This window comes from Thalia democratica, chromosome 3 (genome assembly GCF_965202585.1).
Source record: "Thalia democratica chromosome 3, ktThaDemo2.hap1.1, whole genome shotgun sequence".
Taxonomy (NCBI): Eukaryota; Metazoa; Chordata; class Thaliacea; order Salpida; family Salpidae; genus Thalia; species Thalia democratica.
In genome coordinates this window covers 39,831,390-39,903,478 of record NC_139167.1, presented here as the reverse complement: position 1 = coordinate 39,903,478, position 72,089 = coordinate 39,831,390, and the positions used below count along the sequence as shown (strand labels likewise).

Below are 72,089 nucleotides of genomic sequence, written 5' to 3'. Positions count from 1 at the left end.
AATTACTTTTCAGGAAGCGGTCTTATTTAGCCTTAAAAAAAGTAGTGAAACAAAACAAAGAGAGATTTGTTGATTTAAAAGTTTTCTAAACTAGTTCTAATGATCGCCCGGAGAAATCTGATTTGAACGTTAACAACAAAAGGATTACAATTACTTTAAGTTATAATATAAATAGTTTACTCAATATATTGTTCAACAGAAAATTTCTTAAAGTGTTTAGTAAACCTAGGCTTAGTAGCGTGCATAAAGTTGTTTTAGACTTTGTACAATTTTCTTAAGATGTAAAAAAAATTTTGAATAAATTTGTTAAATTCTTATCCACACGTTGTTGCTTCTCTTTGGCCGGACGAAACTTTGAAAACAAAAACTCTTACTATTTTATGAGACAATATTTAAGATAAATAAAAATATATTTAACAAATTAGTTTTTGAATAAATTTTTTTATAAAAAAGTATTACTTTTAATCAATAAAAGTTTTAACCTTTTAATAAAATTTCAAATAATATAGTTTAAAGATAAAAATAGTTTAAAACTCATTGTTTATTTTCTTATAAATAAATTGAACTAAATTTATTTTTTTCATGCAAGTTTCCACATCTAAAAGTTAAATTAGAATTCAAAGTTTGTCTTTAAAACATATTTAAAAAATGTAAATTAATAAGCAGAATGTATATTGAAAAATAATAATTTAAATTTTGAACAAAATAAATTGTTAAGATATTATCAAATATATTTTTATAAAACTAAAAGAACATTTTTTGTGCAAATAAATAATTTATGATATTCATTGTTTCTGATTCTATTTCAAAAATGTATGTAAAAAACACGAGTTTTATTAAATCACTAAAGTGTATTAAACTAGTTTTCAAAAGTGTTTTACTTTCTTAATATTCTTCTAGAAAAAATCAACGTTGAACTTTTTTTTAAAACATAATAATGATGCATTTTTGATGTTTTAAGACAACTATAGTTTTGTATTTAGTTTTTTACTATACTTAGTTGTTATTATTATATGTTTTGGTTTTAAGAAAACAAATAGAGAGATCTCAACTGCTGGAGGAGAAGTAATATATTTATTCTTTCAAAAATTTATTTTGCAAACTAAGTTTCGGTCAAAGACCTCGTCAGTGCTTAAATAAATCTTATTCAAATAGAATACTTAGTTGTTATTTTAAAAATATTTAGTTTTTGAGAAAAATTAAAAGTAAGATTTTTCCTTCATTACCAGTATGAAAGTGTACAAAAATGTACAACTATTAGTTTTGTTTTGTAGTATGCAATGAAGTTATCGCCATTTAGAAGCATAATTAAAATTCAAAGTTTTTTTTGATTATTGTTTTACTATAAAAATTTACATAAAAAATAAAAATAAGCTATTTAAGAAAAAAAAAATTAGAATTTTATCTAGTATAATGATATATTTTTATAAATAACCTATTTATTATTGCCTCTGCAAAACACTTTCACTCATTAATAAATAGTATAGAATGATGTATTCTGAGTTTTAGAAATCTATTTTTTCAATAAGGTAGTGAGTAGTATTACAAAACTATAGTAGCTTTCTTTTACTTAAACAAGTCATACTCACTTTTTTTTAATTACTTTTTTAAATTATTTTTTGTACGCTAATTTTGCAAAACATGCTTGAAACTGTGTTAAAAATAGCAACGCTGGTTTTGATTTTGCTATAAATAATTCATATCAGTATGGTAAAACTTATACTGCAGTACTTGTCAGTTTTGAGCTTAAACTGATCATGTTAGTAGTCAGTTTTTAAAATAGTCAGTTCTGAAGTTTTAGTTTTATTTTAAATACTTTTTTAATAGATAGTTTAATTATAATGTTTTATTATTAAAATATATATATTCGTACAATCAAAAAATGACAAGGATTTTAAGATTAATAAACATCAAGCTAATCTATTTCACCGGGACTTACTTTTGTGTTTAAAAAAGTTTTAAAAATCGTACAATAGAAGAAAAAACACAAGTGCGATATACAGTAGGCACATCAATAAAGTACGCACATTTGTGTATAAACTAGATTAACTGTATATTTTGTTTATCTTTTGAATTTTGTTTAAGTTTAAGTTTGAGTATTTTATGCTAATCATCTTATTTTTATTTTATAAAGTAACACTTTTGTTGAAACGTTGTACTTTTGTTAATAACATTTTGTTAGGAGAAAAAAATATTTGTCAAGTTTTTAAATATTGATCAAGATTTGTGTAAACTTATTGCTAGCAATAAATTATATCATTTTTTCTTTTTTTCCTTTAGAAGTTTGTTGTTTTGTAGTTATTCGGTTATATTCTATACTTATTAATGATATTTGCTTCTTAAATTTTAACAGCCAATTGTGGAATCACTTTGGTAGCAATGATTTCATAATTGGGTTGTTGTTATTGTTGTTTTGTTCAGAACGTCGGCAGCACTTGCTTGGGGAATTGAGCTTCAGGATTTTTCAACACTGTATGGTTTTTAATGCTGAGAATAACCTTGTAAGTGTTTGCCAAACGACGTGTCACCAGGTTTTTTTTTTCAATAAAAGGATTAACTTTTGTTATTATTTTGGTTAGTTAGAAATAAAAGATTTTTTTTTTTTGGTTTTATTTACTAATTAAAAGGAAAAATTTTTATTGATAAACTTAAAGATAAGGCAGGTGTAATAACACATGATGAGCTCAAACTCACTTGCTTGACCACTTTATCGTTGCAGAGGGGAAAGTGAGTTCTGATGTTTTTCTACCTTTAAAAAAACAACATTTTACCCAGGCAAAATGGGTACCTTACAGTTTTAGAAAAATCACCCTTTTAAACCTAATAATAGCTATTATCTGCTTATCAAAAAAAAAACAACCTATCAAGTTTATTCAAAGTTACTGGTAATTTTTTTAGATTTCAAACTTTTTAAGTTTATGATTTTATTCGTTAAATTTCATTTGTTTAATATAATTACATAAATTTATTATTCCGCTAGTTTTAGAGAGTGTGCGTACCTTATTCGGATGTGTAGTTCAAAGAGTGTCATTTTATCGATATCTTTACAGTATACATAGTTGTTGGTAATTGCGGTATTTATTCGAAATAATTAAGTGACTAGATTTTAAAAAACAATTATAAGTTAGCAAAAAAAACGACGGCTTGCAAAAGTATGTGTCTAATAAATCCAGCCTGATATCAAAAACTGCACATCTAACCATCATTCAAAACAACTTGTCAACTTCATAAATAGATAGATTCCCTGATTATAAGCAACAGTGTACAAACTTTATATGTATTAATGAAAATGCTTCAGTTTAAGTTAGAGGAATCGATTTGTTTATCAAAAACAAAAAAACACAAGGTTGTAATTTTGTTTGATATTTTTGAATAAATAATAATAAAATTATTATTTTTAAATTAAACGACCTCGTGGTTTTTGTTTTGATGACGCTCAGTTTTCACACATTATTGACTGTTATACATATGTTCAAATGCTTATCACAGGAGATTTAATCGCCACACCTAGAATATACATTATTTAGCACTAAAACTTTTGCTATCGTAGTAGCAAGGAGAAAAAGTTTCGAAAAGCATATGGTTTATTAAACATATGTTTAATGTTAACAGTAATTTGATCCAACGTTAGCATATCACTTTAACACAAGAGTAAATAAACAAAACATAAAATTTAAACTTTTAGTAGTATATGTTAATACAACTTAAAAACTACAAATTAAAACTTATAACAGATACATAAGTATAACTAATGGAAGAAACACTATTAACATTATACTCAATAAATGTTTTTAGTTGTTGCTATTTAATTAAAAACGTTAATCTTTAAAATGGTTGGTGATTTTTATTAATTTAATAAAAATGCTTGTTTAATTTCGTTTATTTACTAACTATTTTATGTATTGTTCCAAAAAAAAATGTATTTTTTATACTAATGTAATAAGAATATAAACAAAAGTAAAACATAGACTTTGTTTAGCCCTAATATTTTTTTAATCGTAAAAGTTAGAAGGCTACCAGCATCTGCACCAATTTACAATGTTGGAAATAAAAAATTTAATTAAAAGCATTAAGACTAAATTAAAACACTTTAAATCATTTACTTTGGTATCATACAAAAGTTAAAATTTAAGCGAATGAGTTTCGAAAAATTTAACACTAGTAAAAAAAAAATTAAATGAGCCTTTAAATGATTTAACAACAGACTGAAATATTTTTTATTAAAATGGTATTAAAAGTTTAAATTATACCGTCAAGAAACTAAAGTTTATTTTAGTTTGCGACGAAAAGTCTACTTTTGTATTACATGTATCATAATTCAGGAGAAAAATTCAAGCATTGTATTGATAATTTTTGTGTATAAGTTTGACACGTTTGAAAATTATTGCTTAAAATAACTCTAGAAACACAAATTTTTGTTTTTCTAATTTTTGCTACTTATTTTCACGAATTTAGTTTGTAAACACAGTTTTATTTGAAATATATGATAACTCTTTGAGTTTCTACAATAAAACTGACCAATGTATTAAGTCATTACGTATCAAAACACATTATGAATTATACAAATTAATCGGTGTAAATAATTTTTTTGTTTACTCAAAGTACTACTATTGTTAAAACTACGGTGACAATGCATTCTAGGTTGTTTGCATAGGGAGTTGGAAGAGAAAAGAGACAATAGCGGCTAAAAAAATTCTGTTGAAATTTGTTCAACAGAAATGAAAAAGACCATACCTGCTTGATTTATATAAGCTATAATAGTAACAAAATTTCACAGAAACTACCTAAATGGTCTTGGTTTAGTTATTTTTTTCTGTTTTCGTTTAATAAAATCAGTGTATAATTCTTTATTGCAGAATAAAGTAAATTAGGCTTCAGTTTTCAGTTTAGTCGATTATTTTTCGGTTTTTTATCGACCTTATCTCCCTGTTATTCACTGTAAACGTATTAAAGGCTTAAGTATAAGATTTTAATAAATTAATGGTATAAAAAGACTTTTTTTATTTCCATTTAGAATTATTTACTTAAAATTTGCTTAAAAAAATCACTACAAGCTTTAAACATAGCTAAAAAAAAACGTTAAAAAATCCTAAGTAATGCTTTAGCAATAATGTCATAGTAATTACAAACCAAAATTGAAAAACATATGTTTAAATGTTATAATGATTAACATATTTGAAAATCTATGCAAGGTTAGATCTATTTTAAACTTTTAATAATGTCATAGTAAATACAACCAAATCAAAGAACATATGTTTAAATGCTAAAGGATTTTTATACTTAAGAAATTCTGTAAAGTAAACTTTTTTTTGATCTGCTTACTCTTTAAAATATTAAATAAATCAAATTTGACAAACTTTAAATATTAGTAAGCAGTTTTTTTTGTATACAGTGTTACAGTTAAAAAAAAGGTTGAGCTTTAGAAGTTTTTTTTACAGTTTTTACTTAAGGAAATTGTTGATATGATAGTTAATTGTTTTAAAAGTAATTAAAGTCAGTTAATTGTAGTTTTTATACAAACCGATTTTATTTTTTTATTTACATGGTATGTCTTTTAAAGACTACAAAGTTTGTGAAATTAAAGACTAACTTTTTTTTTTTGTATGCATAACAACTAAAATGGCAAAAGTCACGAAATCACATGTTTCAAACTTTGATAATAATGAAAGCTCTTCAAAGTTCGTCAAGCTTGATAAAGCTTGAATATATTTGACAAAGAAAATATAGCAACAAACGTTTGTCATAAGGCACCTTTTTAATATTTGTAATTAAGTTCTTTTAAGACGCTGCAAAAATATAAGTGAACAAGAAACAGTTATTTTAATTTATAAGTTTAGTTCAAAGATTACTATATTTATTTAGCGCTTTTTTGTCGTTCAATGAAAATGATGAAAAAAGATCAAAGTTAATAATGATAAACATTCAATCGATAACAATAAAATATGTGAAGAAGATTTTGTAAACTTATTAAACTCTCTGTAAGTTTTACAAAATACAAACGTATAAAACAAAAAAAAAAAACAACGAGTATAAACTAAATTTATAAAAACATTTACAAAATTACTAATGTGTAAAAATGTAGCTTTGAACATAGCTTTTTGCATATTAGGTCGAAATTACTTTAAATTCTTTTCTTAAATAAAGTAAAATTAACGGCTATGATTAGTATAAACTTCTTGTATAAAAGATAAAAAACATTACTCATGAGTACTCATAACTAGCTGACAACTATAATGCTTTTACAAATATATTATAATACTTTTTTTTAAAGGCGTTACACTTACTTAGCTTTGAATTATAGTGAAGTAGATGTTTTTTTATTACTGTAATCCATTATTCAAACACCTTTATTGTACTTTTTAACGATTCAGTGATTTTAAGTTTGTTCCAAATCAATAATTTCGCAATAGTGTTACTATAAAACTTTAATATTTTAATAAGTAAATTAGCACTAGCTCTGGTTAAATCTTTAAATAAGTTTAACATTTAAACGTAGTCAATTGTGAAGTAACTATATTTAGAATCTTGTTATTTTAAAGTTCACAGTTATATTACGAAATATAAGAATTGAAAAGCATATGTCAAATTTTTTCTTATTTTACTCCATTCTTGAACTAGAACATGCAAAAAATTATTTGTTTTAGATATTTACATTTTATTTAATTAAAATTATTTGAATAAATTCTATAATAATCTAATTGTTAGTACCTAAACAGAGTTGCCATAAATTAGAACCATGACTATCAGATAGTATAAAAATGTATGTTAGTCAGCAAAATTTTTTAATCAACTAATGTACTAAAACTGTAAAGCTTTTTTAATCAAAGAGACACGGCCTTTAAAAAAGGTTTTAATACCTAGAAAAGTTATAGATAGAGTTTTTAGAATATTATAAGATCTAAAACAACTATTATCTAGTACCCTTTTTGAAAACATTTAGTAAAAAACTAAGGAGAAAAGCACAAACGTGTTACTAGGTATGTTGTCTATTGTTACGTTTTTTACTTCTCTTAGTAGCATAATCACACTGATTTACATTTTATAAAGTTTAGAACACTATGTTGATAGTACCTTTGCTTTCCTTACTATAAAGTTAATAATATTTTAGATAAACAGGTATAAAGGTAGCAGAAAAATATTAAAAGCTAAATGTTTAATTTAACGTTTAGAATTTAATTAATCAATTAAATCTTTAAAAAACCTTTATTTTAAACTAGAAAACAATAGTTTGTTGCTCAAGAAATACCATGAAGTTATGAAAAATTTTGAATTTAGAACAACAGTATGACCTTTTTGTTAATTAAGATTTTTGCTATGACTTTACAGCTCATTAACTATGTTTTATTATCACTACGAACAGTACTTGTGTTTACGCTAGCTGCCTTTCTAAACTGTTTTTAATTTATATTTAATCAAGTTTTCTAAGTTTACAAATACTTTTTATGTATTTGTTTCACTGTATAGCTTTAAGTAATTAACAATATAAAAATTACACATTTTTTACAGATTTTTTTATGAGTAGATGGACAAAGTTAAAATTTAAAATCATTTTTTATGTAATTCTTTCACTGCAAAGCTTTAAGCATTAAACAAATATAAATTACGCATTTTTTAGAGATTTATTTTATGAATAAGTGGACAATTTTAAATTTTAAGATTATGTGCGAAAAAAGTAAAACCATTAACTAAGCTCGATAAGTGTTTTTTATTCCTAACAAAGTTAGAAAGCCATTTTTCGAGTTCATGTGTTTGTAAAAAGGCACTGCAAACTTTATGCAAATAATCTTATGCTGACCACTAAAAATTGTCTGTTCGATCGGTCACTAACTCACAAAAACTTTACTTATGAGTATGAAAAATCATTTAAAAGAAAGCTAGAAATGAACATATATCTATAAATTTATTTTTTGTTAATAAAACACTGCTAACTTTTTAATAACTCATTGACACTTTAATTTTAATTAACTATATTACGAATAAACTGTTTAATTTAAACTTCCTGAAATAAAAATAATAAGTAAATCTTTTATATTTATTTTAATTACCGTGGATTATTAAGAAACAAAGTACATTAATATTTTTTTGTTCTGATATCTAAAAAAGATTACGCCTGTACAGACTAAATGTTATAAAAATTTACTACTGCGTAAATTTTTTTAATTTTGACTCACTTTTAACAAAATGAGGAAGTTTTTGGAGAAAGCTAAAATTAAACTATTACTAAAAGCTGTTGTAAAACCTTACTTTTACTTCTCTTCTGTTTATATAGTTGTAAAAATAAGTACAGTTTTTTAACAATGCTGTTTTGTTTTTAACAAATGCTTTCAAGTAACATTTAAAGTTCAGTAGTTATCTTAAAAGATTAATAACAATTTAGTTAAAAATCTATCCTTTGCCTTTTCGAAAACGTTTATGTTTACATCTAAATTATTTTTAAATAAACATTGTTTAACTTCGTAATGCGACAAACTAGTTGCTATTTTTTTTGTTCAATAAAATGCACATGAACTTCCAAAAAAAATCATTACTACAGGTTTCTAAAATATATTATTTAAACTTTAATTTTGTAAAACTCATACTAAATAAACTAAATGTTTAAAGTTCAGTTTAAAATACAGTTATTACTAAGTAGTTTTTTTTTTTTTAATACTAATTTTTTTTATGTGGGTGTGGTAGAACTACAAGAGAATTATTAGCTTATCTACAACTTTATAGTTGCAAAGCTAGTAGGTCTGTTAGTAGACAAAAATTTAAATCTATAAGTTTTTATTTTTTAGTATTTAAAAAACAGTTATTTGTTTACACAGCTCTGGATTTAAAATTTGAGCATGGTTTTGCTCGAAAAATTCACACTTACCTGTACTTACTATTATATTTAGTGTTTAAAATTTTTGTTAGTAAATTCATAGAAAGTTTTACCAAATATTAAGTTTATACATTTTAAGTTAAAATGCACTAATTTTCATAGTTTTTTTACAACTGTGTTTTTTATTTACTGTATATTTTAGCATGAATTGAAAACTAGAACTATTAAAACGTATTGATACCTCATTTCACAATCGTTAAATAGCTTTTCTTTTTTGATATTTCATTAACTCTTTTTTTATTATTGTTCAAAGGTTGTTTTTTAAATGTTTTTCTGGTTTGAGTTGTGTTTAGATATTTAACTTGAAGTTATCTTTACCTTAGGGTTTGCATTCGTCGTGTAATACATTTATGGTTTGTTCAGAAATTTACGTATAGTTGCACTAATTTCAGTAGTGATTCTAAATGGGATTTCTTCAAATATTTTTTTTGAGTTTTCTTGACTTGTTTGTTTTTTTTTTTAATTACAAGTCCGTCATCCCTAAATAAACTTTAGTAGTGTTACTCAAAAACTAAAGAGGTGATTTAAGGCGTTAATCGTATTGATTGCAAAGTTTGATGTCTAAGAAAAAGTTAATAGTTGCTTTAAATTAAATATCAGCGTTTTCATATCGTATATTAACATAATTTTGTAAATGTGTTCAATAAATTTGTTACCTATACCTTCTATTTTAGTATGGTTGTAATTAATTTATGCAGCTAGTTGTTTTGTTTATATTGATACAAGCTAGTTATAAATTTAAAGTTTAATTCTTTTCTTTAACTTAAGTTCTTACAGTTATTGAAAAATCTAATCTTTAAATTAATTATGTTTTTTATTCTAATTAAACTTAGTTCTTTCGTTTTTGCACGCAAGCTAAATTTATTTAACTTGTTTTGATTTGACTTTAAATAGTTTATTTAATTCTATTTGTAGAAGCTTTCAATAGACTAACAGTTTCTATAGTCTTTTAATTTATTTTTTAAAACTAAACTTAAGTTTCTAGATGTAGGCTTACTTAACAAATAATCTATGCTTTCAAAAAAAATTGATTAGAACATGTTAACTACGTTCTGTTTCGTTAAATTTTTTGAGATAGTGATTTGTTTAAGTTGCAAGTTTAAGCTTGCAGATACCAAAATATCTTCCAGTTTTTTAAGTATACACTTCTCATATTTGTTTGTAATCTATGACCTTTGGTTAAAGCCAAGTTTTGAAATAAATTCCAAAAAAATGAATTTCCATTATTAGGAGATAACTATAAGGTTTATAACTACAATTTTTTGATATAAGACCAACAGCTTTAGTTTATTTATAGAAAAAGTCTATAGCGAATATTCTTAAGAATAACAATTGTGTCTAGTTAATTAGTTTTTTGCTAAATTAAGCTTTCTTTCTTACAATTAAGTTTTATATTTTTAAACAGATACTTCCTAAAATAGCATTTAAAGTAGTAATGAGCAAAGTTATGAAGGCGTTTACATTATTTCTTACTTTGAGCACTTTCATTTATATGTACATATTTTTCTATTTCGATGTAAGGATTTTCGAAGAAGTCAACAATGCGAAAGATAGTCTTCTGTTGTACCAGTCTAAAATGCAATATCCTTCAATTAAAGATCGTTTTAATTTTGACTTTCAATCAAGGTTAATATCTAAAAAAAATATATTTTAATTAAAAAAGATGCTTTAAACTAATCAAAGATCTCAATTAACTCAAGTTTCTATCAATTAAATAAACTAGAATTAAAATTAAAATTTAATATTACAAGAATTATTATAGAACTGGAGTAGTAGAAAATATTGAAAACTATTGCATTGAAAATTTGAATATAGTTTTTTTTTATTTGATAAACTTAGCAATGTCTACTTTTAACATGATTCTTTTTAAAACTCGAATTACAAGTGTAAAACGAAAGCATAATTATTTTTTTATACAAGTGTTACATGCATATTTGGGGCACAAAGTTCATTCATGCAACTATATTACCAAAATATTTTATGCATTCAATAACAATAACACTTGCCAAATTATTACCAACAGAAATTCCACCGACACCTTGATACTGATGTGGACGCCGCCGTTCGGAGTGGCAGACACAAGCGAAGTGATTGATGACAGGTGTCACGTGACGTATGACAGGAAAGCGATTGAAGTCGCCGACGTCGTCGTGTTTCACTGCGTAGAACTGAGCAACGACGCTTCGAAGATGCCGCACGCCAGCAGAAACCCGAACCAAATGTTAGAATTGTGCTTTTATGCTGAGTGATGTTTCAGTTAAAGAATCTAAAAGTGATAGTTTTAGTCTAAGAATAAAAATGCCTTAGTTTACTTAACATGTGTTGTTACTCTATGTTCTAAGTTTTACTATTTAAAACTAGATTTTTGTTATTAAAATATAATTTAAAAAAACGTTTTTCTGTACATCAAGTCCTTTTACAATACCTAATGCGTCGAATTTTATACCGAACTTGAATACAAAGTTTATATTTAGTTCTACAAGAAATAGAAAAAAAAAAGATTTTTAAATCCAGTACAATAAAAAATAAAACTTAGTAGTATATGATAATTAGAGTAAAAAATAGTTTTGATTACTAATGTCTAAAGCTGCTTAATTTTAATAAACAATTTAGATGGATTTGGTACTGTTTAGAACCGCCATGGAACACAAGATATGTATTTAGAAAAACTTTGCACAACTTTGATTATATATTTAATTGGACCATGACTTACAGACTGGACTCGGATATTTGGATGGGATATACCGATTTGTCTCTGGCATTTAACAATAAAAGGTATCTATATATCTATTTAATTACAAGTGTCACTAAGGCTTTAATTAATCAATAAAATGATGCTAGAAAGATTAAACAAATAGTAAGCACAGATAATAAAGATTACCACTACTTTATGCATTATATTGTTTACTGTTTACATAAAGGTAATCTATCATAAATATTGATTGTTCAACTGCATGTACTGCCAAAATATAAAAACATTATTTACAACAAAAGACCTTAAAATGGATTACTACGTTTAATCATTATTTCATTAGTATACATTTACTCCAATTTTACTTCTATTAAATTCTGTAATGTTTAATATCTTTTAAGTCAAGATAAAGAGAGTTGATAAACACTTGGTGTCATCTTTATAATTACTGTATTGATTTACAATAGTAAGTAAATGTTTGGTAGTAAAACTATAGTTTTATAAAAAGTAAATCAGTAATTATTAGAATCTAACAAATAATAAACAAAAAGTTGTCAAGCTTTAGATAATAGAAACGTTTAATAACGAATTTTTCTATAAACTTACAATTGTCTAACTCAGTGCTTCTGAACCTTTTTCTTGTGGCGGAACCCTTTTCCGAAATTCAACTTTTCTGCGGAACCCCTAATTTAATTTTACATAAAATGTTTAATATAATGTTTCCTGCAAAAAACAAAAGAATTTCAGTAAAAAACGAATTTTTTAGCAAAATTTTATCATTGTTAGAAATCATACCAATTGTAACAGTATTAAGTTGAGTCAAACTCAAAGTGCGCAAAAGGCAATAGGAATTTATGATTCTATAGTAAATAAACGAAAACAAACATTATTAATTGCAACGTCATAAAAATCTTTCCTTGCATAGTAAAAACAAAATGAGAGCTACAAACAATAACGAAATGAACATGAACCTAATCGAATTCACAGATTACTGTAATAAACGGGTAAGATGCCTAACGAAAAATAAATAAAACAAATTTAGTGCGAAACTTGAACTTGTCTCTTAGCAATAAGCATGTCAATGCGCGGCTGGATTTTGGATAGACTGAGACGGAGACAGGCAGATAAGGTTGGAGTCAGCATACAGTTCCTTTGCTTCGTTTTAATGTTTGTTACATGCGAAAAGCCGGACTCGCAAAGATAAGTGGTGGTAAATGGTAAAAGAAATTTTACTGCACGCTTTGCTAAAACGGGGTACTCTGAAATTGCACATATCTAAAATCTAAAAGCTCCTTCCCTTTGAAGCTCAATTTTAAATTACTATCTTCAGATAGTTGCAGCAATTCGTTTTCTGTATCTGTAGGAAGATTCACTTCTTCTGAAGCAATACCACACATAAAAGGATTCAAAATCCATAAATTTCCGATGCGAACATCTTCAGGAAAATAATGTTGAAACTTTATAGGCAAAAGATCAAGGTGGTTGTATATTTCCTCAAAGAAGTTGAATTCTATGCATTTTTCATGGGCCTCATCAAACCGGTGAAACATCGCAAAATTGCCATTGCTAACCTTTTTCTTCCAAAAGTTAATTTTATTTTTTAACGCCTCAATCTTGTCTGTCATGACAAAAATGGAATTTTGCTTCCCTTGCATGCTTAAGTTAATAGCGTTCAATTCCTCGAAAATATCGGTGAGATATGCTAGCCTGGCCAAAAAAACATCATTTTCAAAGAACTTCGCTAATTCTGAGCCTTCATTTATAAGAAAGGTGAACACCTGCTTCTTTAATTCAACGAGACGAACCAGTGTCCGCCCCTTTGACAGCCAGCGAACTTCGTTGTGATAAAGAAGTCGCAGATGGTCAGCATCTAAACTTTCGCATAGGTCTTTGAAACATCTGGCCTTTGTGTCACTTTTCTTTATAAAATTAACAATTTTAATCGACGCTGAGAGAACTTCTTGTAAACAAGAAGGAAGATGTTTTGTTGCCAAGTTTTCTCTATGTAAAAAACAATGTATCCATTTAGCTTCAACTGCTTTATCCTTCATTTTCCTCACTACACCATTTTTGGACCCAGTCATAGACGCTGCACCGTCAGTACAAATGCCGACACATTTATTCCACTCTAAACCCTTGCTGATGAAATAATTTTCGACACATTTCATTACTTCAACAGAAGTTGTTTTTGTGGGTAATTCTCCACAAAATAGTATATCTTCGTTGAGCCCTTCCTGCTCACAATATCTAACAAAAACGAGTAACAAGGCTTTGCCGCTTACGTCAGTGGACTCGTCTAGTTGCACAGCATAAAATAGACTGGCTTTTAATTTCTCCAGTAGTTGATCCTCTGTATCACTAGCCATCTCCATGACCCTGGATTGGATGGTGTCATTAGAAAGAGGAATTGTTTTAAGTTTTTTAACAACTGCTTTTGATGCAACCTCCTCGCACAGATCAATAGTGAAAGGAAGGGCAAACTCCTTAGCAATAGTGAATGCCTTCTTGCATATCCCAATTCTTAATGCTCCCTTATAACTTGCCTTTAAAATTGAGGTGAAAGGGTTGATGGATGATTTCAAAGCATTCTTTTGCAAGAACAAAGCATGTGCCTGCTTTTTAAAATAGTCCAACTTTTTAGACTTACTGTCCTTATGGAATGCATCTTGGTGCCTTCTCAATTTTGCTGGTGCTAATGATGAATTTGCCAACACTTTGTTACAACCAACCTCAACACATTGACCTTTCTGTTCTCCTCCACTTTCAATCACCACAAAACCATACTGCAGATACTCATCATTAAACTTTCTAGTTTTACATTTAGATGAACTACTACCAACATCTTCACTATTGTCATACTTACTTTTTAAGAATCTATCCATGCTAAAATGTTATGTAAAATAAAGTCTGAAAAAATTAAAACATTCTATTTGGTTATTTCAAAATAAGCATAATTCTAATACTGATTATAAAACTTAAAATATAAAATTTGTAAAAGATGGTTTTGACTAAGGAAGAAAAGGTAAACCTTAATAAACAAAGTAAAAGTTCATAAACACATTTTTAAATTTCCGAGAGAAATGAATTTTAAAAATGTACGGTCCATACGTTTGTATTAGAAACTTTTTTAAAAAATTACAATATCTTAAAACTGAAATGAAATTTTTGAATTCTATAAAAACTGGCCTGTAGTTTATACTTAAAGCTTTCATATAAGAATCAATGTTATTTTTTGTAAAAAATAATCATGGACCCCCCTCCCCCCTATAGCCTAATTATATATCAGAAGCTTAAATTTTTAAAACCATAACAACTTTTGATAACAACAGTAAAAATTACGTGCTTTCCTCAAGATGTGTTTTTTTGCATTAGTTTAAACAAACAGTAATGTTTCAACAAACAAAAATGTTGCAACAAAAATTACATAAAAAAACAACCTTGATTAAGCAAATCATTATTTTATATTTTTTATTTTAAAATCATCAATTTAAAATTAATATCACTCTTTCAATATTAAAAGTGTTTTGTCATTTTCTTTAGATGTTTTTTTTATAAATGAATATCAAATAAAAACATTGAGTTATTTAATTAAACAGAAATGCATTTAACACTTAAATAACAAACTTTAAAACTTGGCTAACACATAGACATTTAAACATTTTTATCATGTAAATTTATAAAAAATATTTCAAACTCAATTTCTGTTAAAATTTTAAAGACCTTGCCACAACTTTTAAAAATTAGAGTATCATTTTTTATCATATAAGTTTAAAAAAACTATTTCAAATTCAATTCTGTTAAAATTTTATAGGCCTGGCCAGATTTTTTTTAAATCATAGTAGCATTCTTTAAGTAAAAAATAAACTTTTATACATATTAAATTTTAAATCAAGCTAATAGACATATTTTTAAACATTTTTACAGCATTTGAAACAATATAATATTCCAGAAATAAGTTTCTGATAAAGATTTTTTATTTAGTTTTATTGTGTAAACATTTAGAATTTGTTTTGATTGCTTCTACATTGTTTGCTTTAGTGATAATACCAGTATTTTCATGACTTTACTAAAAATAGAAATTCAAAAAATTTGCAAAATTTTGGCAACCAGGACACCTATTAACAATGAACAATGAATACCCATTAAAAGTCCTACTGCTAGATACACACTAAGCAGATCAATGAATGCTATAATTATATATGTTTTCCATTTTATGTGTTCAACTTTTTTTTGAAGTTTTATGAATAATTTTTTTTTCTTTAAAATTTCTTTTTTAAATTTCGAAAGGCTTCGCGGAACCCCTGAAAAGCGTCGCGGAACCCTAGGGTTCCGCGGAACCCCATTTCAGAAGCACTGGTCTAACTTACAGAAAAAATATTAAAACTAAAGTAAAATACTATAAAAAACTATATTTACTTTTAACTGAAAAAACTTGAAAACAGCTTGGTTTTAAGTGTTTTTAACAATGCAGTATTTATTATCAGCACAGTTGACTCGTTGTCGGAAATTTGGAATAAAAAAACGGCAGAGTTCGACGGAGCTTGGGTAGTTAGTAACTGTGCTGCTAACAAGCGAAAGAACCTGATTGATGAACTGAAAGACAGTATAAACATAATGGTTTATGGTAGTTGTACTGGAAACAATCTTTGTCGAAATGACTGTATGTACGAGCAACTGTCAAAGTTAGTTTGAGTTTTCTGTTATCGATATGAAAGTTTTTTCTAGAAAAAAAAAAGTTATATATTACAAAATTGTTAGTGTAAATTTTTAAAGTTTCAATTAGTTTAGTGTAACTTCACAATTTTTTCAGACATAAATTTTATTTTTCATTTGAAAACTCCGAGTGCAAAGACTACATCACAGAGAAGTTTTGGACCAACGCATTGGCCAGCAATGCGGTTCCCGTCGTATTGGGAGGGAAAAGCCGGGAAGATTACGAAAAAATTGCACCGCCTAATTCTTTCATCCACGTGAATGATTTTTCAACAGTAAAAGATCTAGGGCTGTTTTTGAAGAAAGTTTCGATAAGCAAAGAAAAATACTTAACATTTCTTTACTGGCTTACACCACAGGGTAAACAAGAATGGAAAAGTAAGCTATACAAGTTAAGTGAAGAGCAGCCTTTAACCGGTCTTCAAAATCATTTAAAGTATGGACATAAAGGCGCATTTAATACTGTATGTAAAAAACTAGAAAAAACGAAAACAACCAAGCGAAAAATTGTTGGACATCTTTCGATTTGGTGGTTTGGAAGGGGATATTCTCTCGACTCCGACAGTTTTTCTGTTTGCAATGCTGACTCTGGGCCTAGTGGCAGACCTCTTGGGTGGCTTATAACAGTGATTTACACTGTAGTTTTTGTTGTGTTTACTTTTTTACTGTGGTTTGTTTGCTCACGGTTTGCTAAAAACTATAAAAATAAATATAATGTTATACCTTTACGATAAACTATAATTATATGTTTTTTTTTTAATTATAGAAGAAAACGTCTGAGAAATTTTTACCAAGTTTTTTATACCTGCATAACTAAGTAAAAGTATTTTTTAATAATTTTATACTGTTTTTGTTTTGTAATACCTTTTATATTTTATTATCATCTTTTTGTACAATATTTTTACCAATCATAACTTTTATACTAATGCAACTACTTATATATATAGTTTTATTTTAGTTCGAGGCAATACTAAAAACTTTTTATTCTTTTGTAGTTTTAGCTTTTTTATAAGCCTTAACTTGTCTGATAACACCTCGTTAAGTAAGCAGTAATTAATTGTTTCAATTTTAATAACGGTTGGAAAGAAATATTTATTTGTCGATTAATCATTGTAAAAGCTCAACAAATCATTTTAATCATAGATGTTATAAAATTTTACTAACCCCTACATTATAAAAATCAGTTTGATGCGTTTTAATAAACAAATGAAAATCCTTATAAATTTTAATCCAAAGGAAAATATTGGTATATGCAAAAAGTATTTGATTTAGTTTAATTGTTCAAAATAAACAACTGTTTAGTAAACAAATTTTGTTATATGCTTTTTATTTTCTTTTGATTTATTCTTTAGTTTTGGTAGAAAAAATTGATTTTTTTTAGTTTCAAATTTTAGATGTCTTTTATAATTTATTCTAGAGAACTGCGTTAATATTTTAAAAACCTTTTTAATAGAAGTTTGTTAATCTTGTACAAATAAGGTCTAATTTAAAAAAAATATTTTTAGACCCTAATTTGAAAATTTTCCTTTAAAAAATGAACAAAATAAAAGCAAAATTTAAATGAAATACTTAATTGGTAAACACTAATGTCAACTGTAGACTAAAATGCCTGTTTTACAAAATCTGTCATTAATAAGCTTATTTTAGCGTTAAAAAATTTTAAAGCTTAAAATACATTGAGAGCAAAAATATTTTTGGCGGGCTTAACGTTGCCTAAACCTAATCAATTATGTAATTTTACAGTAACCTCTCGCTTATTTACGCATATTGTGTCCACAGAAAAAGTGAGTAAAGATACGAGAGATCGTAAAGATACGAGAGTTATCAAATGTACTTACTATAATGGCTGTTTTTTGATATTTCTTCTAGTTAAAAGTAGACTGGGGGCTTTCCCACTTTACACAATTTGTTTACTTTATTTATAAATATAAAAACAAAGATAAAAATATACAAATGTTAGATAAAATGATTTAAATTTGTATAAAATAATAATACTTGTAGAAAAATTTTACTAATTTTAATAATAAGTAGGTTATATCTTTATCAATATTTTTTATTTATTTGATACTTAACATTTATATTCTATTCCATTAGAAAATTCAATTTATAAATAAGCATTTGTTTACAATTAAGAAATGGTTTGCTGTCTATATAAAAATTTGTTTCTATAGCCTTTTACAAAAATATGCATTTGGTGCTGTAATGGATTTCTTCTTTTGAAAAAAAACATAAAAATTAATCTCTTATTGTTAACAAAATTTCTGATATACTGAGGTATAATTAAATTTTAATTAATTAGTCAAGTAACATAAGTTTACAAAGTATAAAGAAATAGAGAGGTGAGTTAGCATTTAAAAGCATATTTTAAATCAAAAATATACAATAAACCTAATTTGTGCAAAATTAAAAAAAAATTAAAATTTTAATTTTTTGAATTTTTTAGAATTCTAAAATGCGTAACTAAACGAGAGTGCGTAACGTCACGAGTGCGTAAAGATGCGAGAGGTTACATAACTTTTTTGTTGCTACTTAACGTATTGATTTTGTGCATCGCTAAAATTTTCTAGGTTTGAATTTTAAGTAAAGAATAGATTCTTTGCGTTAATAAAGTCAAAAAAATAATAAATAAGCGAGCTAAACATTTTTATTATCCTTAATGATTTAAAATAAAAACTTTTTATAAGATTTATTGTTGTATATCTTTTATTAAACTAAAAATAAAGATGTAGTTTTTTAAAAGTAAGCATTAAAACTCCATAAAAAAATACATATCATATAACTTAAATTCAGCTTCATCTATGTACTTTAAATGGGAACGGGTCTAAATTGCACAAAGATAGCTTTGCACGAGGTTACTAAATTGCACGAGGAGACTAAATTTCACCAGAACAAAATTGCACGAAAGCACAAAATTGCACGAAGCCAAATTTTCAAAAAGCCAAATTTGCACGAGGGAACTAAATTGTACGAAGAAAATTTTGCACCAAGGATCAATTTTGCAGGAATTACATTTTTGCACTAGAGTAAAAAAAAAATTAACAAAAAATAATATTTATTTTTTTTAAAGAAAAAAAAGTTACTTACCGAGGGTAACGGTTAAAGATAACAGTGGTAGTAAAAATTAAAAATATATATATATAACAAAATAAAATAACTTACCGACCGAGGGTAAGGGTTATGGGTAACAGTAATAGTAAAAAAAAAAAGGAAAATTAAATAACAAAATTAAAAACAAACATAAAATAACCCGTGCAAAATTGTCTCCGTGCAAAATTGTCTGCTCGTGCAAAAGTGACCCTTCGTTCAAAAGTATCTTCGTGCAATTTTATCTTTGTGCAACTTTATCTCCTCGTGCAAAAGTATCTTCGTGCAGTTTTGTGAACTCGTGCAATTTAGACAGCTAACCATTTTAAACACTCTACAGTTAACTTGATACTCAATATTAATACATTAGTGTTACATAATAGTGTTAATAATATAATAGTGTTCACCTGTTCACAAAAGTATGCATAGAAATTAATTTACTCTGAAAATAAAAACTATCATTTAAAAAACTAAATAAAGTTGTTTATACTTAATTTTACAGTTTAACTTAGTGCTACTTTAGATACTTTTCGATAGAAAGTGACCAAATTTTAGTCAGTTTCGAACTTAAAAAATAGTTAAACCAAAAGAATAAAACAGTTTTATAGTTTTCACATTTTTTACTGATCTACTGTGCACATAATTTAAAAATATTAGTGGACAACTACAGTAAATCGTTTTAACAAATAAAATTTTAATAAAACTGACAATTTAAAATATATATTGTTTATTGAACTATAAAAATAAGCGCTAAAGAAGTTTGGTCTAAGGACCTGGTTATCGAGTAGTACACCACATGCTTTAACAATTTCTTACAAGCTAAAAAATATTGTTTTTTAATCTGAACTTTTAAACCTAATAAAACAATCAATAAATTGAAAGAATAGAAAAGAAAATTAACTAAGTTATGTGTTTGCTTAAAAAAGTTTTAGCCATAATGCACTAAAAACTTGTATAAATAATAATATATAAATGAAAATACAGTCTAAGCCTAAAACTCAAAAGAATAAACGTAGAAGTAAATAACATTTCTAGACTTAAAAAATAACTAAAACTTAATTTATAAAACGAGATAAACAATACTAATAGCAGATATGAAAATACTTGAAAAATAGGTCACAACTTTTTTGATAAAGTAAAACTTTAAAAAGTTGAATTACTGTCACATTGAATTTTATCATTATTTTATGCTAAAAATTTAACTTCGTTTTTTTTTTATTGATTGAAATTTTTTTTAAAACTGTTAATATTTGAGTATGAAATTTAAAAATTATAAACTTTTTATTACTTTATAAAGAAGTGTATTTAACCATAAACTTTTTTTAGCTTTTATAAATAACAATATAAAAATAAGTACAGTAACATTTATACATTATGCACTTAATGAGAAAAACAACAAAATACGAACAAAAAAAATAAAGCAATAAAAATGAATAATAATAACAACAAAAATTTTCTTCTATTAAATGTTTCTTTTATTTTATTTCTGGATACTTTTCTAAGCCCAAAAATGTAACTATAAAGAAGCAAATAATATTTTCAAACATAAAAAAAGAAAAATCTTTTTAGGTTTCCTCAGAAAACTAGGTTAATTGAATATAAGTTAAGTTGAGATAGTAATCTCAGCTTACTTGTACTTATATACTTAACTCGGTGTTAAAAAGTATATCTATAACTTGATTTTCATATGGACATACTAGAGAAATAAATAAGTATATATATATATATATATATATATATATATATATATATAAAGAAGTTAGTAAAAATATTGAAGTTAGTTAAAAATAGTAGTCTTAATAAATAATATAAAGAGTAGCTAAATATAAAATGCTGCAGTTTACACTTAACCACTGTTGTTGTAACCAAACATATCAATTTGTTTAATAGATAAAAATTATTGTTAGTTCCCTAAGAAAAAATAAATAAATAAGTAGTAATGATCATTTACGACCTTAACATACACTACTTAATAAATAAAATTTAAGTTAATCTTCGAACTTTCTAAAATGACTTGGATTTTTAAAACATAATAGTAGCTCAGTCCATAATTTACTACTTTGGTAAGCTAGCAATTTGTGACCACTCTTGTTGAATCTAGGTAGGAATTAATTTGTTTTTGAAGACCTCGTACGATAATTATGGATATTTCTAACTTTTTTAAAGTAATCATTAAAGCTAGATGGTATTAAATTATTGTTAAATTTAAACATAAAGAGACCTAACTCGTATAAATACAGACTTTAAACATTTAACATTTTCTTCGGTTTTTTATTTTCTAACACCATCATCACATTTCTTATAATGTATGCATCTAAGTGCTCTGTTTATATGAACATTGATTGTATACATTTTTTATTTTCTCTTCCCCAGAACAACAAACCATATCTAATATTGCTCAAAATAAAAACTAAAAATTAAATATAATGCTTTTTCATTAAAAAAATATCTTGTTTTATAAAATACACCCAATGTTTTTTTAGTTTTGTTTTATAGTTTCTATATGTTCTGACCAATTTATATTTCTGTCTATAGATGCTCCCAAATATTTATAACCATTTGTTTTTTTACCTATTTTTACATTAAGATCTGTATTTTTTCAAAAACTATTTTTTGTTTAGTGTAGAAGCATACTTTTTGTTTTATCACGGTTTAGTTTGAGTTTGTTTACCATAAGCCAATCTGATACCTTACTAAGTTCTGTATAAAACCTTTATTGTCATTTAGGTACGTATCTTTTGTGAATGTTTTGTATAACATTGTGTCATCTACAAAGTTGAGAATGTTAAGACTAGTACTATTCTGTAAGTGATTTATATATATAAGGAATAACAACGGTCCTAATACTGAGCTTTGTTGTACCCCAACTTCATTTTTTCACAGCTTTTTTGATACAACACGCTTTTTTTTGGAACTTTATAGTATACAACTTTTTACTTTTTAGTCAAAAACTAAATATAATGTTAAATGAGGCATGTAAAACTTTTCAATATGGCGGCCAGATTGACAGTCTTTTGTACATAACAAATAAGATTTATAAGACGTATATTTTGCGGATCACTCTGATTTTACAACTTATTTTTTAGTCTAACGATAAAAGTTTAAGAATTTAATTACAGTATTAGCACCACAGTCAACTTACAGTTAAATTTATGACGTATTTATGAATTATATAAAAAATTTTTTTTTGTAATTTTTTTTTTTAAATAAAGCTAAAAAGTTTTATGTTTTAAACACTATAACCAATAGTAATTTAAATCAAACAAAAAATACTTACCCTACAAAACTACTCTGATTTATAAGACTTTATCGTTCTATTATACTCATCGTCTAAACTTGTGCAAAAGTAATAACCCTCACAAAAGGTGACACTCATACAAACTTGTCACTCATGCAAATGTGACGCAACGTGCAATGTGATGACTCAAACAAAAGTTACTTCGTGCACTACTAATGTATTTCGAGTCTGATTGAATCTCTTTAAACAACTGTTTTATCAGTAAATAGTTTTCAATTACTCAAGAAGTTTTCCTTAAAAAAAAGGTTTTAAAGACTTATACGGAAATTAATTAAACTATAATGAATGAACTTTTTTACTAAAACTGTTATTCAAAATAAATTAGTTTACTTCAACTTTGTTAAAAAAAAGCTTATTTTAAGCTTAAGGTCAACAACTGGAATGTAACTTTTCAGAGACAGACTTAAGTTTTAAAATTTGTTTGCATATTTAAATTGTAAAATAATTTAAAAAAATAAATCTAATTATTACAGACTACCAGTTAAAAATAAAATATATATTGCTTATCTTTATTTATTATCAGCTTGAACATAGTCATAGGGAATGAACGCCAATTTAAATTCTGATAGTTCTGAGTTATTGTGAAGTATATTTTTTAACAACTTTCAAAAAACTTCTTTTTACTACTATAATATTGTCAATTAGATGTTCATGAAAGCTTTTTTTTTTAAATTAAAATTATCTATTGAAATATGGCTAAAATAAGTTTCAGAGAATACTAAGATATGACTATTTTTAATTGTTATGATTTTTTTACAGACTTGTTTTCAGTTGTTTTACCATTATAGTCTTATTAACTAAACCTACATGAGTATTGCTTGTTTTTCTTAATATAAACTACCACGTAGTCGTTTAAAACTTTTATATAGTTTTGATTTTCAGAATTTAAATTGTCATGTAAAAATTCTTAGGCTAAGAATGACATCCGTCTGTCAAGCAAAAGCATTTGGTGCTCTGTTTATTTTTTTTATTTTGAAATTAACTTGTGCGAATATCAATGCGCTATTAAGTTGATTAATGTATACTATACAGTAGTTTAGTCCTTATTGAGACTCTTTTGATAAAACATAGCGTTCAAAGATATAAAATTTTTAGCCAAAAAGTTTTTGTCCGATTTGGTACTTTTGACCCGTCGACTAAAAAATTATTCACCCCTTTAATATGCAAATAAAAATATACTTAAAGTGTAATTTAGTATCAATATATCTAAAATTTATGTATTGCATACTCTGTCAGGAAAACGACAAGATCAAAATTGAACATCAATTTGAAGATCTAGACCTGAATCCTTTATTTAAAAGATATGCCGATTTAGATTTGTGGAACCGCTAAATTTAAGTCAAGTTTTCAATTTTCTATAGGGTTGTAATTTATGTAATATTAACCAAACGGTTATAAAAACCTTTCCCAGAGGTATTGTCTTAAGTAAGACATCCTGGTAACTTCAACTAATTTAAGTCATAACTTCGTATGTGGACGCGTTGGCAATACCAATAGTTTTATGCGATTTTTAGCCCTAAAAGTGTTAGTTAATGCAAATTTAAAAAGTATAATTAGTAATGCGTTAAAATTAACGATTTTTGTAAATCACAGCAGCTTATTTAGAGTATTCAACTTATTTTTTACTGTTTATATTTTAATGTGTTTACAAAAAGTTTTAGTTGTTTTTTAAAACATCATAAATATGAAAAGATAGGTTTAAATCATTTTTAATTGACATTAAAAGGTCTCCAAATGGTGTGCGAGTCGATAACTAAAAGTTTTTTTTCACCAGGTCAAAAGGACTAAATATTTTGATCGTTTTTTTGTCGTTCATTTAATGATGTTTCTCAAGCTATTCAGAGTAGAGTAAAAACAAAAATTTATAAAATTCAAAAATTTACAAAACTAAAAAAAAAATAACTCGTGACGTATATAGTTTTAAAATTATAAACCGTAAGTTGTTTTTTTTAAATAAATTTTGTTTACTAACATCTCTCTAACTCTAATATAGCTTGAAATTAAAAATATTCATTAACCTTCAACTATTGCTGCAAAACAGCTTTAAAATGTCATAAAATTAAAACAAATGTTATCAGACGTCTGAAAACTTATTGGACTGTATTTAAGTTCTATCTAGACGACGTATGTGATTACATTTTTGTTTAAATTGAATTTTAAATCATAATCACAAAATCATAAGTATAAACTAACGGTAGAAATTATAGCTAATACTGAAAAATAACTTTATTGTTGTTTAGTAGTTTTAAAATGTTTTAATGTTAAACATTATAATAAATATTCCAAACAAAATAAATCAAAGTTTAAAGTTTGACCAAATTTGTATATATTTTTTTAATAACTTAACTTGGTTTATATAAAAATGTGTATTTCTACTTATCAAAAAATATATATGCTTAGCAGAAATTGATTTTTTTAAATCATTAGTTTAAAACTATTTTAATCGGGAAAGGGTCTAAATTGCACGAAGCCAAATGTGCACGAGGGCACAAAAATGCACGAAGAAACAAAATTGCACAAAGACAATTTTGCACCAAGAGTCAATTTTGCACGAGTTACATTTTTACGAGAGTAAAAAATACATAAAGAAATAAAAATAAAAAATAAACAGAAAAATAAAACTTTAAAAAGTTTAATAAAAAAAAACAAGTTACTGACCGAGGGTAAGGATTAAGGGTAACAGTGATAGTAAAAATAAAAAACAACTAATAAAAATTAATATAAAAAAATATTAAAAAAAAACAATAATAAAACAAACAATAACTTACCGACCGAGGGTAAGGGTTAGGGGTAATAGTGAAAGTAAAAAATAATATTATATAATTAATAAAAATTTCCCAAAAAAAAAAATTAACCCTTGGAAAAGTATCTTCGTGCAATTTTGTGCACTCGTGCAATTTTTCTTATCGTGCAATTTTGTACGCTCGTGCAATTTAGACAGCTACCCATATTTGACATTTAAAAACATCTCTATATATTAATGATGTTTTAATTAACTTTATCATATAAACTTTAAAACCTAAACAAAAAGTATATTTTTTTATAATTCTTTTTTATAAAAAATTATAAAAAATTTTAAAATCAAACATTAGTTGTAAGGTTAATTTATATAGCTAAAATAGTATCGATGTAGTTTTAAATGAAAATTTTGATATAACTCACATAATTGAGTATTGATATGGAGTTAAAAACTAGTTCTAAAACTAAACGAATTATTTTTGTCTCTTGTCATCTTGAATTTTAAAGAACTGATAATTTAAAAGTGTTAAGAATAAGTAATCGAAAAAGTTATTATAAAAAATGCAATATTACTTTAGTCAAAATCTTTTTCAGTATGCAATATTAAAAAAACAAGTTTAATTGATTAATTAAGACACTTGAAGGAAAAACATAGCTGTTATTAGTTTTAATAAAAATTTTTAGATAATTTTTAATTTAAACTTTAATAACAATCGTTTCAAAGTATATATTTTATATCATGTGAAAACTATTAAGAAACTAAATATGTTTTTATTCAAGTTTACCAGTATAATTGATCAAATAATGTGTACAAAAATTTTAGAACGATTAATATGCGTCTACTTTCAATATATGCTTGTTTTTAAGGTTTTATCTTCCGTTTTCTTACATTTAAACAACAAATTGATCAATCATTCTAGCTTACAATTTAGAAAACTAAAGTTACTGTAGAAATAAGTTCGATTTACTTTTTAAGAAATTTTTTTTAAATGTTTTCGTAAAGTTTTTTATAATAAATTTTTTAGCATATTTTTCATTTTACAGTTTATTTTCACCTTGTGTATTATAGAAAATAGTCACGTTTACTACAAAAATACTATACAAAACTAATTATAACTAAGGAATTATAAAGACAACAAACTAAATATTGCGAGTGACAGTTTACATCATCTGAAAGCTCTACTGACTGCATTCTACCAAAAAGTACAGACATAAATACGTTGTTTATGTATTTTAACCTTTTTCATTTAAAGTTAAGTAATAAACACAATAATCATACTATATTTATTAAGTTTTCGAAAAAGTATCTTTTCTAGTTTATAATTTATAAAATTTAATATGTAATAAAGCACTAAATGTAACTGTTATAAAAAAAATTCAATCATAAAGGAAACTAAAAACATTTTTTATTTAATAGTTAAATTTAACCATTTATGTATATTGTCGTCTTTTAATTAGCATAGTCATATTAAGCAACTCAATATTTCACTTGAGTCTCTTCATTTTACTTAGTCTTCAAAAAAAGCACACTTTTTTCTATTGTCGTGTAATTCTTACGAAACTTTTGAAAATGTCGATAGGAAAAGCTAATCAATATTAAAAAACATAAACTATTGTTCTTACAGTTAGAGAAAACATTTGTTTCAAAAGAAAATTGATTATTTTTAAAGCGAAAAGTATTTTTTGTCTAATTAAATAAAATCTATAAAATGTATGCTATTTTTTCTGTCTAGAAAAACAAATCAGTATCTTATTAGGACATTAGGTTTCAGAAGTTTGCAATTAAGTTCTATAAATTTGATTTATTCGATTTCTTAAAATAAAATAAAAATGTTCGATATTTTTCAAAATTAGTGTCTTTTTTGTTCAAATGTACTTTAAAGTAAGTTTTAAATAATTTATTTTAAGAGTCTGCAACATTTAAAGGTAACCCTTCATACGAACAACAAAAAATCAAGCTTTTAATAAAGAACAAATACTCTTAACATATTTTTAATAAAAGGGGTTTGTTTAGTTTTGAACAAACAAATATTTAATTGTTAGACATTTTTATAGCACAATAAAACATTAGACGCGTAACACTGTCTTATTTATTTAAAGTCATCATACGAGTTTTACCAAATTTATGACGTACGATAAATAAAAGCTGATTTTTTTAAATCAAAAGAAAAAAATAACACTTTACACCTTACTTTCGTAACTGAATAATTGGTTTATTAATTTTACTGATACACAGAAATAATTCATTAACTTTTTTTTATTTAAAACAAAAAAGTTTTTTAAATACAAGCTTGGAAAATGAAATTTATATAGTTGTTAAATTCTAAAATGCAATTTTAATCAAACACTAATACATAAATACTATGAATCAAAACTATTTTTTGTTGCTATAACAGTTGTACCAAGTTATGTAACAAAAACATCTGTACAGATTAAGTATTTCTTTATGTAACAAAAATCAATTTAATTAAGTTAGAAATTAATTTAGTGTTTTTCACTCAACTAAAGAAAAAATTCAGAGTATAAACTTGATTCATTAGAAAAGTATACTCTTGTATTATAAAGTTTATGTCTACTAAAAAGATTAATAAGTCCTACTATAAATATGTTTTAATAAAGTTTGTCACTAGTTTGTCAGCTATTTTCTGAAATTATTAAAGTTTACTTCTTTTTTTAAATATCGTATAAATTAAAATATAAACTTAAAAGATTATTTTATGATGTAATACATTATATATACAAACTATTTTTTTGAGCTAATTTTCTTAAAGTGTTTTTTCCTTTACACCGTTTAGCACACATACAAATCTTAAGAATAAGTTTGTTTACAAAACAATTTTCATAATTTGTTTAAACTGATTTTTTTACGATTTGTTTATTTTTGGATAACTGGAAAGTCATATCATAGTTTTTACATAATATTTTACATTTAGTTTATGTCAAAACAAGTTAAAAATGTTTTTTTTTTAAGTAGTTTAAGAAAAATTTAAATAATTTTAATTCTTTAAAAATCTATTTAGGTTAAAATATTATTTAAAAGTTACTGTTTTAACCCCAGTAAATTTTTAAAGCTTTTTTTTTTCGAAAAATTTATCATTTGAAAACTTTTTCAAGTGACTTATGAAATAACCTTTAAGTTGCGCAAAGCTTTCGAATATTTTTTATAAAGTATATTTTATTTATTTAGATAATATCACTTAAATAAATTTTAGATAATGTTGTACTAAAGATAACAAAATGATAAAACTAAAATAACTAATAAAAAATACAATGAAAATAAACGAACATAACAAATAAGAGAAAGTGCTTCATTTTTTTGCCGTAGAAGATTATCAATTGTACAATCAAGTAGATAGATTGAAATCATTTACTCTATGTACCTTTATGTTACCTAGTGAGACTGTTTGTTAAGATCAGATTGATTTAATTTTTTTTAGCTGACTACTGTATCTCCAAAATTTTTACGAATGAAAAACTAAACTTTTTTCTTTGAGTTAAGTAATTGGTGAAAGTTCAGCATTATTTTAATACTTATTTTTTCTTCATTTAATCTAAGTTTTACTATTTTACAAGCTTTGTGAGACATTTTGCTTAACTTACACTGCTAAGTAAGCTGAACTTCTTTTTTTATGAAAGCTGATAAAAATGCTGTTTAAAAAATTAACTTGCGTTGTTTTGAAAAAAAAGTTGAATAATTAAAAATATTTTTTTATTTATCAACCTTTGTTAATAAAAAAAATTAATTTAAATTAGATAATAATAAATTACATTTTTAATTAAGTATTTTAAGTTTTTTAATAATTCTAAAAGTTTTTTTAGAGAAGAAGAAGATAAAAGTATTTAATTCTTTTAGTTAACTTTTAATTGAAAAGTTTTCCACTTTTTAAACTATAAGTAAAAGTTAAGTTTTTTATTTAAACTGTACAAGTAGCATAATATATCATATTGATTAATTGTAAAATTCTCCGTTTGTCAAACATTTTCTGAAGTTTTTAAAGATAAAAGTTATTTTGTTGACGTACTTTTACAACTTAGAACTTTTTTTTTTTTTCATTAACAAAATGTTTTTACTTTTGTCATTAACAAAAAACAGCTTGTATGTTTTGTTAAAAGGTAAATAGGTTTTTTATATCTATTTTTTTGGAAGAGGGGTATTTCAAAGTTTTTTGTTAAAAAACTTAATTGTTTTATCTATACTTTGTTAAATAAAAACTTTACCCTTTTTACTCTTAGAGAAATTTATTTAGTAGAACTACACTTACTAAACTTTTTTTTTGGCAATTTTAGTCACCCCATAAGAATAGTTTTTACAATAACTAAATTATATTATTTAACGACAAAGAGTACGGAATGTCAGTTATGTTTTTTAAATACTATTGTTTAATTTATAACTATTTTAAGCTATATATGTATAAATTCAAAGGCTCAAATTACATTATTTATATGAGTTATGTTACAAATAGTGATGTACCGGATTCACTATCCGGGTCCGGATCCGGCCGGATATTGCCATTTTTGTCTGATATCCGGATCCAGACGGATCTTGATATGAAAAAAAGATCCGGATCCGGTTCTGGCCGGATCTCGATTTAAAAAAAGATCTGGATTCTTATTTGAAAAAACTATCCGGATCCGGGTCCGGCCGGGTCCTAATTTAAAATAAAAGTCCGGATCAGGGTCCGGTACATCACTACTTACAAAACATAAGTTTATTTACAAAAATAAAATTGTTTTGATTAAGATATATTACTTTATATTAAAAATGTCACATTTTACCAAACTTATAAAACTTTTTTTTAATACGATTTTTTAATGTACGAGTTTTTGTAAATGATATATACTACAATAATAACAACAAAACTACAGAGTACTTTTCGTTGTATAAGTAAAACATGTATCTCTATGTTAAACAATTAACTTAACGGAGTTGTGTACAAAGTAGGTACAGCAAAATAAATTTAAAATGACGAAAATTTATATGTATGTTTACTAAAATATAAGCCATAAATATTATATACTAATAGCTAAAAGTAGATACAGTATATGTTAACCACTCACATTTTAGAATTGGGTAAATGAATAAACTTCAATTAATAAACTTGAACTAAAGCACTGTAGAAAGGTATATCTTGAATTTTGATACAACTGGATAAGTTTAAACTGTAATGCTTTCAAAATTATTATTTAGTACAATGTAAAATGGTTACTTATTTAGAAGTAGTACACTTTAAATTTATTAGTAGTATTAAGTAATCAACATATACCATTCCGTGAGAGTTTCTTGTACTTTATTTATTATTACTCATTAATCTATAGCAATTATGGCTTATACTTTAGTAAAGGCATTCTTCTTCTTTATCTTTATTCTTTTTTGCAGTACTTAATTTTTACACAACTCCGTAGAACTGTGTTAATTGTTTAACACTGAGAAAAATATATATACAGTGCAAACTTTTCTTATCTTTATATATTCCAACGAACTTGTTTAATTGAGATTTGTGTTGAAAAAACTCTTTAGCTTTAAATTTTTAATGTTTTTATGTTAATATATGAATATATATGTTTTTAATAAAAGTATATGTTCAGACACAAAGTATATTTAATAATAAAAACTTTGAGTTTTGTAATTTAAAAAGATTGTAACTTAAGTATATTAAACTTATTTTATAGCTGCTATTTATTTTTTTCTAAAAATAAAATGAATAACATTTCAGGTAAATTTTTATTTCCACTTTGAAGAAATTTATTTCCTAAAATATGGATGTAAGTTTTTTTTTTTAATTTTCTTAACAGTTTTGATGTCTCGTTAAGCAGTGCTTTTATATTAGTAATCAATTTGAGTTTAATCAGAAATATTACAAGTGTTAGCGTTTAAACTTTTTAAAAACTTAATAAAGTTCTATAACATTCTTTTAAGTAGCTTTAAAAAAGAGTTACTTTGTTTTAACTGAAATTTTTGATTAATTCTAGATTAAAGAACTTGAATAAATGTTAGTTACTAAATAGCAGTTTAGCTTGTATTTTAAATCTAAATTCATTGTATTAGCTATTTTTTACAAGATGTGTTTGCACTTTAAAAAGTCTCCAAACATTATAAAACTTCATTCTATAAAAAAAGTAGCTAAGCCAAGGAGCTAAAAGATATTTATAAAGTACTCAAATCAACCATAATCTATTTTAATCGGAATTTTTTTATACGGTAATCTAAAATTTTCTAATTTAAATAAAAAAGTAAAACTTACCTACTTGTTTTATACAAAAAACTTTAATAATCTACATACTTTACAATCATAGTTTTTAAAAATTAAAAAAGGTCAACATGTACCAGTCGCTATAATAAAATAAAAATACGATCATAAAAATTGAAATTCGTGACATACATGATCCTATTATATTGATTGGATTATCCAACATTTTAAATAGACTTTTTTCCTATTTTAGAAACTACAAAACTTTGCCAAAAGTATGCCAAAGTCTCAATTTTGTTTCATTATTCTTTAGAATTTCACAAAAATAAATAGTATTTTACATGAATTTTAAAAAGTTTCTTAACAATAACGCATTTGTTTAATCTTTTCTGTTAAAAATTACTTTAATTGTAAGGTAAGTAAATTCTACGTTTTAAATAAAAATACTTTAATGGTTTTTCTTTGATAACGGTTAATAAAAATTAATTTACATATTAAACATTTGTATATGAAAAAAAGTTTGTCTTTGTAACCATTTTACGGGAAACATTACACTAATTTAATTTTAAAAATATGTTTTGTAGGGTGGATTTGTATGTACAGCAGCATTAATAGCAATTAGTTGTCTTCATCCGCAGTATCATGAATACTTTATCCGTTTGTATTTTTCAAATTTTATCAATTTTTAAAATGTTTATATATTAATATATCAAAGTTTCTAAGTAGACTTATTTTTAAATGCATATAATAATGTTTTCTAAGACCTATAAAAATGTATTTGTATATTTCAGTAGAAATTATTAACTTTTTGTCGTATAAAACTAGTTTTACCAAAAAGTGATAAATTGTAAAACGAATTTTTCTTAAATGTTCATTTTTCTAGTAGACTGTACAATGTGTTTCATAAGTTAAAGTTTTTTTAGTACTAGTAATAAAACTAATTAAAATATAAAGCTTAAGTAAAACGGTTAAGAAAAACTATAGAAATTTTCGACCTAACTGTTAAACTTTCAACTTTCTATGTTCACTATACTTCTATTTATAGAACTGGTTTTTTAAAGTACATTTTGCATTACAAAAATGTCTTAGTGTGTTTATAAATAAAACACTTCTAAAAAAGTATTACAATATAAAATGTAGCTGCTTTGTTGATTTTTAATAAGTCCTAGCTTTTTTAATTCTTCTTGTTAACTCCTATATGCATTGAAACAGGTTTTAATCATATCACTTGGATCATCAGACCATAAGCTCTAAGTAGGCTGAGACTCAAATTTTGTTCTTATTAAAACTCGTCTGTCAGCATTTTATGTTGTACATTAGTTACACAACCTAATGTCTTATTAGCAAACAGTAGCTGATCATATTAACAAACAGTAGCTCCCTTGTAAACATGATAACCGATTGGAGATTGATGATTACAGACGTCTTAAGTTACAACTGACAATAAAACAAAACTTAAGTCTCAGTCTACCGAGGGCTTCAGGTCTGATGATTTAGGGCCTAAAATAAAAGTTTTTAGCTTGTCTAACGGCACAGGAAAGTCCTGAAGCTCTGACGAATTAAAACGTTTTTTTAATGTTTAGTGTCACTACATTTCTTTTTTTAACTTTTTGACATAAAGCAAAAACATTTTCTTCATTTTTCTATAATTAGAATACTTTTATTAGATCAAAACGCTGTTTGTAAATTAGTAAGTACGAATAAATGAAAGTAATGTTTTAAAATTTTCTTCTAAAACACCAACATTTTAGCTGCAAATGAATCATGTCCAGCAGTTATGAGGCTTGGAACATGTATACCTCGTACAAGATTCGGACAAAATATTTCCGTGCCATGTAGCTATATGGATAACGGTTTGTTCAAAATTAAAACTAAATAAATCTGCTTTAAAGTTATGAAAAATATTTTTAATATTATCAAATTATTTTTCATTAACCACTTTTTAACGATTCTTACTTGAAGTTTCAAAACTTATAAACCTTTTTTAACAGAATAGTTTTACAGTTTTAAATCAAAAACTAAACTCCAGTTTTATATATATAACAAAATATATAAAAAACAAGAAGCTTTACACTGTTTTGGAATTAAGCAAATCTATATAAATGATACAAACAGATTTTAGAAAAATTAAAGTTGTCCTTATAAGTTTACTAATGAATCTGTTTCTAAATTTGTTAATTGATTGTTATAAAATCAAAGCAATTAACAAGTGTGAACATTTCTAAAGTTTCTTTGCGCATTTAAAAAAAAACTAAGTCTTATCTAAAACATTGACCATTTTACTTAGAAAAAAAAATTGTATACTATTACAACAAAGTTAAAACTTTAGAGCTAACCTCATCTTTCGGTTGCTAAAATTGTGTTGTTGCTTGATATGGTTGGCTACCACATGTAGTATTATAATAAACAATAGTTTAAAAGATTATACATAGATCAAAATCAATCATAGTATGAAACGTTTTTAAAGACATTTTTTAATTAAGTTATCAACTCAGTGACTCATTGATATTATAAGATATTTTAACTATTACTCTATGTTGTATTAAAAACAAAGGCAGATCAGTTTAAGTGTTTCTTGATAGTATAATAAAAATGATTTGCTAGTTTACTAGTAGAAGAGCTATATATTGTCCAAGACAAGTCGTTAAACTGCGTCCTGGACAAGACGTTAAACTGTATCCAATTAGTGTACGACTCGATAACCGCAAGGTTTTTCGTGCACAAGGTCCTGTGATCACATATTTTGAGCGATTTTTTTTTTGTCGTTCAGTAAACAATGTATCCAGGTGGAGTACAACAAGATAGTCGAAAGCTTTTTTCGTACACCAGGACCTAAGAGTAATTATTTTGAGCTTTTTTTGTCATTTAAAAAACAACACTAATACTATAAACTTTTATCTTAAACACTAAAAAGTTTAGGTGTAAGGATAGTTTCCTCTAGCTTTTCCTAATAAAGTATAATATAAAAACTTACTTTCAAAAGTATATCCTTTTTTCCGTCTTTGTAAAATATATGACACTTTTCCGCCTTGAGAAGTTTTTCCATAAGTACTTAATTAAATTTAAGCAGTTTCCGCTCAAATGGAAATTTTCGCCGAGAGAAAGCTAATTTTCTTAAATCATTTTGGAATATGAGCACAATTTCTGCTTAACGCGGGGCTTTTTTATATCATAATAGTCAAAATTAAAAAGAAACAGAGTTTTAGGTTGTTTTTTAATGATACAGAGGTAAAAAGTTTGTCATTGTTTACATCATATGTTAGTAATTTTAGTCGAAGTTACATCATTTTGTGATTCTCATCAAGTTAGGAGCTCAGGCAAGAGAAACCCTAAAAGTCGGACAGTGAACCCTTCGCCCGACTCAAAGAATTTTAGCCATCCAAAATTGGAGGAAGTTGCCTAAATTTAGTTTATCCGAGTTGTCTCACTAAACGGGAATTCCCGGAATATCTAATCGTTGTTGAGAGTGTGTTAGTGTCGTTTCATTTTATTTGTTATTGTTATAAAGTAGTTCTAAACATTTTTTGTGCCTATTTATTTGCTAAGACTTAACTGTAACTTTAATACTTATTTAAACAAAAACTGATGTTCTTATTAAGATCGAAAACTAACTTTGTTAACTTTCGCGTTTCTAATATTTAAAGGCTTATTCAGTATTTTTACTTGTAGAATATTTTTGTTTTATAAATGGTTCGTAACTGAACTTATACATTTAATAGAAGCTAAACTTATAACCGATAAATCCGGTAAAGTAGTATTATACAACTACTATCTTACTGCAGTAATGGTATTACAATATCAAGTTTCTCAAATCGACCCTTTAATATTTCCTTAACCCAACGTGAGCATCATAACACTTATAGTCATCCTCTTAGTGCTCATAGGTTTCTTAAGAATAAAGTTTAAACCACAATCTAAATAGAAAATTCCAAAAAATGTATTGGAGGAAAATTAATAAATTTATTTTTTGTATAAGTTTTGATATAACCCTAGTTCTTAGAATACAACAAGTGATTTTTTATATTTGTTATTGTCTAATGAACGACAAAGAAAAGTGCTTAAAAAGACTTGGTGTAAAAAAACTTTCTATTATCGAGTCATACTCCACGGAAATAGTTTTATGTCTTTTCCAAGACAGAAGAGTCGGCTTTATAAAACTTGAAAAGAGTACTTACAGCACTCTTTTAAAATTAGAAATCACTATTAAAATTGTTAAATATATAAAAAATATATAACTTTTTTATGTATAGCATTGTATGACAATTGTGTAAAACAGGGGTCAGCAAACTGCAGCCCGCAAATGGTAAATCTGCGATACGCGAGCACGCTTTTCTTTTGCAACCCGCAAAAAATGGAATGCGGCCCGCAAAAAAAAGATTATGCCGCCCGTGAGCATGTAAATGTGGCTGTATAAAAGTCCCTGTGTAACATTTTATAACAATTTAAAGACTTTACTACTTTGGCTTAAAAGTGTGAAAAAGACAGATTAGCTCTCAAACAGTGTTTTTTCTCAGTTTCATAATAATTTTATTCTTACAACAGAAAGTTTTTATCTGATAAAAGAGTATAAAGATTGCTTGTGTTTAGTAAGTTGTTTATATCATTACTATTTAGTAAATAAACTAAATGCAAATGTTTTCCATTTTGTACAAAAGTAATGCATATTGATTAACTAAAATGCCATTTTTTAGAATTTAAGTATTTTTTAACATGTATTTTACACTTAAGTTTCTTTTATAAATGATTTTTCACTATAAGTTATGTTTGAGTGTGCACAAAAACATTCAAAATAACATAATGATAAGAAATAAGGTTTGTTATATTTTGGTTTTAACACAATTTGAATTTATAGAAGTTTCCAGTGCACTTAAAATTAACTCCTATGCACACCAATGTACAAAGACGCTCATATTTTAAACTACTTTTTTATGTAATGTTTAAGTTAGATTAAGTGTAGTTTATGCATAATTTTCAATTTTGTTGTTTCTATATGTAATATCTAAGTTTGTACAGACACATTTAAAACAATAAATATGACAATAAATGCTAACTCACCTCTCTATATCTTAAGACAAAAAATTGTGTAGTATTATAAACAACTTTTATTAAACATTTTTCTTATATTTTACATATTTTGTTCTAAAGAAGAAGTCCATTACAGCACCAAATGCATATTTTTGTAAAAGGCTATAGGAACAGATTTTAATATAGACACCACACCATTTCTTAGTTGTAAACAAATGCTTAATTATAAATTGAATTTGCTTTGTAGATTAGAATATAAATCTTAAGTATCAAATACGTCACATATAAATAAAGATAAAGATAAAGTATTTTACTTTATATAGATTTAAATGCTTTTTTTTTATATATGTATGTATAGTTTTATCTTAAGTTTTCATATTTATAAATAAAGCAAACAAATCGTTAAAAGTGGGAAAGTCCTAAGTCTGCTTTCAACTAGAAAAAATATCAAAAAACAACATTATAGTAAGTATATTTGGTACCTCTCGTACCTTTACGATCTCTCGTATCTTTACGCATTTTTTCTGTAGACACAATGTGCGTAAATAAGCGAGAGGTTACTGTATTTCTATACTTTGAATACTAATATACACAGATGCTTTTTTTTGGTACTACCTTTTTAATATACACTAGATTAAGGGATGGTAAATCAAAATAGTTTAAATTTAAGCTAATAAGCATTGTAAGGCATAAAAATCATAGTTTTAAAAAGTTTATTAAAAAAGCTACAGTTGCAGAACCAATGAACCAACTCGTTTTATCGTATGTTATTCAACTGATCTTTTCTTCATTAATTTCATTATTGATTCTTTTAATTTTTACGCGTTGTTTGATAGATTATTTAAGGCTTTAACTTACAAAAAAAAATTCAATTAAGCTTTTGCATGCATTAAACTTTAATTGTAAATTTGCCTTACACTTTTATTGTTTTTTTTGTGGAAGTTTTGTAGGATCTGAATTAAATTTCTAACAATTGAACATCAGAAAATCGTGTGGAAAATTCGTCCGATAAGTTTTTAAGTGAATCTAAAAGCCTAAAAATGTTGTTGATTTGATGTTTTCAAAGGTTGCAGAAATTTCTATGTTTGTTTTCTTATACCGAGTTTTTATTTTCATAAACAGTAATATTTATACTTTTACTTCTTATAAAAAATCCAATTTCATTCCTTAATTTTAGACTCGTAATAACATTAAAAAAAAACTAAACCAAAGAACAAGCCAAAAGTAAACTCGGTCAACGTATTGACTCTTCGCTTTTACTATTTTACTAAACTCCCAGTGATAAAATTTGTTTGTCAAAATTGTGTTCACCACTATAACTGTCAATCTCATAAACTTTTTAAGCTTGTTGTTTTCGCACTTAATGCTTAAATGAAGTTAATTGATAAACAATATAAGTCCAAGGTCTGGTTAAAAAAAATCATATTATTATCATGTATTTAGCAATAATTGCAGTAGCAAGATTGTTTGTGATAAAAACTTTTGATCAACATCGTTTATATTGGTGCATTGCATCTTTGCTTTCAAAATTTCTTTACTTATTGTTGTGCTCTGCATTGAAACTAAACCTAGAAATTCTTATAAAATGTCAAAGTTAGTAAAAATGCCTTTAATAATAAATCTCAGATGAACAGAACTTGTTGTATCAGTGCTCTTATTTTATTTATACGGCTTTATAGTCCTCAGATATTTCCTAAACACGACTTCTTGTTGTAATTAAAAAAATTAACAAAAGTCTTTTACTACCGCCAACACAAGTTCTTTAAAAAAGTTTTCAATTATAAATGGTATCTCCTTTTTAGTAAATACTTTTGCTACTATATATTTTGCCTTAACAATATTTTCTGATCAGTCTGTAGTTACTGAAGATAATCATGTGCTTTGTTGTAAATGACTTAAGCAAATTGATTTTTTTTTTGATCTCGCAATAACTACCAACTGACGTTTTTTAATTCTTATAGTTCGTCTTAAATTTCACATTTACCCTTTTTAAATGCAATACTTTTATTGCAGATAAAGAATTGCTACAGTGCTCAATAAAAAATTAGTTTTTCTTTTTCATTAATGACATTATAAACTTTTATACTTTTGTTAAAATTATTTAAGAAACTTAATTGTCCAATGTCCATCTAAGCTGACTTATAATATACTTTTTCAATGTATATTTAATTCACTATTAATAAACTTCGTTGTTTCTTTTTTTTTTGTGTTTGTTTTAAACAGGTTTTCCAAACAAAAGGCTAGTTTAAATATAGGTTAATCCTGTTTAAGATATTTAAAAAAACTCAGGTATGTAGGAAAACTTTATTTGAAACACTTTGAATAAATCTTCAAATTCTTAGAATAGTTTTTATGTCTGTAGTGTAGTTTATTAAATGTAATTTTTGTAGTCTTTCTACATATTTCGTCATTTTTTACAATGATGATATTTTAGTTAAAAAAAACAAATTATACTGAAATTTTCCTTTATTGTACCTAAATATGTTTCTGTGTGTTAACGGATTAATACACTTTAAATAGGTTCTGTAAAAAAATAAATACTGTAATGAAAGAACAGAAGCTTAAGTAGGTGTATACATGTGTTCATTTAAATATAAATAATTTCTAAAGATATATAATATATATATATATTAAGTATATATTAAGATTACTGTATAACTTGTTTTTTGTTTCATATTCCAGTGAACTTGTTTCACTAGGATTTTTTGTTAACAAACACTTTAAATTTTAAATAGATGTTTTAGTTATATATTTAAGCTTTATTAATAGCAAGTTTTTATTTTTTTCAGCTTTCAATAAACTTAGGCTAGTTTGATATAATTCAGAAGTTTTTGCTTTTAAAGTGGCAACTACGTAAAAGACTTATTAGTTAATAATAAAGTATTCGAGCGCTAATAATGTGAAAATTTGCTTAGTTTTTTTAAAATACAAATAGATTTTTTTTTAAACTAATTACTGAGTTGTTTAAAGAGTGAAATTATTTAAAACCGCAAAAATTGTTTTCAATAGTTAACATCTAAAAGTATGAAAAAGTGGTTCGTAATATAAAAAATTTATAAAAGTGACCCATAAATATTTTTCGAGTTTGGTTTTTATAGAGAATTAGGTTATAAGCAAAATAAAAAAATATATATAAAGTTAAAACCATATAAATGTTTAAGGTAGTACGTAATTTTTTTAGACTTGAATATTAGTAAATGTAAATTCTATTCAAATATATATTCATAAATTAATTAGGCATTCTATGAGTAGCTAAAGATCATTAAAGTAATAAACTGAATAAAATTAAAACTTTCTTTAGTGTGACTAAAACTAAAATCATAAGATTATTTAAATGTCACTAGCGAAGATTTATGAAAATTTAAATTTGGCCCGCGAGCACCAACTGCCTGCCGACCCCAGGTGTAAAAGTATGTTTACTTACAATGTATGAACGTAAAAGTTCGTTTGATTTTCTTAACACAATGCGATTTTTTAATTAAAAACTCAAAATAGGCTAAAAATTAGGTATTTATGTTTTACTGAACATAAAACTTTAACCAAAAACTCTTACAGCTATAGTCTTTGTAATTTTTGTTTTAAAAGTTTAATGACGCATCTAACTATTTTTTTGAAATAAATGGCAAAGTTTGAAACAAATTATTATCAAAACAGGATACGACAATCTGAAGATAAATTTTACTTGCAGTGAGCAGACAAAAACTTGGGATGAGAGTTCTTACAAAGTGGGCTGCTTCCCAACTTCAAGAAGTTTAAGGAACAGTAACCTGACGAGAGAAGTTAAAATGGAAAAAGTTGAAACTGCCAACGTTAAAAGTAACAAAGACGATCAACAAATAATTAATGAAAACGCTGTGAGATGTTAACAAAATAATTTTGATTACATTTGTTTTCCTTATTAGTTAAACAATTTAAAAATTATAAATTTACCAAAATATCAATTTTTTTAATTTGTATTGACAAAAAGCATCATAATATTTGTAGTGGTTTATTTTTAATATTGAATTTTTTTTTGCTTATTTAAATCTTATATCTAATTTAATCATAAAAAACTAAGCAGGGACTGTTAAAAGATCTTTTAATGTATAGATTTTTAACAGCTTTTATCTTAATTTTTTACTATAACCACAGATATTTTATGAAGTCTTAACAACAATTGCTACAGTTTGTTACGGTATATCATTAGTAGCTCTTGCTGTATCTCTGGGCTTATTTACGATAATGAGGTTTGATTGACTTTCTAAAACAACTATAACATTAAATTTATGTCGTAAACTATTCTGTTCACGAATCAAAATAGTTTTTAACGAAATCCGTTGAAATTATTTTGGTTTTGTGTTTATTTAATTATTTATTACAATATAAAATTGCTCAAAAAGTTACAAATTGAGACTCCGTAGATCTGTTCTTGAACTTATTTGAGAGCAGTGAAACGCCGTTAGTCGGAATAAAGTTTTAACACAAAAACATCTGTGGTATTTTAGATATGTTAAGCTTAAAGATAACATTTTTGTAACTGGAAGTAAATTATTTATATGTTAGTAAACTAACAAAAATAAGTAGTTACTAGACGTGTAAAAAAAGTATTACTCTAGTTTCGTATAAGTTTGTTTTAAATTTTCAAAGGGTGGGTGTAGTAAGGGGTAATTTTTCACGAGGGGACTCTTTCGATCTATAACATTATAAATCATTGTGTGCCCATCATTATTAAAACTTTTTGTTTTGTTTAAAAGCTTCTTTTTTTTAAGTATTTTAAAAGCAGTTACGAGCGATAATGTAGATACTGCTAAAATTGATATTTGTTTTTTTACGTTAGGTACAAATTGTAGCTAAATTATTTGGTTTAAACTTAAAATTTTAGACTTATAAAAAACGATGATAATAAAAATAGTAACTGTTAATAAATACAATGAAATAGGATCAATAGCTATAAAATGTTAAAAATAAAGATAAAGAAAATGTAAAAAAAACTTTTTTTATTATACTATTGCCTTAACAGGAGATTTATGTGTATGAGAGTGGTAATTCACATAAACTTAATGATGTCTTTTTTTCTGCGTGGTATTACATGGATAATACACAAGCCTGTCCAAAAAGGTTAGCGATTGTAAAAAGGTGTAAATTTATTAAATATGTATTTTTTTGTCATTAACTTTAAAAATTTATTGAATTAATACTTTTTACAAAAGTATAATCGCTTTTATTTTTAATGGTATACTTTTATAGAACTTTTAGTTTGTCTAAATGAGAAAATTGAAATGATAACAAATTAAACAGTATCCTTCTTTTATTACACTGACATATGTTTCTGTGTGTTAACGGATTATCACACTCAACTGAGCTATGAAATGGAAGGAAGAACTAATTAGTTTTAAAATAACAGAACATATTTATCATAAAAACAATAAAATTTAAACCTACAAGTGATGATTAAAACAATTTATTGTTTTTATAAAACATATGTTCTGGAATTTTTAAAATCGAGTTTATAAAATATATAGAAAATAATGTGATTAAATATACTTAAAGACTTTACACAGAGCCCACTTAAAGGGCTTTTAAATGATAATTTTATTAAAACATTTACGTATGGCAAATTTAGAGAGATTAATCAAGTCAAACAATCTAAATATATTAAATCAAAGTTATCTAATCCAAAATCAATGTAACTGCGCTGGTGGCTGCAAATATAATTCTTATTCTCAACTCAGTTCAGATTCCGATAGGTTAACCATAAAAAATCCTTTAAAGGTGGTGTATATGGAAAGGAGACTGGGCTTTTAAACTATGTTTGCAACCTAAAGAGTAAAAACGTTGATTTTAAAATAACTTGGGAGGTGATAAAAAGAGCACAGTCAGTAGCAGATGGTAATAACCCTGTTTGTAGGCTGTGCTTAAAATACTTAACGGCCGTTGTGTATACGTTGAAAAAGAGGGTTGCTTAATTAAGAGAAGTGAATTCATATCGTCTTGTCGCTATATGAAAAAGCTCCTCTTAAAATTCTATAAATTTTAAAGTATTTCATAGTTTTGTGAATTTTAGTTGTTTGTTCAGATGGAAAATTAACTTTTGCACCTAATATTTGTACTGTTCAATGTTTAATAATTACGCCATAGTGTTTTTTTGTATAACTTTTGCATTATTGTTTAGCAAACTGCTATTTATATCAAACCGTACTAGCTGATGATTAAAGCATTTAGCTTCATGTTTATTTTTAAAAATGAGTTAAAAAACACGAAAAATAATATATTAAAGTTTAGTTACAATACTATTCATGAATGGTTCAATTTCTGACTATCAAATTTCTTATTAAAATTTTAAAAGAGCCACATCTGAAAAATTGTTTTTAATTAAAAACGTAATGCTCAAGTAGGTCTAATTGATAAAATTTTTATAGTAAAAAAAAGTTTAAAAATTCTATTTAAAATAGAAAATTATGATTAATAAACATTATATATTTCATAAAAAAAACGCTTAAGCAGATGTAATTAATAAATTAAAATAGTTTTATAAAAATCTAAGTTTAGACAAATATATAATTAACAGTAACTAAGAACTTTAACATTAAGAAATAAAAAATTAAATTTGAAGTTGAAAATTGAAAATTAAAGTTTATACATTTATGGTATAAATAATACAATAGTTACATAAACTTTGTGTATAAAAGTTTTCGTACGACTAAAGTTTATTATTGAAATTATTGTGTAAACAAACAACTCAGATGAAATGACATAATAATGTATTAATACATTTGCGAAATTTTAAACAATGTACAGCTCAAAATTTAGTTGCCTTTTTGATAGTATGTTATAACTCATCTAGTTTATATACCATTTTTAGTAAAGACTGTTAAAATTTGTGAAGGTTAGTAAATATTCAATAAAAGTTTGACAAAAACCTTAAACAAAAAAACTTAATAAAATTCAATTTCTATTTTTTCCCTTTATGCATGGTTTGCATCTATTTATTAAGATAAGTTTTGCTTATTATTTTTTTGTTGTAATTTATCTTTTTTAACTTAAAATTTCATAGAAAATTAGATAGTTATGTTGCGTGTCTTTTATTTTCGGTGCAAATTATGGTTTATGATTTGGTATTTTTCTTTAATGGATTTCCGATCAAACGTTTTTGAAATTTTGTTGTGTTTTCAGTTTTTTCGATTGGTCTATAAATGAGATTTGGTTGTAGACAATGGTTGGTAAACTAATATTTTTTTAAGTGTTGTTACGTTTAAACTTTATTTTTTAGAATATATTTATAGTTTTATATTACAATGCTTACGTTTTATTTTAAAATATTTTACATTAAAGGTGAACTATCAAATTAAATAAGACTTTACTCAGAAATAAGTTGTTGTATTTGATAAACAAGTTAGTTTTTGCATTACCTAGTTAAAACTTACTTTGTAGAGGTGGGTAACGTTTTTAGTCGGCGGGCCAGATGTAGCAATACTTAGAAGCATTTCAATTCAACTTAGTTCACAAAAACTACTCGATACTTTAATTTATTTCGACAAAATACTATGTGACCTTCTTTTTTTGTCATTACAGACTCCAGATATCTTATGAAAGTTTCAATTATTTCAGACCCAAGTACATCTAGTGTAGGCTTCAGATCCCCTCAATTGTACCATAAACTTTTTTTTACTATTCATTACAGACCTGAGATTATCTATAGTAGGCTTCAGATCCCCTCAATTATACCATAATTTTTTTTTCACTGTTCATTACAGACCTGAGAATATCTAGTGTAAGATATAGTTTTGTTTGATTTAGCGGGCAAATTTACATACACGCGAGTTGCCGTTTTACCTTTAGCGGGCCGGAACCTATTGAAGTTAGCGGAACCTGTTGAAATTAGTTAGCGGGTCGGAACCGGCCCATGGATTGTACGTTGCTAAACCCTTTTCGGTAGACATATTTATCTTTTCTAAATCCATCGTACTCTACTTTTTTTTATTATCAAAGTATTAAAAAACTTGTTTGAAAAATTTATTTTTTATTTATGTAATAAACTTACGTGTATATTTAGTTATAACTTAATTTTAGTTTTTATAACTCATTGTTATTATTGTTGTCATTTATTGCTACTATTATCATTAGCTATCTAAACATCCTAACAAATTAGTTACTGGTTTATACTGTTTTAAATGTTTTGTTGTTGTATAGACCAGTGCTTCTGAAATGGGGTTCCGCGGAACCCTAGGGTTCCGCGAAGCCTTTCGAAATTTAAAAAAGACATTTATTTAATTGAACATTTTATGTAAAGTTAAAATTAGGGGTTCCGCAGAAAAGTTGAACTTTTGAAAAGGGTTCCACCACTAGAAAAAGGTTCAGAAGCACTGGTATAGACTAAGCTTTTAAATTCCTGCTATAATTTTTTTTGTTTTTGCAGTTTAAGTAATATATGTTCTCAGCTATTTCACAAAAAAGTAGTACTTGATTAACTAAATAGCTTAAAAAGTATTTTATGTTTAAAATAATTTTAGCCAGACACACAACACGATTAGTACAAAATCTATTAGTAAAAGCTAAACTAAGATGTTACAATCTTGAAAAATTAGATATTAAATAAATAAAACACCATAAATGACAACCATTTACTGAAAATAAGATAACTTTAGTTGCTAATTTTAAGTGGCATATAAAGTAATTGAAAATACAAAAATAATAAAACAAGGAAAGTAGATGTATTTTTCAACTAAAACAAGTGTTTCTGTTCGTTACACTTAGAATAGTAAAAAGTGATACAAAAATCGATAAATTTTCGGACATGTATTTGGTCATAAACATTCGCTATTAAAGATAGAAAAGATTTTAACGATATTTTTTCCATTCTCCTTCACTTACATTTACATTTGCGTCTTATCTTTATTTTGACATAAGCAATTTCGATTTTGTTTAAATTAAAGTATTATTTCTCTTTAAAACTTTATATTAAGTAGCAAACGAATTAATGCAACATTAACGTAACTTATTGTATGAAGCACTTTGAATTTTATATTTCTATCACGGTAAAGTTTAAATGTTAAAAAAGTACTTTGCAAACTACTGATAGTTTGTGCTTATGAAAAAATACAGCACAGTTCTTTTGAACAGTTTGAATACAAAAAAACTTCTACTTTTACTAAAATATAAAACAAAAAAGTTAGCATACTTAAAAGGTTTAAAATATGTTCAAATTTATTTCAAGCTTGAATTTCGGGAAATTACTTTTTTTTATCAACTTTTTTGCAAGGAAATAAATATTTAGGGTAAATGATTTAAGTTAGTAGTTAAGCGATAATATTTAGCAGTCTAGGTAGATTGGGCTTGTAGTTGTAAATACGTTAAGGTATCAAATTATAAATATTGCTTAAATGCATTTCACTGTTTTGTTTATTGTTTGACAAAACCTTTTTTTTTCACCGAAACCTGTGAAAAGTTAAATAGTTAATTAGCACGTTTATTAGTATTTAAAAGAAGAGTTAGAATATTCTTACTTTTCCAACAAAGTCAAAATTTTAAATCATTATTTTTTAATGTATTGCACAATAAACATCAAAATTTTGTATAATACTTCATACAAGTTTTATCGTTTTAAATAATTACGTAACAACTAGATAGACATTCTACTATAACTATCTTGATTTATTAACACCAAAAATCAATGTTTTGTTTGGTAAAATAAAACTGATTAACCGTTTAATTTAAAAGCAATAAAACTAAATGTAGTTAAAAATTTCAAGTGCAAATGTAATTATTTTGAAATATAGTTACAAAATTGTAAGTGATGTAAGGTGTCTCGTTTCAATTTAAATATAAAGTAGATCAGTTTAAATAGTTTCGATTAAGCTGTTATAGACTAAATTTTCTTGATAGTAACTAATTTATAGTAGTTGTAAAAGTTAAAATTTTTCTATCTTCGTTTAAATAGTTGTACGTTATATCAATAATAACTACTTATTCTTTGTACATAAGATTTTCACAAGTTTTACATAAACGAACCTAACTTGTTGATCATGACCTACTTAAAAAAGTATTTTAGCTTGTTTACCTAACTGTTTTTTATCTACAAAGTATACGCAAAGCTAAAATATTTATTTTGTGCAATGTTTCGTATATTTAAAAATCCTAAAAAAGTACATATACTAAAAAAAAAATCTATTAAAAAATATTATGCAATATCAAATGTGTTTGTTTTAGCTGTAATAGGAGAAGAAAATGAAAATTCAGCTGCTTTGTTGAATTTCACGAGGTTGCTATCATCAGATATGAATGAAAACAATGTTAGTTTAATCGAAAAAGGTATAAACCATCACTGCTTTTTGAATTCTCAAATTCTAGAAGATACCGTGAGTATAGTTTAAAAGAAATATTTTGGTTTTAAAACAACTACACTTGAAAAAAATAGTTGTAAATACATTAGCGATGTTACAGTTCTTTAAAAATATAAGTTCAATTTAATCATTACTGTATAATCAGAAAGTTTTGGTATTCCGTTTTTTGATTTTTGCACCAGTAACGTAACTTTGTACCAAAAAATTTTTTTAACAGGGTTTTGCATGCTACCTACATGCCACATTGCTACAATACTTTTCTGTTGCAAACTATTACTGGCTGTTAGTAGAAGGAATTTATCTTTTGATTCTGTTGAAATCTTTTGCCTTCAATAAACGCCTCACCATGGTCGGCTTCGTACTGCTTGGATGGGGTGAGCAGCATATAGCACAAAAGCCGTTTTGTAAACTTTTTAAAACTTTTTTTAAGTACTTTTTTAAGATTTCAAATTTAATTCGAAATAAATTATTAAAAAAGGGTAAAAGCTTAAACCATTAGTCAGTTGTACAGTTAATTTTAAAATAAAAGCCTTAAAGTTATGAACCAAGTAGTATAATTAACATTAATTGAGATTAATGTTTATTGTTATGTTCAATCTACTTAGTTAACAAGTGTTATAAATTTTAATAAGTCTGCACTAGAACGAACAGTAATATTTTCTATTCTACATCTCTAATCTGTATTATTTTAACAGTATTCCCAGCACTGCTTACAATTAGTTATATATTTGTCTTAAAAAGCAAAGACATGTTAAAGTCTAAGTAAGTTTTTGTTATATGTTTAGATATAGTAGATTTAGTTTTTGCTTCATAAAAGAGGTTTTAATGTTGAACCTTTTTTAACATTTTTAAGCATGTCACGATATGGACCATTTAATGTTTTTATATTAAAAAACGATAATGACATATTCAAGTTAATTTATATTGTCTCTTTTGGTTGCTTTATTGTACAAAAACATTCTTGTACTTTTAGGTGCAATATTGAAAGTACAATTGAGCAACACAAACTATGGTGGATGATTAAAGGTCCAATACTAGCTTCTTTATCTGTTAGCATTTTTTTCTTTTTTGATACTAATTTTAAACTGTCATAAACACATTTGAAAACACTTAAATAATATTAGTTAGTTTAGTTAAAAAACACCAATTAAAAACAGAAAAAATTACTTTAAAATATGTTTTGCTCATTTTGTGACTTAAGATTATTATTAAGATTTAGCTGTGTCATTTTTTCAACTTTACCCACAAGTGGTCGATTCAGTGCTTTGTACTTAAGCCCGCTTGTTTAAGATCACAATAGCGGTTTTTCGCGACTATTCCTGCCTGATGAGTCCTAATAAGGACGAAACCGGTCGTAGGATTGTCTCGGATGCTGTTGTTGTTGATCTTGCGGTAAAGTTCATTATTTATTATTGGTTATCATTGATTATTATTAAGAAATAATAAAAATAAATATATTTTGCCGTTACTAACTACATAAAACTAATATATTCAAGCTTAATCTTTTAAATTTTCAAGATCAATTTGGTAATATATATCATGGTGATCCGTATAGTAGCTTCAAAGCTTAGTCGAAACACATTTAATTCAAATCGTAGTTCACGTGATACTAAGTTAAGGTTAGAAGTTTACTTTTGTAATAATTTTTATATACTGAGTTTATTTACCTAATTCATTATGAAAAATTTGAATATAAAATCGAGTACTTTTACATTTCTAAATATCAATACATTAATGGTTCAAAATGTATAAATAGTCAGTAAAAAGTTTCAAACAAATTGTTTTACTATTTTGTATAGTAAAATACAGTCAAATTCTTCTTTTTTAAGAATTTTTGGTTATTATCATATAATTTTTCAAATATCCAATAAAAACCATATACTTATTTTTCTAATTATGGTTTCTACAATTAATGTTTTCAGATTTTAACGTGTTGTAAAACGTTAATAGAACTAAAACTTTTTATAAATATTAAAGTTACTAGAATTATTGTTTGATAAACATTTTAAATGTTAACATAATTAAAGCATATAGTTTATAGTCAGTCAAAATTTATGTCAAAAAACAGATTAGCCAAAGCAACTCTTTCCCTTATACCATTATTAGGAATTCAATACTTAATAACGGGATTTATTGATTATGTAAACGAAGGAACTGTGATTGTTAAAGTTGTAAAGTGTTTTGAACTAATATCAACGTCTTTACAGGTAAAATAGAAGCTATACTTTACCTTAAAACGTTAAACATTGAAAAAACTTGACTTTATGAAGCTTTAAACAATGAAATCAACTCTTTTTATTATTGTAGTTGAAAAGTTTTCTTTAATTTTTAATATAGAATTTTTTCATTATTAATTTAAAAGCAAAAGTTATTATTTAAGTAAATGCTAAAACCTAACACAAGTTAAGCTTAAAATTTTTCTTATTTTTTTATTATTTTTAGTAAAAAAAAAATTCAATTAGTAGATACTAATTTTTTAGTTAAGAATATAAAGATTTTATAAATAAAAATTTTTCTAAACCATTTAATTTTTTTGCATTAAAATATTTACTTGTTAACAAAAAATACTTAAAAGAAGATAATTTCTTTGTTTTAATTAGAATAAAGCTTTACTAGTGTATGTTTTTTAGGATATATAAGTTTAATAACTTTAAAAATACTTCATAAACAATTAGCTTGATTTATCAATATTTTTCTTGTACAAAATAAGTTAGATTTACTAGTTCTTTAACAAAAAAATACAAAATAAAGGTATTAATCAAAAATACACAGCATAAAGTAAGAAGTTTTGTCTGCTATAATCAAAATGATTAAACTGTTTGACTAAAAATCATTTATTGTATATAATCATATCAAAAATTTTCTACAGGGTCTTTTAGTAGCAGTTATTTATTGCTTCTGCAGCTCTGAGGTAAAAACATTATTATTCTTTATAATTTTTACTCAAGTTGTCTATTGTATCACTATATTTGCTCATAAATTAAAAATAGGTCAGATACCAAAAGCGTTTAGTTATTAGCTGATATCTCGTTTTAAGCACATTAAACTTTAATTTGAAATCATTAGTTAACAACTTTAAAAATTTATGTCGTTAACTTTTATTAAACTTAAATTAAGCAAGATAGTATCTGAGTAAAGAAAAATTTCAAAACAACTACCTTTAAAATCAAGTTACATTTTACATTTATAACTTTGCTATACTTTACCTAGTGTAAAAGTGAAACAACCTTTTAAAAAAAAGTAGATTTAAAAATATTATTACTAAAAAGAAGTATAAGTAACTTTTAAGCTATTATTACACCTATTCCTTAGAAGTATTTTCACTAATAGTCTAATCATTCTAAAAACTGTTTGTACAGCCTTTTAGATCATAGATAATAGAACAGCATAGAACAGCATCCTACTAATTTTAAACAAAGTAATATTTTTATAAACAGAAAAGTAAAAACTACTTAAGTTTTATTATTACGTTTAAAATTAAATGTGTAAATACAAATTTCTGTTTACTATTTAAAAAATACAAAAACAAAATTTCGAAAAAATTAAAGTACTTTATGTTTTCACTTCATTTTAAGATTCAAGACGAGGTTAAAAAAAGGATTCGAAGCTGGAAACTGAACAGAGAATTCAGAAGAGGATCAGACGGGAGAAAGTCATTTAAAGGATTGCGCAAAGCATTGATGTCGCTTCGTAGTCATGACAATAACAATACTAGCTTTCAAATGTACAACGAAAGGTCTGAAGAAGCAACAAATTTCACAATGCTCAAAAGCAGTTAGTGTTTCAAGTTTTGACAAAAAGTTATGAAAACAAACAATTTACGTTTTAACAGTTTCAAACATATAGTAAATATATTTTACACAATATAATGTAACAATGATTATTATTTACGTAAACTGTTTTTGTTAAGCAGTAATTTCCAAAAAAAAAAATTACAAGACTTTTACAAATAAAATGGTTCTTTGAAAAACTTGTATTTACAACAATAAAATTACTAATACAGTTAGTCTCCACATAAACTTATAAATTCGTTAATGTTTTTGGAAACTGAACAACTTAAGTAAATTAAAAGATAAATATTTTGTATTTAAATATATTAAAAAAATTACTTTTCACACTACTGTAAACTACATGACATTACTTTAATATTCAATAATACATCATGTTTTGTAAATTGTTTAAAGTAGTTTTTCTCAAAACGCATATTAAAGACTTCAGTATTATTTTTGTTTATGTACGTTTACACTTTATATTTTTCAGACATAAGTAGTACAGACGTATAGTCAATTTATATCCCAATCAGAGAAAAATGAATCACTAAATCAGTGTCAACATGAAAAGGAGAATTAACATTAAAAGAAAAACTAGATTCTTTTAATTTACATGTTTTTTTAGTTTACAACGAAAAAAAGAGTTGAAGCAAAACGTTTTTAAGAATTAAGTTAACTTTAACACATATACCTTTATTTTCATGTATCAACTCTTTATCTTGTTCAACTTCTTATGTTTCTTCAACTTTTTTTTAATGGTAAATTTCAAAAAATCTTTAAAGATATTAATTAAAACACACTTTTTAAGACTTAATGACTTATAAACAATATAAAACAGTACTAAAGCTTTAAAAAGTTCTAAATTGCTGTGTGAACAAAGATTTATTTTCATTCTAATAAGTCAGTAAAATTTATTAATACTACTTGTTATAACGCTCTAGTTAAAAAAAAAAGTAAAATCAGTTTATTTTACAGTTACTGATTTTCTAACTCAATAGCTGCCATTAATTTATGATTAACCCAAAGTTTTATAAATTGTATTGAAACAAAGCAGTGTTTGAAAGGTTTTTTATAGATTAAGTATATTTAAAAACAAACTTTTTTTAACTAAAATGGAATTTTATACAAAATATAATTTAACATTTGTATTATCTTACCTTATGTAATTATTATAGTTTGTATAAGCTATATAAAGTATTTAAAGCGTTATTTTTATAAATTTAGTTACTAGTTTAACTTAAACAAATTACTTTTTTTTAATGCAATTCCTTTTTGTTTTCACCTATAAACTAGACAATAGTTACTTTTGATCCTTTAAGGTTTTAGCTTTTTTGTGTTTTTGTTTTAAAGCGTTTAGAGTAGTTAAAAAATTAAATTTACATAAGTGATTTATTTTTAAAGTATGATCATTTTGATAATAACTTGCAATTCATTTTTGCTTTTTTAGATACAAAAGAAGCTCAATGTTAAATTTAGTAAGTCTAAATAATCTAGTAAGTCTAAATAAAGTATTATTTTCTTGTACAAAAGACATAAAAAGTAACAAATAATTTTTTTTTTAGTTTATTTACATACTCTATTTTTCTAATCTCTTTTAATAAGTTTCATGTAGAAAAACGCTTTTACACTGTGCTATGTATTTTAAATCGTATTATAATATAACATTATTATATTAAATTTTGTTTTTAACCAGAAGTTGTTACGGCCATCATCAACAGAGTTGAGATGTTTCGCGCCATCAATAATAATTAATGAACTTTACCGCAACATCAACAACAACAGCATCCGAGACAATTCTACGACCGGTTTCGTCCTAATTAGGACTCATCAGGCAGGATTAGTCGCGAGAAACCGGTCGTAGAAAACCGGTAGCTAATTAGGACGAAACTTCAGTTGATTACAAGGTCAATTAAATTAAATTTAAACAGCTACTTCGATTAAATAGGTAACTTGTATGACATTTGCAGCATTTGTATTATAGTAATGGAGGACCTTAAGGCTCATTATATAAACTAAGTATTACCACAAAAAGCTAATCTGGCTAATATATTCTAAATAGTATGTCTTTTAGATATTAACCTAATTACTGTTCAAAAGGTTTTACAACTTATTACACAATACAATATATACAAAGTAAATACACACTATAAAGATTACATAAACATAATAGTTTTTTTAAATAAAACCCAGCTTAAAAAAGAGTTAACAGATGGCTTTGGCTCACCATTCTACCAAAAAGCCACGTATATTCAAAATTTTCATATTTAAGCATTAAGAAATTAATCATTTTTGCAATCTCTTCTCTTATATAATTACGAAAGCAGTGAAGCATGCGATACTGCTACAGTAGTACAAAATCGAGATATAATTTATATGATCATCCTTACTCTCATAAATTCTGATTTTATCATTACTTCAACAAGTTTTTCAACCATGAAAATAATACTTTTCTAGTAAAGTTTAAAATGATAAATATTTGTCCTTGATAAGACGTTAAAAGGTATCCGTGGTGTGCAACTCGATAACCGAAAGGGGTTTTTCGTGCACCAGGTCCTAGGACCAAATATTTTGAACGCTTTTTTTTTTCGTTCAATAAACTATATTGATGAGGGTTTTCTAATTTTGGCCAACTTAACGTTTGTTTTTAGTGTACTCAATAAAAACATCTTAAATTTCTAAATAATATCTACTGGTTAAAAATAAACTTTATACAAGTTTTTACAACTTGATTGAGAAAAGTATTTATTTAATTAGGTGTGAATTAAGATAATTGCAAATAAAAATTATGTTTTCTATCCATCTAGTAACACAATGGCTACAGTTAATTACCTTAGGGTTGCCAGAATGCTAATATTGCTATACCAACTGAATACTTTTTAGAACTTAAATGTTACGCTCAAGTATTTTTTATGAATAAGTTTCACACTGTTGAAATGACGAATGCAAAGCCTTAATTACATCATCTTAAATGTAAAAAAATAGAAAATTTTAACTCATTACATAGTGTTTTATAAAAAAAAATGTTTTTAAGTTCTAAAACTTACATATTGATATTAAGATGCTTATGTAATTTCTTATCTAAAGTTTATAGTGTTTAGTTGTGTGAAAGTTATAAATGGGAGTAAATTTAACAAAATAGCTAATTCAAAAAATTGTTTTATGATTAACACAGAGATTCTCGATTTTTTTTTTAAAGGAGGTGAAATTTAGTCTATGTTTTTCAATCTAGTTTGAAAGTTTTAAGTTAAAAATAGTTAAAAATTTCTGTTCTCTTGAAATAGCAAAAAAAAACAATGTTAAGGGAAATACGTTAAGTAAGATATTTTCATATTACTTTTTAAGCATTTAAAAAAAACTCTTATTTTAGTGGACAACTTTTATACACAAGTTACGGAACTTTTAAAAGATCTTAAAACGAGTTTATAAACATAATATTTTTATTAAAACAGTACAGTAAACACTAAAATATTTCTAAAAACTTAGACCAAGCATTTTTTAAATTAGAGCAAACTTATTTTTTTATACTTAAACAAAATAGAAAGAAATTTTAAATTCGTGAACGTGATTTGAAAGGTTTAGTAAAATACATTAAACTACCGAATAGGTATTATTACCCAGGTTTGCGAGAATTCTTATGAGTTGATATAATAACTGACTATAAATACTTTTATGCGTTACTTTGTTTTAACTTAAAATAGTAAGCCCGAATTGTAATTTTGTTAAACTGACAAATGGTATGCTTACTACTCACTTAATGATAAGAAGCACAGCAATTTTCTTTTTTTTTATTTTAGAACTTGATATAAGATAATTTTTAATAAAGGTTTTGAAATAATTCAAATAACATTAATAACTTGTTCAGTTTTGATTTTTATAATGTTTTTTTTTTTTTTGGACATATTAGGTTAAAAATTAGTTAAATGTTTTATTTAAAAAAGTAAAAACAAACAAAAAGTCTAAAGTAAAAATTTCCAAAGCTTAAAACAGTAAGCTGAAGTTTCGCAGATATTCAAAATCAGATATTCGCATTTTTGAACAGATATTCGCTATAAACAAGTTTTTGTAAAAAATTGATGGAGCTTACAGTTCTTACTAAATTTAGACAAAAAACATTTTAAACGTTTCGTCTTGCTTTATAGTTATTACATTTTGGATTTAGATTGAATAAGAACAACAAAAAAATTATTTTTTATGACCTCAAAGTTTAACTACTTTTTTTCTTCTTTATTTTATATAAAACAACTAAGTTAGATAAAAAGTCAATAGAGCTTACAATTCTTATTAAACTTAGGTACAAAATATTTTAAACGATTCGTCTTGCTTTGTAGATATTACATTTTTGGTTTTGATTAAATAAAATATTCTTTCTAATTCAAAAATGTTGTTATTTTCTTTTATTAAACAACTAAGTTTCTTTTAGCTTACAATTCTTATTCATTTTAAATAAAAAACATCTTAAACGATTAGTTTTTTTATTTAAGAATGTAATATCTACATAGCAAGACGAATCGTTTAAAATATTTTGTGCCTAAGTTTAATAAGAATTGTAAGCTCTATTAACTTTTTACGAAACTTTGTTGTTTTATAAAAAACAAACAACCAAAGAACTAGTTTAACTTTGAGGTCAAAAAAACAAGTTTTTTGTTGTTTTTATTCAACCTAAATCAAAATGTAATATCTACAAAGCAAGACAAATCGTTTAAGATGTATATATTGAATAATAATTGTAAGCACCATTAATTTTTTACGAAACTTAGTTGTTTTATAAAGAATAAACAAGAAAAAAATTAATTGAACTTTGAGAAGAAAAAAAATAATTTTTTAGATGTTTTTATTCAATCTAAACTAAAAATGTAGTATTTATAAAGCAAGACGAATTGTTTAAAATTTTTTTTGTCTAAATTGAATAAGAACTTTAAGCTCCATTATTTTTTTACGAAAACTTGTTTATAGCGAAATTCGCTAAGCAAATATCTGTTCAAAAATGCTAATAGCTGGTTTTGAATATCTGCAAAACTTCAGCCTCCCACTTAAAACGACCTACAAAAACAATTTTTTTAAATAAGTTTTCCATTGACAATAAAAAACTTGTCTTTACACAATAATTTGTTTAGTTTATTTTTTGCTAAAATTAATATTTCTCACACGTTGAACGACAATCATTCTAAAATCGGGAACCGCATCAGTTCCTACCGCGCACAATTCCACCCGATCAAATCCGAAAAACCTAGTACCGATTAAGGGTAATGGCTAGGGGTAAAGGTGAAAGTTAAAATAAAAATCAAAAGAAAAAAATTAAAAAATAAATTTAAAAAAATGTTTTGGATTGAAGTTGTGTGCGTGTTGGAATTGTGCGGGTGGGAGTTGTAATTATTACCTAAAACATTTTTTGGACTTGGAGCAGTTTTGACTTTTGCACATTTCCCTATTCCGAAATAATGCTTAAAAAATATCACAAGCTGAAACCAAGTCAATACAAAATCACAATAATTTATCTACAAGCTTAAGAAAACTAGAGGTAGGAGTAGGACAGAGTTTGGCTTCCTTATATAAGTAAAGGTCCGATTTTAAGAAAAATTGCACTCCAACAAAAAAGTTTTATCACCAATCATAAATATCTTTTTTAATAATTGTATAAGTAAAAAATAATTTAAAGATATAGTGAGTTAAAATAAGCAATAATAAAGCACTAGTAGTAACCAATTACTATATTAGCTTAATTATAAATCATTAATTTAAAAACTTTTTTTTATTTTCTGTTTCCAGCTCAATTATAAATTCTGTACCACAGTATGCTAGCCTTTGTGTTAGAGCTATTAAGTTTAAAAAAGTATAAAATATTACAGGGAACAGGGTCAAATATGCACAAAGGGACACTTTTGCACAAAGAGACATTTTTAAATGAAGAAAGTTTTGAAAAAAGTTTTGATCTAAGGGTCATTTTTGCACTAGAGTAAATAGAAAATTAAAAAGTTATTAAAAAAACTAAAAAAATTAAATAATTAATAAACAAAAAAAAGAAAAAAAAAGTTACTGACCAAAGGTAAGGGTTAGGGTTAGTATTGTTAGTGAAAATAAAATAAATATAAAACTAAAATAAAAAACAAAAAATTCTTAAATAATTTTCAACTTGTGCAAAATTGACACCCTGCAAAAGTGTATCTTTGTGCATATTGAATTCCTACCCAATATTACAAGCTCTCTTCTATATTAATATTATTCAGCATTTTTAATAAGTCAGGGTTGTCAAAAAATCTGGGAGTCCTGGAAAAACCTGTAATTTGATAATTTAGGCTAAAAAAACTTGAAAAACCTGGATTTTTTTTTTAATTACTGAAAAACCTGGAACTTTAATCAATTTTTACATATAAATTGTAAGATAATGAAATTTTGATTTAACACAATAAATCTTTCAAATAAATAAAAAATTCTGTCATCATCAAAAGATTTAAACACATTTAAAGTAGCTATAAATTTTTATTTCAATACTGTTATAATATTTAAAATAGCTTTTGCCTTAAACTTAATTTTAAGCTAAAAATAGACCCAAAAACTTATACCTTTGAAAACCTGGAAGAAATTCAGAAAACCTAGAAGAAATTTCTCAAAAATATTTGGCAACCAAAATTAGTGGACCACTAAATAATGTTATTTCCTACAATTTTATATGTTTATGTAAATAAACTTGAACAAAATTTTAGAACTTAATAATAAAATTATAAATTTTTATTAATTAAATTTACTCTAGTTGTTTTTGGTTCCTATTTTTAGCAATCATGGTTCTAAAGCTAGAGTTTTAAATATACTTATACAGTTTTTTTAAAACTAATTAACTTTAGCATGTAGCATAAACATGTTGAATTGATGTAACTAAACGTCTGTTAACTTTTATTCTAGATGGGATTTTTGCTTAAAGCTTAATTCAAGGAAATCAAGGACTATTTAAAATTTTTATATCACATAAAAAACATTCCCAATTTCAAATTAAAACCTGATTCTAGTCCACTCTCTCTACATATTGTGTTTACAGTTTTTAATGTTATAGTCAAATTTTGTATTTGTTAGTTAAAAGTTGGTAGTTTAAACTTTAAAGTACATAATTTTTTTTTTCAGATGGTAGTTAATTGCTTGTTTAAGTGTATCATTTTCGTTGTGATTTTTAAATTGACAAATTCTAAAAAGGAAAGTCCTCCTCTGTATGATGAAAATGATGATGTAGTTGTTTTAGATGCTGATAACTTTGAGTTAGTCGTTAAAAAAAATTATTTATTTTAGTATCTACATTATACTATATGCTAATGAAATGTTTTAACCTTAGTTTCTAGATTAACTTTTTTTAACTTTTAAAAAAGCTTATATAAAATCTGTTTATTTTATAAATAATATTTATAAGATGTAACGTTAAAAGGCGTTAAATCCTGGAATATATACCACAGATGTTTTTGTGTCAAAACTTTATTCTGACTAACGGCGTTTCACTGCTCTCAAGAAAATTTTTAAAACAGATCTACAGAGTCTATAAAATTTTAACACACATTAGAAAAAAGCATGTATAATTATGTATAGTGTTTATGTGAGTAGTAACTATAAACAAACTTTATGGTTAGAAAACAAAGTTTGGAATAAAAATATAAAATTGTCTACAAAAATAGAAAATTTTCGTAGACAATCTTTAATTTTTATGTTTTTATTCCAAACTTTGTTTTTAAACCATAAAGTTTGTTTATAGTTACTACTCATATAAACTTTATAAATGATTATACATGCATTTTTCTAATGTGTGTCAATATTTTATAGACTCTGTAGATCTGTTCTTAAATTTATTTTAGAACAGTGAAACGCCGTTAGTCGGAATAAAGTTTTGACACAAAAACATCTGTGGTAAATAATATTTATATACTTATTGTGTTAATAAGTTATTAAATTAAATAGCATGTATCACACTATTCTGAATAAAACTGACTAAAAAGTTAAAGAAAAATATTTTTTTAAGTCTAGAACAAATTTTACATAACCATAAGAAAATCTACAGTTAAGTAAATCATGTTGTCACACACTCAGGAAACTTAGGCTAATTCTGACCAACTCAAGCTATTTTGATTTTTTTCTAAAATAACTCAGCCTGGTTTTTTATCTGCTAGTTTGAATATTTTTTCAAAATTTTTATCTTTTACTTTTAGTTAATTGTTTCTGCAAAATACTTTAAAGTTCACTTGATACAATACAAAATTGAGCTATTTCAGTTTCAACATTATAGCTATACATACCTAAGATTAAATATATATTGTTGTTGTTTTTTTTTAATTGATGTATAGTTTTGCCACTAAGCAAAACAGCTGGTTTGCTCATTTTGAATAGGATCAAAGAAGTGGTATGATTTGAATATGATCAGTCCAGGCTTAGACTTTATAGCTGATGTTTTCTTTGTTGCTATTTTATGAAAGGTTTTGTTAGACTCTTCAAAAATTTAAGCACATAGATACTGAAATATTACAGAGTCAAGGAGAAAATTGTCACATAACATAAAGCAAAACTATTATGAAATTATCTTCTCAACTCCTTTAGTAGATTTAATGTTTTTTAAGAAGATGTAGTTTTTACTCATTAGTATCAACAACTTTTATTAAAATATGTTATGTTTTACTTTATTATAGTTGTAAAAAAATGAAACCTATTTGTTGTAACGAATCTTATTTTATTTTTCAATTTTTAGAAGTGAAGTGATAAATTCCAATGCATCTTGGATTGTAAATTTTTATTCGCGATGGTGTGGCCACTGCAAAGAATTTGCACCAACTTACAAAAAGCTGGCTTCAAATATGAAAGGTATTTTTAAACAGATTTATTTTTATCTGACAAAAGCTAACCATTGCTGTCATCGAAATAATTAGACTTATTTAAAACCTAAGAGACATTATAAAAAAGTCAGTTTTTAAATGTTATTTTATAAGCCACCAAAAGTTTTATAACATTGACTACTGTTTAATATAAAAAAGTATTTAGTAATTTGAGATTTAGACATAATCTCAAAGGTTCCAACTATACTGAAAAACAAGAAGTAAAATTTTAAATCGTTTTATAGTTAGATTTCACTGATAACCTAAATAATAAAGTTAAACCTAATAAATACACTATAAGGGTTATGTATTTTTTCTAAGTATAGTACTTTACAATATTTTGAAGTAAACATTTCTCAGAATTTTTATATTAGGTTATGTTATTTTTTTGTAGGTTGGAATAAAATTGTAAAGCTAGGTTCTGTAGATTGTGCAACAAAATCTAAAAAAGGTAAAGACAATGGAATGGGAATTTGCTTTAAAAGCCCTTATTTTATTGGAGGAATGCCAGACTGTAGGGTAGTTTGTTTTCTTATTTCTGTAAAAAAATTTCTTCAGTCAAACAAGTAATCTAGTATAAAACTATAAAACTTCTTCATTTTTAGTTTTACAAACTAACTTGAGGTTTTTTAAGTTTAGATATTTTGGATTATAAAGTAGGCTGGTCTATCCGTTATTTATATTTTTAAATTTGAAATAGTTTATAGTGTTGTACTTAATTTTATGAGTAGGAGTCAAATATGCACGAAGAGACATTTTGCACGAAAACACTTTTGCACACAGACACTTTTGCACGGGTTGAATTTTTATATCAATTTTTTTTTTTTTAAATAAAAAAGTTAAAATTTTCTATCACTGTTACCCCTAACCCTTACCTTTGGTCGGTAACTTTGTTTATATATTTTATCTTTTGATATTGTTTACTTTATTTTTATTAGTTATTATATTTTTTTCACTATCACTGTTACACCTAACCCTTACCCTCGGTCAATAACTTTTTTTTTACTTTTTTTTAAATAATAAATTTTTACTTAATAATTTTTTTAATATTAGTTTTTATTAGTTATTTTTTATCATTATTTTTACTATCACTGTTACCACTAACCCTTACCCTTGGTCAGTAACTTATTATCTTTTTTTTTTTTATATAAAGTTTTTTATTTTATTATTTTACTCTCGTGAAAAAATTACCCTTCGTGCAAAAGTGTCTTCGTGCATATTTGACCCGCTCCCTAATTTTATACATTAGTTAATTTACTTAGAATTTTTAGTTTCTTGATTTATGTTTAAATAAATTTTCAGTTTTTTCCTCCATCATCAGATGCAAGCTTTAAAGGAGTGCAAAGAAAGTTTTTAGGTGAGGATCTGATAAATTAATTTAAATTAAAAAAAAAATGTTTTTTTAATTGTAAATAAATGTTAAAATTATAAGAGGTCTTATAACTTATAATTTAAAATGTATAAAACTATCTAAAACCGCAGAAAGTTAAAGCAATAAAAATGTTTTGTGTCAATTTGTGTTAGGTCAGTTTATTTAGAAAATAGTACAATTTTAGGCTCATAAATAATTAAAGAAGTGTCTTTTGAATGTTTGCACTTACATCAAGGTGGCCAAAAAATATGTAATACCTTTAAAGTCAAATATTTTTTTCTGAACAACGAAATATGCTGGAACTATAAAACACTTAATGTAATTAATCACTGTAATTTGTGAAAGTAAGTACTTCTTAGTAAGGTTATATAGTGTCCTTTTTGATCTTATTCTTTTGGAAATTTTTTGATTTACCAGACAGTTTTTACAGCTGAACAAAACTTTCAGTAGTTTTTATTATATATAAGATAAAAGTTGGTAATTCAATAGTTTCTTCATATAGTATGATTACTTTATAGACAGAAAAAACTATTTTATTAAAATATATCTTAAAATATATCTTCCAACTTTTACTTAAATTTTTATTAGTTACATTTTTGTTTATATTAAAGAAATTGTGAAGTTTAAGATAAATTCTTTGTTTTCAAAACAATTTATTTTTGCAAATCTGTCAAAGAATGTTATTTAAATTTAATAAATGAATGTTCTAAAACTATTAAAGGAATACCTTCTGTTACTTAGAAGTATTGCTAAAAAAAATTTAAAGTATTTTAGTTAACTTTTGAAATTTCAAGAAAATTAACTCTAAGATTTGGTTAGCGTCTATAGCTCTGAATAGTATTTATTTTACTAAAAAGCTTTTATTTAAAACATTAGTTTTTTTTTTCAACTCAATTACTATTTCATTATAGTTTGTGTTTTTGAATTTAATTTAAAGCCTAACTCAATTTTTGTATGAAAATCCATTGACCTATAATAAGACTTTAACAGTAAGCACATAAAAATACATATAACTGTAAACTATTCAAAATATTAATTTAAGCGTTTGTTAACAAAAGATCCAAGCGAAACAAGTTCACTGGAATATATGATAACAACAAATTATACAGTATCCTTCTTTTATTGCACTGACATATATTTCTGTGTGTTAAACGGGTAACAGTGAACTAGAGTTAACAGTGAAGTTAAACGAGTTAACACACTTCTACGGAGCTCTGTAAAAAAATAAATAATGTAAGGAAAGAATAGAAGCTAAAGTAGGTATATACATGTGTCCATTAAAAATAAAATTAGTTGCCATAGATTTTTATAGGTTAATGGTCAATAATAGATAAAATGCTTAATGTTTAATCCGACTGTTATAAAACTATATAATATTTGTAATTATTAAGTCTAAACTAAATAAATTAAAGTAAAAATACAGAATAAAATAACAAACCATAATATAAACTACTTGCATGCAAATGAAGGAAGTACTAATTCTAAGTATTTACTGGTTTCTAATCATTAAATAAAATATATCTAATAATTATGTCACAGTATATATGAACATTAGGACTAGCTAGACTTTGTACTACAAAGTTATATAATTTATTATTTATGTTTGGAAAAAGTAGTAGAGCGCTTTAATTAAAAAAAGTAATATGTAATCTATTGTGAATAAAAAGTAAAACAACAAACATTAATTATTGAATTGATAAATTAAACAATAGTATAGGCAATAAAAGCCACAGAAACTTGGTATTATATGATTTATTTATTGAATGTTTAAAATGTTTAATCTAAATTATAACAAAATTAAACTTAGATGCAATTAGAAAGTAGATTGAATTTAAAATTAAAAACAAAGCACAAAAATCAAGCTTGTTATTAAGCTTTCAAAGCCCTGACCAATAAATAAGTTACAGCGCCATACATAAAACCACCATGACATAAACTACATATATGTTATACAACAAGTAAAATAATTAATTAATTATTGTTTCAGAAAGGAGCAGTCGGGTATTTAAATTAAAGATCTTGTAGAGATATTTTAAATACTTGATAATTAAGCTATGTTGTAAATTATGGATTTGCGTTTAAAATGAAAGTTAAAATATAAAACATAAAACAACAAGGTGGTGGTAATATGCTAAGTATAAACCTGCAGTAAAAAACCTCTAGCTCTATTGGGCGTTGTAGGTAAAAAAGTACGGTTTATCTGTGATTTGAATACAAGTTTCCAATTAATCTTGGAATTAACACATAAAAAATATGAAGAATTATAGTCGAAGAATAAAATGAATATATAAAATGTTGGAAAATAGAAAGTGACATGTGTGAAATAAATATATAAAAATAAATCAATAAAACTATGTTTTTACTTAGGATATATAATTATATTAATATATGTTAAGTGAGTGTGTGTGTTTATGTAAAGGTAAATGAAAAATATGGAAGGTGAGAAAGCGCCAAGGTGTTATTTGAAGAAGAACCGTCCATTGTGTACACAGTTGTTTGAAATATCACGTCTTTTATTTAGTAATTGTTTACTACCTTCTGCTACAATTGCCATTCGTTCATGATTGGATTTTTGGCAGATCTTGCTCGCGCTACTGATGTTATTGTTGGTGTGGTGAAGGATGCTCCATTCCATTTCTGGTTTGGTACCACACCTGTCAAAATACTGCCAAACAAAATCTGACAATCTTGTGCTATTATTTTTATATACATGCTTAAAAGTATACTTATGCTCAGTGTACCTATCTTTAAAATGAACTTCTGTCGAACCGATATAAAACTTGTCATTATTATTATCACTTCTATTATTATTTTCATTAATATTATCATCACTAAGATTACATTTAACACCTTATACACAACATTTTTAATTAAGCGGTTATCATGTAACGGGCAGTTTAGTTTATTCGACTTACGAGACTTACAATTTTTACTTACATTGTTCTTGGGTTTAAAACCAGGTGTAATCACTTTATTGTTATTAATATTATCTTTGTTGATATTATTATGGTTACTACAGTTAATACTATTATTGTTACTATTATTAGTTATGTTGTTATTATGGTTATTATTATTTTTAATAGAACATGAATAATTAGGTACAATTGAGTTTATACTTTTAGTTAGGCTTTTGCTGATACTCTATATATAGGTCTATTATTATTATTTTTATAAATTCGATTAATGTTATCATTATTATTTATGTAAGGCTTGCTAATGTTACAATTATTTAAAATACTATTATCGTTTCTGTCTAAACTAATGTTAACTACATGTGTATCATCTAACTAAATATTTATTATTATCATTTTTACTAATACGTGATATAATTATTATTGTTTTTATTAATTTGTATTGTCATCTTATTATATTTAGATAAAATAAAGTTATTATGTGATTGTATTACTGACTTGACGTTGTTCATACAACTATAAGAAGTTTTTAAAGTGTAACAATAATCACTTAACATAACAGCTCTATTTGTTTAAGCTAGGAATATCTTCGTACTATATATAGTTTACTAGTATGTTATTTTCTTTTTATATTATACTTCCTTAAATTAATAATGTGACTTGTTTTAAATCAAACAATTTAAAGTTCTCAACTTAAATGTCTTTAAGGAGATTTATATCCAATATTTATTTTATCAGTTTATTACAAACAAAACAATGTTTCACTCCTATACTTGCATATAGGAGATCCTCAGTTGTTGTAAATAGGTCTTATTCAAATAGATTCTATTTGAATAAGACCTATTTACAACAACTGAGGATCTCCTATATGCAAGTATAGGAGTGAAACATTGTTTTGTTTGTAATTCCTTAAATTAAAATAAATTGACATTAAAATATAATAAACTACTTTTTTATGATATAATTAATTATATTTAAAGCATTTAATTCAACTAGTATTTTTATTTACACTTTAAATTAAATACTAAAACACAAACAAAGGTAGAAAAGTATATGGCAATGATGGTAAATTAAAAGAAAATTCAGACTCGTATGAAAAAGTACTCAGTGACTTTTTAAACTTGCTGCAAGATAATTATTTAAAGACAAAAGGCCCTTCATTGGAGTTTTTGAAGTAAAAATAAGCAGATTTATTTAGTAGTTTTCAAATAGAAATAGTAATAAAGTTTTTGGTGTCTTAGGCTTGGGATTGATAGGTGAAGTTTTTAAATATTTACTTCAGTTTATGGATGTTTTAAAGTTTTGAAAAAACTTTAAAAACAGGTTTAGCGTAGTTTTGTATTATAGAATATCTAAGATTAGTTGTTGTATACTTTATTCATTATTCAACTGAACAAAAATAGTTTCTCTCTTTTTTTATTAATACGTTTTTAAATATATTGTAAAAATGTTTCTGTTAAACTTAAAACTCTGATAAGCCTAAAATATTTTACACTCACAAAATGAACCAAGATTTTGTTCATATCCATTATCTTAGTTCTTTTAAAAGAAATAGAATATTAATTTTTTATACATTAAGTTTGTTTTTAAAGCCAAGTTTTTATTCTTTTTTTGAATTTATATCCATCATATGAGAAGAATTTCAGCAACTTCATTTCTTTTTAACTTGCGCTTTTAATATGTGAAAGTTTTATAGTCGAGTTAAGTTTTTACACAATGGCTTTTGTTTTGGTGATAAAAAATCCTTTAGACATTTTTTATATTTGGTTAGTAAATTATGATATTTTTTAATATACTGTTTTAGTTATGAAATCATTAGTATTTTTTGATTGCATACGTCTACTTTAAGTTTTAACTGTTATTTATTTCTGTGAAATTTTATTTAAATGTTTTTAGTATAATATAATTTTGAAATAACCAAAAACTTTATATTTTCATTCATTGTGAAAAATGTTCATAACTGTTATAAAATAACAATATGGTAATTTTTAATTTATTTTATTTTTTCTAGAAAAAAGCAAATGGAAGATTTCATGAAAAAACATAAAAAGTATGCTATCTTAATTGAACCTAGAAATTCCGTTTTAGGAAAGCTTGTAAGTTTTTTTATAAACTTAAGGTGTTTTAAAAAATATTTAGTCTACAAGGTATTTAAAAAATATTGGTCAGTTTAACTAAAAAAAAGACTAACTAAATTGTTAGTTTTTAATAAAATTGTAGTTTTCATATCTTAAAATTGTTAAACAGTTAACTAGTAGAACTAGTATTATCTTAGAATATTTTTTCTTTTACATAAGTTGCGATTTCTTTTATTTAATTAAACTAATTTATATACGAAAGTACTGTTAAAGTTTTTTTTTTAATTTCCTATCGTAAAAAATTATTGTAAGGAGTTTTTTATAAGAATTACTTTCAAATTTATGGGAATCCTCAAAAAAAAATTTCTAGTCAATGTAGTTCATTATTTATAAAAGGCTATCGACCCCTACTTTAAGGCTTGACGGATGGCCTTTGTTACTTAAAAGTTATTTAGTTTTAATATTGTATCTGATTACAAACCAAAGTGGGTATTTTTAAGTATATAATAGTGCTTAAGTATGAAAGCAGTTTGTGAAATGTTTATGCTTTTACATGAAGATGCCAATTAAACATGCTTAGTAACACACCATCTTAACTGGCAATACTAAAGGTTCTAAGGTTTCGAATGTATTAACAACTTATTTTTATAAAATTTGATTTAAAATTTAAACGAGAATATACTTATTGACGACTCATAAATGATTTCATCAATTTATTATACAATTGAAACTGCGCTTCAAGTAGTAATGTTTAAAGTTTTTCAGATAACCCTTGATGTTGCAAATGTCGATGTAAAAGTCGGGAGAGTTTCTAATCGAAACAAAAAGGCGATAAGCCGTCTAGCTGAAATGTTTTCTGTTGACACCAAAACGAATCAACCTGCCTGCGCATTGATTGTGGATTCTGGAAAGGCTGAAATCTTAAAAGTAGAAATTAATGAAGAAGGTATTTCATCCGAATGTACTTTTTAATTTAAAGCAACTGTTTTTGTACGAAATTTCCTTATTGACTCACGATGTTTCGCTGCCGACAATACATGAACAGCATCACACAGTCAAATTGCCAATTTTAGCTAGGGTTTAAGTATCCGAAGACCTCTAGAGTTTACTCTTTATTACGTTGTAACTTACATAATCAATTTCATATATCACAGCACAAGCTCAATAATTTGTCACATCAAGTTAATTTTCATAATATTTCATAGACTTTAGAAGCCAAGTTGTTTCGAAACTCAACGAAATGTCGGAAAGCAACGGCGCTGAAGAAGAAAACGCAGCAGGCGAAGAAGTGGTTATGATGAGTGAGCTGGAAACCGCTCTTCATTACGCCTTCAGAAAAGAAATTGCCGGAAACGAAATCATTCAGAACCGAGACTTGGACAACTTGAGAAACTTTGTCAATTTACTCTCGCAGGTAGTTTTATTAAGCTGCTGCCGTTCTAAAGTGCATTCAAGAAAATGCATTCGTAAAAATGATACTGTCAAAATAAAAAAATCTATAAAATATTTTTGAAATTATTTCGGAAGTAATAGTCGCTACTTTGTATTTTAAAAACAGATATTTATTAATTAATTTACAGTTCTTTCCCGGTAGAAAATCGACGATGAAGTTTATAAGAAAAATTCGTAAGCTCATAGAAAACAAGAAGAAAATAAAATGGGCTGAGTGGCAGCAAATTTTAGAGCGTGCTGAAAAAGTTTGCATTTTTTTGTATTTAATAAGTTAATCGTTTTAATTATTAACAATAAAGTTATATTTATTTTAAATAAGTAACCAACATACACACTACATGACAATATACTTTTTATCTTGTTGCACGATCTGTATTTCAACCTGCATGAGTAAAGTTTTAGCAAAAATTGTTGAAACACGCCGCAGTTGTGTTCATATTTTATTTTTAAACGCGGCAATCACACGCAGACGGATGGAAGCTTTCTGCCGTCGGACGAAGCGTACGAGCAGTGCTCCAGCTACCCTTGCTGCTTGTGGCGGGTTTTCCACGCCATGATGGCGAAGTACCACCGAACCGCGCCCGGTGAGCTCATTGTTTCAAGTGGCACTTTAAAAAAAAGTTTTGTGTTACAGTGAAAAATACGATCGATTTACGTGTTTTTAAACATTAACAGAACATGCTGAAGTGTGTTTAAACATGCGTTCTGATTTTCATCTAAAATTCAATAAGTACTTTATGTATCAGTATTTAGGTAATATTCTTGAGTTTAAAGCACCAAAATCATACTTGAATTGTGTTATGCTAAATAAAATAAACATAGACAAATCTATTTTTTAAGGTAATAGTTAGAATTTATCGACTTTTTGTTTAAGATATGGATCCGTTCCACATATTAGGAGGTATCAACGGTTACGTTGAAAGTTTTTTCACATGCAGAGAATGCAAACTAAACTGGAGTTATGAAACTGAAGACATGAAAAGTGTTTGTGTTTTTGGAATTAATCTAATTTTGATTGAAATTAAAGTTATTTGAGTACATTTAACGGCCAAAAAATGTTTAAATCAACAAAAATATAATATATACTTTAAAATGTTTATATTATTTTTATACTTTAAAATAATCAAAAACGTTTAATCTTTTTTTAATTTTTCTTACTACTGTGAATAGGAAAAACAGTTTTTCCAAGAAATTATTAAAATAACAAACAGTTTGTTGACGACTCATCATCAGCAATGCTTTACATTTGGAAGAAGCACAATTCAGTGAACAGGAGGCTCAAAAAACAACCGTGGCCCTCAAAGAAGCTTTGCCCGAACTGCTTGAACGGCGAAGTTAGTACTAGCTATGTTTGGTTTTAAAACAACTTTTATGGCTTTTGAGGATATAAAAGCCTAATAATTAATATACTTTTATGTCCTATCAGATTTTCAATTTGGACGAAGTTGGAAAGTTTTTAGTTAACTTCTACAACTATGAACAAATTTCGATGGAAGGTCTGCAAGAAAAAGTTGATAAAGTTGAAGACGGCATAAAAAGCGACCAAGAGTCTAGTGAACACCACCAGAAAGACGAGCTTTAATTCGTTTTATTTTTAATTATTTAATTCTTTTTTTATGAAAATTTTCTTTGAACTCTAGAATTTATGGTGTGTTTAAAAATTATAAAAAATACATTTACTACATTGTTAAATATTTTATAATTCAAACTATTACGTAATTTTTAGGAACCTTACCGAAAAAATGTTATTTACTTCTAGTTTAATAACTATTCAAAATATAAATTTAAGCGTTTGTTAACAATAGATCCTCGCAAAACAAGTTCACTGCAACATATAATAATAAAAAATTATACAGTATCCTTTTTTTATTACACTAACAAATGTTTCTGTGTGTTAGTGTAATGAAAAAAGGATACTGTATAATTTATTTTAATTTAGTATCAAGTTTTTTTTTTAATACGCATGTAATGTTTGAAAATATTAGCTTACGAATAGTACTAGTATTGGTTACATGTCTGGGATATCTATTAGAAACGTATACTAAGCATTTTTTAAAACTATATTTTATTTAAAAGCATTTAGAACAGGGTTTCCCAAAGTGGGCGATATCGCCCCCCTGGGGGCGATTTTAGTAATTCGGGGGGCGATAATTAGTAAGGGGGCGAAAGGGTGGGCGATAACTAGTAAGGGGGCGAAAAGGGGGCGATTTTATAATTTTGGGTTGTCATAAAGTTTTTACTTTATATCTTGCTATTTTACTAATTTTAACTTGCTCAAAAATATTTGACCCTGAGGTAAAACTTAAACAAAAAAGCTTGTTGTGTTTATGTAAAATATAGAGAAAAAAATCAAGTACTTTTGGCTCCTACTTTTATGTTAATTACATATATTTTCTTATTTACATAAACATAGATCATAGACGATCGGAATTCCTCTCCCTTTTTTTTAACCTGAAATATAAGTTATTTAGGATCACAAATGGTTTGTAAAAATCTATCCTTTCTATATTAACTAAACCTCATGATACTTCCAATTGTTTTTTGAAAAGTCATTAAGTTAGACTTTGAAATAGAAATATACAGGGTTGCTAATTTACCTAGAAAAACCTGGAATTTGACAATTTAAGCAAAAAAAAAATCTAAAAGTCTGGAATTTTTAAAAATTTCAACATATTAAGTAGTAAAATTTCGATTTGACACAAAAAAGCTATTATGTAGATAAAAATATATATCCTTTTCGTGGCAGATCTTTTTGAAGTAAACGACTCACAGGAAAGCTTCTCAGACTTACAAACTGGCCTTGAACTTAAAGTGATTTTTTCCAAAGAACGGTATGAAAGCTTTTGGACTCAACAAAAACTAAGGCAAAAGTATCCAATCATTTGAGAGGAATTTAGATTGTTGTGTATAGTTTTTCCTTCTAGCTATGTTGTTGAGAAAGCTTTTAGTTTAGTTATCAACATCTTGAGCAAAATATCTAATCTAGATATTTGTAAAGGAGGTGACTTGAGGCTTTATTTGACTGATTTAGAATCATATTAGAAAAGTTTGCAAGCATTCATAAACCTCATCCTTCGCATTATATTAGAATTCAGTAGCAGACATTATTTTATGAAAGTTTTTTTTTATTTATTTGATCTTTTAAAAAACTTCTTAATTAACCTAGTTTGTATTTAAGTAGTCTTTTTATATTAAAAATTATTTTAAGTTATTTATTCTATAACAGGTTTGCATAATTCCTAATAAATATTAATTACGGTAGACTTCCTCTTGAGTTCGCACTTTTTAACAAAAAAAAAGTGCAAATTTATGTTTTCATAAATTTAACCTAAATAAAGTCTATTACTAACTAAGTATTAATAAAACAAAAAATACACAATATTTAATAGCTTATATAGATCTTTTTTTATATGAATGTTTGTTTTATGTTTTAGTTGATTTCATGTTTATTCATTACATTATTGCATATAACATATTTAAATTTATCATTTTGTATAAAAAATGGTAACAATTTTTGAGTTTAAACTTTTTAATTTTGTTCAAAGTGCAACTGAAGAGGAAGTCTACTGTATTTATAAAATAGTTTATGTTTTAAATATGTTAATAGCTTTGTTTTGACCTAGTTAATTTTGTAGTTTATATTTGTCGATTTACATTACACTAAAATTTTTTATAGCATAGTGGTTAAAGTATTTGTTTGAAAGAAATTTATTTGATATATTTTTGTCATTACTTGTTTAATCTGTATAAAAAAAAAACTGATAACCATTAAAGTTTTTATTTCAAAAATTATTTTTTGGTTTTAAAAGAGTATAGATTTGATGTCTCTATTTGAAATGACTTCAACTTTTTTATTTAAAAGATTGTTAAACTCAAATTTATTTTCTAACTTGACTTATTATTGTTAGAAAATCTATATATTAAATAATTTTAAACAATTAATACAACTGTTTTTGTTTATCTTATTTTTTAATATATTAGCAATTAGAATATGTTGTATAATTTAATATTTCAACAATAGCCTTTAGTTTTTCACTATTTTCTTCTGGTAAACTTTTATAGGCTAATAACTAGAGAAAAAAAAAATTAAACAGTTTTAAATAAGCCATCAAATAGACTGCTACAGTGACAAAACAAAGTTTTAACATAATTAAAAGAATTTTTTATTGATTACTTTCTGTTCCCAGAACTAACTGTCAAACATTTGATTTTTTTTGAATTTAAATTAAGAAAAAAAATGTTAAAATTAAGGTTTAGTTTTTTAAAGGTTATTCCAAGTCAAATACTACTTAATGGTATTCTACTACAAAAAATATAGTTTAAAATGTTTAAAATTATTTTTTTAATTTAACAATGAACTTGCTTATAATATATCTTAGCATTGAAATTTATAATTTTACATTTATAATAATCTGTTCATTCTTTTATAGTTTTTTAATATCTGGTATTTAATTTTAGAACATGCCTATTTATAAAATAATTTAAGTATTTTGTGCGGCTTAAATAAGTAATTTAGTATTCACTTCTAAATGTCCGAAATTCGTTAAATGAGAGATAGTTATAATGTCAGGTTTCAGTTAAGATATCAGATGAGTAGCGTACGGTCCAGATCCAATCAAATTTCGACCCGCTAAGTAACTTGAAAACTACTTGTGCAAAATAAACAAAATTTAGTTTTTTGATGCTTGTGATTTTGAAATACACTTTCAATTTGGTTTTCAGTTACTTTAGTATTTCCTAGATC

General features: G+C 25.3%; 2 protein-coding genes across 2 annotated transcripts; both read left to right on the top strand.

The window, feature by feature from the left end:
• Positions 1-10,276: 10,276 nt before the first annotated feature.
• Positions 10,277-17,497, top strand: LOC145831419 (alpha-(1,3)-fucosyltransferase 7-like). The gene is made up of 5 exons (XM_082938676.1): positions 10,277-10,492; positions 10,890-11,087; positions 11,480-11,641; positions 16,043-16,240; positions 16,369-17,497. The coding sequence occupies exons 1-5, from the start codon at positions 10,302-10,304 to the stop codon at positions 17,003-17,005; spliced, it is 1,386 nt and encodes a 461-aa protein (XP_082794802.1). The 5' UTR covers positions 10,277-10,301; the 3' UTR covers positions 17,006-17,497.
• A 40,314-nt stretch (positions 17,498-57,811) lies between these two features.
• On the top strand, positions 57,812-69,151 carry LOC145831695 (sulfhydryl oxidase 2-like). Its single transcript, XM_082939007.1, has 13 exons — positions 57,812-57,938; positions 59,408-59,520; positions 59,926-60,050; positions 60,834-60,888; positions 64,857-64,989; positions 65,827-65,911; positions 66,659-66,839; positions 67,099-67,307; positions 67,474-67,590; positions 67,815-67,929; positions 68,220-68,329; positions 68,557-68,679; positions 68,772-69,151. The coding sequence occupies exons 2-13, from the start codon at positions 59,514-59,516 to the stop codon at positions 68,925-68,927; spliced, it is 1,416 nt and encodes a 471-aa protein (XP_082795133.1). The 5' UTR covers positions 57,812-57,938; positions 59,408-59,513; the 3' UTR covers positions 68,928-69,151.
• The last annotated feature ends 2,938 nt before the right edge of the window (positions 69,152-72,089 follow it).

Bases quoted from the DNA above. Each gene is read 5' to 3' on its own strand.
- LOC145831419 (XM_082938676.1), top strand. From the start codon at position 10,302: ATGAGCAAAGTTATGAAGGCGTTTACATTATTTCTTACTTTGAGCACT. The intron at 10,493-10,889 runs GTTAATATCTAA...TATTACCAACAG, and splicing joins AATTTTGACTTTCAATCAAG to AAATTCCACCGACACCTTGA. The intron at 16,241-16,368 runs GTTAGTTTGAGT...CAATTTTTTCAG, and splicing joins ATGTACGAGCAACTGTCAAA to ACATAAATTTTATTTTTCAT.
- LOC145831695 (XM_082939007.1), top strand. The intron at 60,889-64,856 runs GTGAGGATCTGA...ACACAAACAAAG, and splicing joins AGTGCAAAGAAAGTTTTTAG to GTAGAAAAGTATATGGCAAT. The intron at 67,591-67,814 runs GTTTGCATTTTT...AATCACACGCAG, and splicing joins TTTTAGAGCGTGCTGAAAAA to ACGGATGGAAGCTTTCTGCC.